Raw genomic sequence first — 72,089 nt, forward strand, 5'->3', positions numbered from 1 at the left:
TTATTATTAGAAAACATAGAGGATGTTTGATGGCATGGCTGTGTTTTAGGACAGAAGTGATATTCAGGAAAAGTGATATTTTAATGTTTTCTGCACTTTTTGTTTCTTGCATATATGGCTCTATGTACTGCATTGACCTAAATGGGAATGTTGTCCAAATCCCCGAGAAGCTAAAGATTGGAAGGAAAGTGGTTAAATGTCTCAATCTGTTGCATTTGTCCTTGAATGCACCGACATTTTAACATTTGTAGCTAAAAATTATTAGGTTTTCCTGACTTTTAACCTATTTAACGCTGATGCCATGCTCATGTAGTGTACCATTCAATGCAATTTTTCCAATAGCAGAATTCTTGTCAAAAAATGAAATTGTACCACAGTTGATACATTTTGCTTGGTGTGGCAAGGCTGCAAAGTCTTTTCAGACTAATGTTTAGATGCCCCGAGTTATATTTTCTGCTTAAATGAGTGTTAGGTTGCTTTTGACGAAATTCTGAACCCTAAACCTAACTCCCCAAACCCTTAGCTAGGGTTAGGGTTTTATTATTAGAAAACATAGAGGATGTTTGATGGCATGGCTGTGTTTTAGGACAGAAGTGATATTCAGGAAAAGTGATATTTTAATGTTTTCTGCACTTTTTGTTTCTTGCATATATGGCTCTATGTACTGCATTGACCTAAATGGGAATGTTGTCCAAATCCCCGAGAAGCTAAAGATTGGAAGGAAAGTGGTTAAATGTCTCAATCTGTTGCATTTGTCTTTGAATGCACCGACATTTTAACAGTTGTAGCTAAAAATTATTAGGTTTTCCTGACTTTTAACCTACTTAATGCTGATGCCATGCTCATGTAGTGTACCATTCAATGCAATTTTTCCAATAGCAGAATTCTTGTCAAAAAATGAAATTGTACCACAGTTGATACATTTTGCTTGGTGTGGCAAGGCTGCAAAGTCTTTTCAGACTAATGTTTTGATGCCCCGAGTTATATTTTCTGCTTAAATGAGTGTTAGGTTGCATTGACGAAAATCTGAACCCTAACCCTAACTCCCCAAACCCTTAGCTAGGGTTAGGGTTTTATTATTAGAAAACATAGAGGATGTTTGATGGCATGGCTGTGTTTTAGGACAGAAGTGATATTCAGGAAAAGTGATATTTTAATGTTTTCTGCACTTTTTGTTTCTTGCATATATGGCTCTATGTACTGCATTGACCTAAATGGGAATGTTGTCCAAATCCCCGAGAAGCTAAAGATTGGAAGGAAAGTGGTTAAATGTCTCAATCTGTTGCATTTGTCTTTGAATGCACCGACATTTTAACAGTTGTAGCTAAAAATTATTAGGTTTTCCTGACTTTTAACCTATTTAACGCTGATGCCATGCTGATGTAGTGTACCATTCAATGCAATTTTTCCAATAGCAGAATTCTTGTCAAAAAATGAAATTGTACCACAGTTGATACATTTTGCTTGGTTTGGCAAGGCTGCAAAGTCTTTTCAGACTAATATTTTGATGCCCTGAGTTATATTTTCTGCTTAAAGGAGTGTTAGGTTGCATTGACGAAAATCTGAACCCTAACCCTAACTCCCCAAACCCTTAGGTAGGGTTAGGGTTTTATTATTAGAAAACATAGAGGATGTTTGATGGCATGGCTGTGTTTTAGGACAGAAGTGATGTTCAGGAAAAGTGATATTTTAATGTTTTCTGCACTTTTTGTTTCTTGCATATATGGCTCTATGTACTGCATTGACCTAAATGGGAATGTTGTCCAAATCCCCGAGAAGCTAAAGATTGGAAGGAAAGTGGTTAAATGTCTCAATCTGTTGCATTTGTCTTTGAATGCACCGACATTTTAACAGTTGTAGCTAAAAATTATTAGGTTTTCCTGACTTTTAACCTATTTAACGCTGATGCCATGCTCATGTAGTGTACCATTCAATGCAATTTTTCCAATAGCAGAATTCTTGTCAAAAAATGAAATTGTACCAGAGTTGATACATTTTGCTTGGTGTGGCAAGGCTGCAAAGTCTTTTCAGACTAATGTTTTGATGCCCTGAGTTATATTTTCTGCTTAAATGAGTGTTAGGTTGCATTGACGAAAATCTGAACCCTAACCCTAACTCCCCAAACCCTTAGCTAGGGTTAGGGTTTTATTATTAGAAAACATAGAGGATGTTTGATGGCATGGCTGTGTTTTAGGACAGAAGTGATATTCAGGAAAAGTGATATTTTAATGTTTTCTGCACTTTTTGTTTCTTGCATATATGGCTCTATGTACTGCATTGACCTAAATGGGAATGTTGTCCAAATCCCCGAGAAGCTAAATATTGGAAGGAAAGTGGTTAAATGTCTCAATCTGTTGCATTTGTCTTTGAATGCACCGACATTTTAACAGTTGTAGCTAAAAATGATTAGGTTTTCCTGACTTTTAACCTATTTAACACTAATGTCATGCTCATGTAGTGTACCATTCAATGCAATTTTTCCAATAGCAGAATTCTTGTCAAAAAATGAAATTGTACCACAGTTGATACATTTTGCTTGGTGTGGCAAGGCTGCAAAATCTTTTCAGACTAATATTTAGATGAACCGAGTTATATTTTCTGCTTAAATGAGTGTTAGGTTGCTTTTGACGAAAATCTGAACCCTAAACCTAACTCACCAAACCCTTAGCTAGGGTTAGGGTTTTATTATTAGAAAACATAGAGGATGTTTGATGGCATGGCTGTGTTTTAGGACAGAAGTGATATTCAGGAAAAGTGATATTTTAATGTTTTCTGCACTTTTTGTTTCTTGCATATATGGCTCTATGTACTGCATTGACCTAAATGGGAATGTTGTCCAAATCCCCGAGAAGCTAAAGATTGGAAGGAAAGTGGTTAAATGTCTCAATCTGTTGCATTTGTCTTTGAATGCACCGACATTTTAAGAGTTGTAGCTAAAAATGATTAGGTTTTCCTGACTTTTAACCTATTTAACGCTGATGCCATGCTCATGTAGTGTACCATTCAATGCAATTTTTCCAATAGCAGAATTCTTGTCAAAAAATGAAATTGTACCACAGTTGATACATTTTGCTTGGTGTGGCAAGGCTGCAAAGTCTTTTCAGACTAATGTTTTGATGCCCCGAGTTATATTTTCTGCTTAAATGAGTGTTAGGTTGCATTGACGAAAATCTGAACCCTAACCCTAACTCCCCAAACCCTTAGCTAGGGTTAGGGTTTTATTATTAGAAAACATTAAGGATGTTTGATGGCATGGCTGTGTTTTAGGACAGAAGTGATATTCAGGAAAAGTGATATTTTAATGTTTTCTGCACTTTTTGTTTCTTGCATATATGGCTCTATGTACTGCATTGACCTAAATGGGAATGTTGTCCAGATCCCCGAGAAGCTAAAGATTGGAAGGAAAGTGGTTAAATGTCTCAATCTGTTGCATTTGTCTTTGAATGCACCGACATTTTAACAGTTGTAGCTAAAAATTATTAGGTTTTCCTGACTTTTAACCTACTTAACGCTGATGCCATGCTCATGTAGTGTACCATTCAATGCAATTTTTCCAATAGCAGAATTCTTGTCAAAAAATGAAATTGTACCACAGTTGATACATTTTGCTTGGTGTGGCAAGGCTGCAAAGTCTTTTCAGACTAATGTTTTGATGCCCTGAGTTATATTTTCTGCTTAAATGAGTGTTAGGTTGCATTGACGAAAATCTGAACCCTAACCCTAACTCCCCAAACCCTTAGCTAGGGTTAGGGTTTTATTATTAGAAAACATAAAGGATGTTTGATGGCATGGCTGTGTTTTAGGACAGAAGTGATATTCAGGAAAAGTGATATTTTAATGTTTTCTGCACTTTTTGTTTCTTGCATATATGGCTCTATGTACTGCATTGACCTAAATGGGAATGTTGTCCAAATCCCCGAGAAGCTAAAGATTGGAAGGAAAGTGGATAAATGTCTCAATCTGTTGCATTTGTCTTTGAATGCACCGACATTTTAAGAGTTGTAGCTAAAAATTATTAGGTTTTCCTGACTTTTAACCTATTTAACGGTGATGCCATGCTCATGTAGTGTACCATTCAATGCAATTCTTCCAATAGCAGAATTCTTGTCAAAAAATGAAATTGTACCACAGTTGATACATTTTGCTTGGTGTGGCAAGGCTGCAAAGTCTTTTCAGACTAATATTTTGATGCCCTGACTTATATTTTCTGCTTAAAGGAGTGTTAAGTTGCATTGATGAAAATCTGAACCCTAACCCTAACTCCCCAAACCCTTAGCTAGGATTAGGGTTTTATTATTAGAAAACATAGGGGATGTTTGATGGCATGGCTGTGTTTTAGGACAGAAGTGATATTCAGGAAAAGTGATATTTTAATGTTTTCTGCACTTTTTGTTTCTTGCATATATGGCTCTATGTACTGCATTGACCTAAATGGGAATGTTGTCCAAATCCCCGAGAAGCTAAAGATTGGAAGGAAAGTGGATAAATGTCTCAATCTGTTGCATTTGTCTTTGAATGCACCGACATTTTAACAGTTGTAGCTAAAAATTATTAGGTTTTCCTGACTTTTAACCTATTTAACGCTGATGCCATGCTCATGTAGTGTACCATTCAATGCAATTTTTCCAATAGCAGAATTCTTGTCAAAAAATGAAATTGTACCACAGTTGATACATTTTGCTTGGTGTGGCAAGGCTGCAAAGTCGTTTCAGACTAATATTTTGATGCCCTGAGTTATATTTTCTGCTTAAATGAGTGTTAGGTTGCATTGACGAAAATCTGAACCCTAACCCTAACTCCCCAAACCCTTAGCTGGGGTTAGGGTTTTATTATTAGAAAACATAGGGGATGTTTGATGGCATGGCTGTGTTTTAGGACAGAAGTGATATTCAGGAAAAGTGATATTTTAATGTTTTCTGCACTTTTTGTTTCTTGCATATATGGCTCTATGTACTGCATTGACCTAAATGGGAATGTTGTCCAGATCCCCGAGAAGCTAAAGATTGGAAGGAAAGTGGTTAAATGTCTCAATCTGTTGCATTTGTCTTTGAATGCACTGACATTTTAACAGTTGTAGCTAAAAATTATTAGGTTTTCCTGACTTTTAACCTATTTAACGCTGATGCCATGCTCATGTAGTGTACCATTCAATGCAATTTTTCCAATAGCAGAATTCTTGTCAAAAAATGAAATTGTACCACAGTTGATACATTTTGCTTGGTTTGGCAAGGCTGCAAAGTCTTTTCAGACTAATGTTTTGATGCCCTGAGTTATATTTTCTGCTTAAATGAGTGTTAGGTTGCATTGACGAAAATCTGAACCCTAACCCTAACTCCCCAAACCCTTAGCTAGGGTTAGGGTTTTATTATTAGAAAACATAGAGAATGTTTGATGGCATGGCTGTGTTTTAGGACAGAAGTGATATTCAGGAAAAGTGATATTTTAATGTTTTCTGCACTTTTTGTTTCTTGCATATATGGCTCTATGTACTGCATTGACCTAAATGGGAATGTTGTCCAAATCCCCGAGAAGCTAAAGATTGAAAGGAAAGTGGTTAAATGTCTCAATCTGTTGCATTGGTCTTTGAATGCACCGACATTTTAACAGTTGTAGCTAAAAATTATTAGGTTTTCCTGACTTTTAAGCTATTTAACGCTGATGCCATGCTCATGTAGTGTACCATTCAATGCAATTTTTCCAATAGCAGAATTCTTGTCAAAAAATGAAATTTTACCACAGTTGATACATTTTGCTTGGTGTGGCAAGGCTGCAAAGTCTTTTCAGACTAATATTTTGATGCCCTGAGTTATATTTTCTGCTTAAATGAGTGTTAGGTTACATTGACGAAAATCTGAACCCTAACCCTAACTCCCCAAACCCTTAGCTAGGGTTAGGGTTTTATTATTAGAAAACAGAGGATGTTTGATGGCATGGCTGTGTTTTAGGACAGAAGTGATATTCAGGAAAAGTGATATTTTAATGTTTTCTGCACTTTTTGTTTCTTGCATATATGGCTCTATGTACTGCATTGACCTAAATGGGAATGTTGTCCAAATCCCCGAGAAGCTAAAGATTGGAAGGAAAGTGGTTAAATGTCTCAATCTGTTGCATTTGTCTTTGAATGCACCGACATTTTAACAGTTGTAGCTAAAAATTATTAGGTTTTCCTGACTTTTAACCTATTTAACGCTGATGCCATGCTCATGTAGTGTACCATTCAATGCAATTTTTCCAATAGCAGAATTCTTGTCAAAAAATGAAATTGTACCACAGTTGATACATTTTGCTTGGTGTGGCAAGGCTGCAAAGTCTTTTCAGACTAATATTTTGATGCCCTGAGTTATATTTTCTGCTTAAATGAGTGTTAGGTTGCATTGACGAAAATCTGAACCCTAACCCTAACTCCCCAAACCCTTAGCTAGGGTTAGGGTTTTATTATTAGAAAACATAGAGGATGTTTGATGGCATGGCTGTGTTTTAGGACAGAAGTGATATTCAGGAAAAGTGATATTTTAATGTTTTCTGCACTTTTTGTTTCTTGCATATATGGCTCTATGTACTGCATTGACCTAAATGGGAATGTTGTCCAAATCCCCGAGAAGCTAAAGATTGGAAGGAAAGTGGTTAAATGTCTCAATCTGTTGCATTTGTCCTTGAATGCACCGACATTTTAACATTTGTAGCTAAAAATTATTAGGTTTTCCTGACTTTTAACCTATTTAACGCTGATGCCATGCTCATGTAGTGTACCATTCAATGCAATTTTTCCAATAGCAGAATTCTTGTCAAAAAATGAAATTGTACCACAGTTGATACATTTTGCTTGGTGTGGCAAGGCTGCAAAGTCTTTTCAGACTAATGTTTAGATGCCCCGAGTTATATTTTCTGCTTAAATGAGTGTTAGGTTGCTTTTGACGAAATTCTGAACCCTAAACCTAACTCCCCAAACCCTTAGCTAGGGTTAGGGTTTTATTATTAGAAAACATAGAGGATGTTTGATGGCATGGCTGTGTTTTAGGACAGAAGTGATATTCAGGAAAAGTGATATTTTAATGTTTTCTGCACTTTTTGTTTCTTGCATATATGGCTCTATGTACTGCATTGACCTAAATGGGAATGTTGTCCAAATCCCCGAGAAGCTAAAGATTGGAAGGAAAGTGGTTAAATGTCTCAATCTGTTGCATTTGTCTTTGAATGCACCGACATTTTAACAGTTGTAGCTAAAAATTATTAGGTTTTCCTGACTTTTAACCTACTTAATGCTGATGCCATGCTCATGTAGTGTACCATTCAATGCAATTTTTCCAATAGCAGAATTCTTGTCAAAAAATGAAATTGTACCACAGTTGATACATTTTGCTTGGTGTGGCAAGGCTGCAAAGTCTTTTCAGACTAATGTTTTGATGCCCCGAGTTATATTTTCTGCTTAAATGAGTGTTAGGTTGCATTGACGAAAATCTGAACCCTAACCCTAACTCCCCAAACCCTTAGCTAGGGTTAGGGTTTTATTATTAGAAAACATAGAGGATGTTTGATGGCATGGCTGTGTTTTAGGACAGAAGTGATATTCAGGAAAAGTGATATTTTAATGTTTTCTGCACTTTTTGTTTCTTGCATATATGGCTCTATGTACTGCATTGACCTAAATGGGAATGTTGTCCAAATCCCCGAGAAGCTAAAGATTGGAAGGAAAGTGGTTAAATGTCTCAATCTGTTGCATTTGTCTTTGAATGCACCGACATTTTAACAGTTGTAGCTAAAAATTATTAGGTTTTCCTGACTTTTAACCTATTTAACGCTGATGCCATGCTGATGTAGTGTACCATTCAATGCAATTTTTCCAATAGCAGAATTCTTGTCAAAAAATGAAATTGTACCACAGTTGATACATTTTGCTTGGTTTGGCAAGGCTGCAAAGTCTTTTCAGACTAATATTTTGATGCCCTGAGTTATATTTTCTGCTTAAAGGAGTGTTAGGTTGCATTGACGAAAATCTGAACCCTAACCCTAACTCCCCAAACCCTTAGGTAGGGTTAGGGTTTTATTATTAGAAAACATAGAGGATGTTTGATGGCATGGCTGTGTTTTAGGACAGAAGTGATGTTCAGGAAAAGTGATATTTTAATGTTTTCTGCACTTTTTGTTTCTTGCATATATGGCTCTATGTACTGCATTGACCTAAATGGGAATGTTGTCCAAATCCCCGAGAAGCTAAAGATTGGAAGGAAAGTGGTTAAATGTCTCAATCTGTTGCATTTGTCTTTGAATGCACCGACATTTTAACAGTTGTAGCTAAAAATTATTAGGTTTTCCTGACTTTTAACCTATTTAACGCTGATGCCATGCTCATGTAGTGTACCATTCAATGCAATTTTTCCAATAGCAGAATTCTTGTCAAAAAATGAAATTGTACCACAGTTGATACATTTTGCTTGGTGTGGCAAGGCTGCAAAGTCTTTTCAGACTAATGTTTTGATGCCCTGAGTTATATTTTCTGCTTAAATGAGTGTTAGGTTGCATTGACGAAAATCTGAACCCTAACCCTAACTCCCCAAACCCTTAGCTAGGGTTAGGGTTTTATTATTAGAAAACATAGAGGATGTTTGATGGCATGGCTGTGTTTTAGGACAGAAGTGATATTCAGGAAAAGTGATATTTTAATGTTTTCTGCACTTTTTGTTTCTTGCATATATGGCTCTATGTACTGCATTGACCTAAATGGGAATGTTGTCCAAATCCCCGAGAAGCTAAATATTGGAAGGAAAGTGGTTAAATGTCTCAATCTGTTGCATTTGTCTTTGAATGCACCGACATTTTAACAGTTGTAGCTAAAAATGATTAGGTTTTCCTGACTTTTAACCTATTTAACACTAATGTCATGCTCATGTAGTGTACCATTCAATGCAATTTTTCCAATAGCAGAATTCTTGTCAAAAAATGAAATTGTACCACAGTTGATACATTTTGCTTGGTGTGGCAAGGCTGCAAAATCTTTTCAGACTAATATTTAGATGAACCGAGTTATATTTTCTGCTTAAATGAGTGTTAGGTTGCTTTTGACGAAAATCTGAACCCTAAACCTAACTCACCAAACCCTTAGCTAGGGTTAGGGTTTTATTATTAGAAAACATAGGGGATGTTTGATGGCATGGCTGTGTTTTAGGACAGAAGTGATATTCAGGAAAAGTGATATTTTAATGTTTTCTGCACTTTTTGTTTCTTGCATATATGGCTCTATGTACTGCATTGACCTAAATGGGAATGTTGTCCAAATCCCCGAGAAGCTAAAGATTGGAAGGAAAGTGGTTAAATGTCTCAATCTGTTGCATTTGTCTTTGAATGCACCGACATTTTAAGAGTTGTAGCTAAAAATGATTAGGTTTTCCTGACTTTTAACCTATTTAACGCTGATGCCATGCTCATGTAGTGTACCATTCAATGCAATTTTTCCAATAGCAGAATTCTTGTCAAAAAATGAAATTGTACCACAGTTGATACATTTTGCTTGGTGTGGCAAGGCTGCAAAGTCTTTTCAGACTAATGTTTTGATGCCCCGAGTTATATTTTCTGCTTAAATGAGTGTTAGGTTGCATTGACGAAAATCTGAACCCTAACCCTAACTCCCCAAACCCTTAGCTAGGGTTAGGGTTTTATTATTAGAAAACATTAAGGATGTTTGATGGCATGGCTGTGTTTTAGGACAGAAGTGATATTCAGGAAAAGTGATATTTTAATGTTTTCTGCACTTTTTGTTTCTTGCATATATGGCTCTATGTACTGCATTGACCTAAATGGGAATGTTGTCCAGATCCCCGAGAAGCTAAAGATTGGAAGGAAAGTGGTTAAATGTCTCAATCTGTTGCATTTGTCTTTGAATGCACCGACATTTTAACAGTTGTAGCTAAAAATTATTAGGTTTTCCTGACTTTTAACCTACTTAACGCTGATGCCATGCTCATGTAGTGTACCATTCAATGCAATTTTTCCAATAGCAGAATTCTTGTCAAAAAATGAAATTGTACCACAGTTGATACATTTTGCTTGGTGTGGCAAGGCTGCAAAGTCTTTTCAGACTAATGTTTTGATGCCCTGAGTTATATTTTCTGCTTAAATGAGTGTTAGGTTGCATTGACGAAAATCTGAACCCTAACCCTAACTCCCCAAACCCTTAGCTAGGGTTAGGGTTTTATTATTAGAAAACATAAAGGATGTTTGATGGCATGGCTGTGTTTTAGGACAGAAGTGATATTCAGGAAAAGTGATATTTTAATGTTTTCTGCACTTTTTGTTTCTTGCATATATGGCTCTATGTACTGCATTGACCTAAATGGGAATGTTGTCCAAATCCCCGAGAAGCTAAAGATTGGAAGGAAAGTGGATAAATGTCTCAATCTGTTGCATTTGTCTTTGAATGCACCGACATTTTAAGAGTTGTAGCTAAAAATTATTAGGTTTTCCTGACTTTTAACCTATTTAACGGTGATGCCATGCTCATGTAGTGTACCATTCAATGCAATTCTTCCAATAGCAGAATTCTTGTCAAAAAATGAAATTGTACCACAGTTGATACATTTTGCTTGGTGTGGCAAGGCTGCAAAGTCTTTTCAGACTAATATTTTGATGCCCTGACTTATATTTTCTGCTTAAAGGAGTGTTAAGTTGCATTGATGAAAATCTGAACCCTAACCCTAACTCCCCAAACCCTTAGCTAGGATTAGGGTTTTATTATTAGAAAACATAGGGGATGTTTGATGGCATGGCTGTGTTTTAGGACAGAAGTGATATTCAGGAAAAGTGATATTTTAATGTTTTCTGCACTTTTTGTTTCTTGCATATATGGCTCTATGTACTGCATTGACCTAAATGGGAATGTTGTCCAAATCCCCGAGAAGCTAAAGATTGGAAGGAAAGTGGATAAATGTCTCAATCTGTTGCATTTGTCTTTGAATGCACCGACATTTTAACAGTTGTAGCTAAAAATTATTAGGTTTTCCTGACTTTTAACCTATTTAACGCTGATGCCATGCTCATGTAGTGTACCATTCAATGCAATTTTTCCAATAGCAGAATTCTTGTCAAAAAATGAAATTGTACCACAGTTGATACATTTTGCTTGGTGTGGCAAGGCTGCAAAGTCGTTTCAGACTAATATTTTGATGCCCTGAGTTATATTTTCTGCTTAAATGAGTGTTAGGTTGCATTGACGAAAATCTGAACCCTAACCCTAACTCCCCAAACCCTTAGCTGGGGTTAGGGTTTTATTATTAGAAAACATAGGGGATGTTTGATGGCATGGCTGTGTTTTAGGACAGAAGTGATATTCAGGAAAAGTGATATTTTAATGTTTTCTGCACTTTTTGTTTCTTGCATATATGGCTCTATGTACTGCATTGACCTAAATGGGAATGTTGTCCAGATCCCCGAGAAGCTAAAGATTGGAAGGAAAGTGGTTAAATGTCTCAATCTGTTGCATTTGTCTTTGAATGCACTGACATTTTAACAGTTGTAGCTAAAAATTATTAGGTTTTCCTGACTTTTAACCTATTTAACGCTGATGCCATGCTCATGTAGTGTACCATTCAATGCAATTTTTCCAATAGCAGAATTCTTGTCAAAAAATGAAATTGTACCACAGTTGATACATTTTGCTTGGTGTGGCAAGGCTGCAAAGTCTTTTCAGACTAATGTTTTGATGCCCTGAGTTATATTTTCTGCTTAAATGAGTTAGGTTGCATTGACGAAAATCTGAACCCTAACCCTAACTCCCCAAACCCTTAGCTAGGGTTAGGGTTTTATTATTAGAAAACATAGAGGATGTTTGATGGCATGGCTGTGTTTTAGGACAGAAGTGATGTTCAGGAAAAGTGATATTTTAATGTTTTCTGCACTTTTTGTTTCTTGCATATATGGCTCTATGTACTGCATTGACCTAAATGGGAATGTTGTCCAAATCCCCGAGAAGCTAAAGATTGGAAGGAAAGTGGTTAAATGTCTCAATCTGTTGCATTTGTCTTTGAATGCACCGACATTTTAACAGTTGTAGCTAAAAATTATTAGGTTTTCCTGACTTTTAACCTATTTAACGCTGATGCCATGCTCATGTAGTGTACCATTCAATGCAATTTTTCCAATAGCAGAATTCTTGTCAAAAAATGAAATTGTACCACAGTTGATACATTTTGCTTGGTGTGGCAAGGCTGCAAAGTCTTTTCAGACTAATATTTTGATGCCTTGAGTTATATTTTCTGCTTAAATGAGTGTTAGGTTGCATTGACGAAAATCTGAACCCTAACCCTAACTCCCCAAACCCTTAGCTAGGGTTAGGGTTTTATTATTAGAAAACATAGAGGATGTTTGATGGCATGGCTGTGTTTTAGGACAGAAGTGATATTCAGGAAAAGTGATATTTTAATGTTTTCTGCACTTTTTGTTTCTTGCATATATGGCTCTATGTACTGCATTGACCTAAATGGGAATGTTGTCCAAATCCCCGAGAAGCTAAAGATTGGAAGGAAAGTGGTTAAATGTCTCAATCTGTTGCATTTGTCTTTGAATGCACCGACATTTTAACAGTTGTAGCTAAAAATTATTAGGTTTTCCTGACTTTTAACCTATTTAACGCTGATGCCATGCTGATGTAGTGTACCATTCAATGCAATTTTTCCAATAGCAGAATTCTTGTCAAAAAATGAAATTTTACCACAGTTGATGCATTTTGCTTGGTGTGGCAAGGCTGCAAAGTCTTTTCAGACTAATGTTTTGATGCCCTGAGTTATATTTTCTGCTTAAATGAGTGTTAGGTTACATTGACGAAAATCTGAACCCTAACCCTAACTCCCCAAACCCTTAGCTAGGGTTAGGGTTTTATTATTAGAAAACATAGAGGATGTTTGATGGCATGGCTGTGTTTTAGGACAGAAGTGATGTTCAGGAAAAGTGATATTTTAATGTTTTCTGCACTTTTTGTTTCTTGCATATATGGCTCTATGTACTGCATTGACCTAAATGGGAATGTTGTCCAAATCCCCGAGAAGCTAAAGATTGGAAGGAAAGTGGTTAAATGCTCAATCTGTTGCATTTGTCTTTGAATGCACCGACATTTTAACAGTTGTAGCTAAAAATTATTAGGTTTTCCTGACTTTTAACCTATTTAACGCTGATGCCATGCTCATGTAGTGTACCATTCAATGCAATTTTTCCAATAGCAGAATTCTTGTCAAAAAATGAAATTGTACCACAGTTGATACATTTTGCTTGGTGTGGCAAGGCTGCAAAGTCTTTTCAGACTAATGTTTTGATGCCCTGAGTTATATTTTCTGCTTAAATGAGTGTTAGGTTGCATTGACGAAAATCTGAACCCTAACCCTAACTCCCCAAACCCTTAGCTAGGGTTAGGGTTTTATTACTAGAAAACAAAGAGGATGTTTGATGGCATGGCTGTGTTTTAGGACAGAAGTGATATTCAGGAAAAGTGATATTTTAATGTTTTCTGCACTTTTTGTTTCTTGCATATATGGCTTCTATGTACTGCATTGACCTAAATGGGAATGTTGTCCAAATCCCCGAGAAGCTAAAGATTGGAAGGAAAGTGGTTAAATGTCTCAATCTGTTGCATTTGTCTTTGAATGCACCGACATTTTAACAGTTGTAGCTAAAAATTATTAGGTTTTCCTGACTTTTAACCTATTTAACGCTGATGCCATGCTCATGTAGTGTACCATTCAATGCAATTTTTCCAATAGCAGAATTCTTGTCAAAAAATGAAATTGTACCGCAGTTGATAGATTTTGCTTGGTGTGGCAAGGCTGTAAAGTCTTTTCAGACTAATATTTTGATGCCCTGAGTTATATTTTCTGCTTAAATGAGTGTTAGGTTGCATTGACGAAAATCTGAACCCTAACCCTAACTCCCCAAACCCTTAGCTAGGGTTAGGGTTTTATTATTAGAAAACATAGAGGATGTTTGATGGCATGGCTGTGCTTTAGGACAGAAGTGATATTCAGGAAAAGTGATATTTTAATGTTTTCTGCACTTTTTGTTTCTTGCATATATGGCTCTATGTACTGCTTTGACCTAAATGGGAATGTTTTCCAAATCCCCAAGAAGCTAAAGATTGGAAGGAAAGTGGTTAAATGTCTCAATCTGTTGCATTTGTCTTTGAATGCACCGACATTTTAACAGTTGTAGCTAAAAATTATTAGGTTTTCCTGACTTTTAACCTATTTAACGCTGATGCCATGCTCATGTAGTGTACCATTCAATGCAATTTTTCCAATAGCAGAATTCTTGTCAAAAAATGAAATTGTACCACAGTTGATACATTTTGCTTGGTGTGGCAAGGCTGCAAAGTCTTTTCAGACTAATGTTTTGATGCCCTGAGTTATATTTTCTGCTTAAATGAGTGTTAGGTTGCATTGACGAAAATCTGAACCCTAACCCTAACTCCCCAAACCCTTAGCTAGGGTTAGGGTTTTATTCCTAGAAAACATAGAGGATGTTTGATGGCATGGCTGTGTTTTAGGACAGAAGTGATATTCAGGAAAAGTGATATTTTAATGTTTTCTGCACTTTTTGTTTCTTGCATATATGGCTCTATGTACTGCATTGACCTAAATGGGAATGTTGTCCAAATCCCCGAGAAGCTAAAGATTGGAAGGAAAGTGGTTAAATGTCTCAATCTGTTGCATTTGTCTTTGAATGCACCGACATTTTAACAGTTGTAGCTAAAAATTATTAGGTTTTCCTGACTTTTAACCTATTTAACGCTGATGCCATGCTCATGTAGTGTACCATTCAATGCAATTTTTCCAATAGCAGAATTCTTGTCAAAAAATGAAATTGTACCACAGTTGATACATTTTGCTTGGTGTGGCAAGGCTGCAAAGTCTTTTCAGACTAATGTTTTGATGCCCTGAGTTATATTTTCTGCTTAAATGAGTGTTAGGTTGCATTGACGAAAATCTGAACCCTAACCCTAACTCCCCAAACCCTTAGCTAGGGTTAGGGTTTTATTATTAGAAAACATAGAGGATGTTTGATGGCATGGCTGTGCTTTAGGACAGAAGTGATATTCAGGAAAAGTGATATTTTAATGTTTTCTGCACTTTTTGTTTCTTGCATATATGGCTCTATGTACTGCTTTGACCTAAATGGGAATGTTGTCCAAATCCCCGAGAAGCTAAAGATTGGAAGGAAAGTGGTTAAATATCTCAATCTGTTGCATTTGTCTTTGAATGCACTGACATTTTAACAGTTGTAGCTAAAAATTATTAGGTTTTCCTGACTTTTAACCTATTTAACGCTGATGCCATGCTCATGTAGTGTACCATTCAATGCAATTTTTCCAATAGCAGAATTCTTGTCAAAAAATGAAATTGTACCACAGTTGATACATTTTGCTTGGTGTGGCAAGGCTGCAAAGTCTTTTCAGACTAATATTTAGATGCCCTGAGTTATATTTTCTGCTTAAATGAGTGTTAGGTTGCATTGACGAAAATCTGAACCCTAATCCTAACTCAACAAAAACCCTTAGCTAGGGTTAGGGTTTTATTACTAGAAAACATAGAGGATGTTTGATGGCATAGCTGTGTTTTAGGACAGAAGTGATATTCAGGAAAAGTGATATTTTAATGTTTTCTGCACTTTTTGTTTCTTGCATATATGGCTCTATGTACTGCATTGACCTAAATGGGAATGTTGTCCAAATCCCCAAGAAGCTAAAGATTGGAAGGAAAGTGGTTAAATGTCTCAATCTGTTGCATTTGTCTTTGAATGCACCGACATTTTAACAGTTGTAGCTAAAAATTATTAGGTTTTCCTGACTTTTAACCTATTTAACGCTGATGCCATGCTCATGTAGTGTACCATTCAATGCAATTTTTCCAATAGCAGAATTCTTGTCAAAAAATGAAATTGTACCACAGTTGATACATTTTGCTTGGTGTGGCAAGGCTGCAAAGTCTTTTCACACTAATATTTTGATGCCCTGAGTTATATTTTCTGCTTAAATGAGTGTTAGATTGCATTGACGAAAATCTGAACCCTAACCCTAACTCCCCAAACCCTTAGCTAGGGTTAGGGTTTTATTACTAGAAAACATAGAGGATGTTTGATGGCATGGCTGTGTTTTAGGACAGAAGTGATATTCAGGAAAAGTGATATTTTAATGTTTTCTGCACTTTTTGTTTCTTGCATATATGGCTCTATGTACTGCTTTGACCTAAATGGGAATGTTTTCCAAATCCCCAAGAAGCTAAAGATTGGAAGGAAAGTGGTTAAATGTCTCAATCTGTTGCATTTGTCTTTGAATGCACCGACATTTTAACAGTTGTAGCTAAAAATTATTAGGTTTTCCTGACTTTTAACCTATTTAACGCTGATGCCATGCTCATGTAGTGTACCATTCAATGCAATTTTTCCAATAGCAGAATTCTTGTCAAAAAATGAAATTGTACCACAGTTGATACATTTTGCTTGGTGTGGCAAGGCTGCAAAGTCTTTTCAGACTAATATTTAGATGCCCTGAGTTATATTTTCTGCTTAAATGAGTGTTAGGTTGCATTGACGAAAATCTGAACCCTAATCCTAACTCCCCAAACCCTTAGCTAGGGTTAGGGTTTTATTACTAGAAAACATAGAGGATGTTTGATGGCATGGCTGTGTTTTAGGACAGAAGTGATATTCAGGAAAAGTGATATTTTAATGTTTTCTGCACTTTTTGTTTCTTGCATATATGGCTCTATGTACTGCATTGACCTAAATGGGAATGTTGTCCAAATCCCCGAGAAGCTAAAGATTGGAAGGAAAGTGGTTAAATGTCTCAATCTGTTGCATTTGTCTTTGAATGCACCGACATTTTAACAGTTGTAGCTAAAAATTATTAGGTTTTCCTGACTTTTAACCTATTTAACGCTGATGCCATGCTCATGTAGTGTACCATTCAATGCAATTTTTCCAATAGCAGAATTCTTGTCAAAAAATGAAATTGTACCACAGTTGATAGATTTTGCTTGGTGTGGCAAGGCTGTAAAGTCTTTTCAGACTAATGTTTTGATGCCCTGAGTTATATTTTCTGCTTAAATGAGTGTTAGGTTGCATTGACGAAAATCTGAACCCTAACCCTAACTTCCTAAACCCTTAGCTAGGGTTAGGGTTTTATTATTAGAAAACATAGAGGATGTTTGATGGCATGGCTGTGCTTTAGGACAGAAGTGATATTCAGGAAAAGTGATATTTTAATGTTTTCTGCACTTTTTGTTTCTTGCATATATGGCTCTATGTACTGCATTGACCTAAATGGGAATGTTGTCCAAATCTCCGAGAAGCTAAAGATTGGAAGGAAAGTGCTTAAATGTCTCAATCTGTTGCATTTGTCTTTGAATGCACCGACATTTTAACAGTTGTAGCTAAAAATTATTAGGTTTTCCTGACTTTTAACCTATTTAACGCTGATGCCATGCTCATGTAGTGTACCATTCAATGCAATTTTTCCAATAGCAGAATTCTTGTCAAAAAATGAAATTGTACCACAGTTGATACATTTTGCTTGGTGTGGCAAGGCTGCAAAGTCTTTTCAGACTAATGTTTTGATGCCCTGAGTTATATTTTCTGCTTAAATGAGTGTTATGTTGCATTGACGAAAATCTGAACCCTAACCCTAACTCCCCAAACCCTTAGCTAGGGTTAGGGTTTTATTACTAGAAAACATAGAGGATGTTTGATGGCATGGCTGTGTTTTAGGACAGAAGTGATATTCAGGAAAAGTGATATTTTAATGTTTTCTGCACTTTTTGTTTCTTGCATATATGGCTCTATGTACTGCATTGACCTAAATGGGAATGTTGTCCAAATCCCCGAGAAGCTAAAGATTGGAAGGAAAGTGGTTAAATGTCTCAATCTGTTGCATTTGTCTTTGAATGCACCGACATTTTAACAGTTGTAGCTAAAAATTATTAGGTTTTCCTGACTTTTAACCTATTTAACGCTGATGCCATGCTCATGTAGTGTACCATTCAATGCAACTTTTCCAATAGCAGAATTCTTGTCAAAAAATGAAATTGTACCACAGTTGATACATTTTGCTTGGTGTGGTAAGGCTGCAAAGTCTTTTCAGACTAATGTTTTGATGCCCTGAGTTATATTTTCTGCTTAAATGAGTGTTAGGTTGCATTGACGAAAATCTGAACCCTAACCCTAACTCCCCAAACCCTTAGCTAGGGTTAGGGTTTTATTATTAGAAAACATAGAGGATGTTTGATGGAATGGCTGTGCTTTAGGACAGAAGTGATATTCAGGAAAAGTGATATTTTAATGTTTTCTGCACTTTTTGTTTCTTGCATATATGGCTCTATGTACTGCATTGACCTAAATGGGAATGTTGTCCAACTCCCCGAGAAGCTAAAGATTGGAAGGAAAGTGGTTAAATGCTCAATCTGTTGCATTTGTCTTTGAATGCACCGACATTTTAACAGTTGTAGCTAAAAATTATTAGGTTTTCCTGACTTTTAACCTATTTAACGCTGATGCCATGCTCATGTAGTGTATCATTCAATGCAACTTTTCCAATAGCAGAATTCTTGTCAAAAAATGAAATTGTACCACAGTTGATACATTTTGCTTGGTGTGGCAAGGCTGCAAAGTCTTTTCAGACTAATGTTTTGATGCCCTGAGTTATATTTTCTGCTTAAATGAGTGTTAGGTTGCATTGACGAAAATCTGAACCCTAACCCTAACTCCCCAAACCCTTAGCTAGGGTTAGGGTTTTATTACTAGAAAACATAGAGGATGTTTGATGGCATGGCTGTGTTTTAGGACAGAAGTGATATTCAGGAAAAGTGATATTTTAATGTTTTCTGCACTTTTTGTTTCTTGCATATATGGCTCTATGTACTGCTTTGACCTAAATGGGAATGTTTTCCAAATCCCCAAGAAGCTAAAGATTGGAAGGAAAGTGGTTAAATGTCTCAATCTGTTGCATTTGTCTTTGAATGCACCGACATTTTAACAGTTGTAGCTAAAAATTATTAGGTTTTCCTGACTTTTAACCTACTTAACGCTGATGCCATGCTCATGTAGTGTACCATTCAATGCAATTTTTCCAATAGCAGAATTCTTGTCAAAAAATGAAATTGTACCACAGTTGATACATTTTGCTTGGTGTGGCAAGGCTGCAAAGTCTTTTCAGACTAATGTTTTGATGCCCTGAGTTATATTTTCTGCTTAAATGAGTGTTATGTTGCATTGACGAAAATCTGAACCCTAACCCTAACTCCCCAAACCCTTAGCTAGGGTTAGGGTTTTATTACTAGAAAACATAGAGGATGTTTGATGGCATGGCTGTGTTTTAGGACAGAAGTGATATTCAGGAAAAGTGATATTTTAATGTTTTCTGCACTTTTTGTTTCTTGCATATATGGCTCTATGTACTGCATTGACCTAAATGGGAATGTTGTCCAAATCCCCGAGAAGCTAAAGATTGGAAGGAAAGTGGTTAAATGTCTCAATCTGTTGCATTTGTCTTTGAATGCACCGACATTTTAACAGTTGTAGCTAAAAATTATTAGGTTTTCCTGACTTTTAACCTATTTAACGCTGATGCCATGCTCATGTAGTGTACCATTCAATGCAATTTTTCCAATAGCAGAATTCTTGTCAAAAAATGAAATTGTACCACAGTTGATACATTTTGCTTGGTGTGGTAAGGCTGCAAAGTCTTTTCAGACTAATGTTTTGATGCCCTGAGTTATATTTTCTGCTTAAATGAGTGTTAGGTTACATTGACGAAAATCTGAACCCTAACCCTAACTCCCCAAACCCTTAGCTAGGGTTAGGGTTTTATTATTAGAAAACATAGAGGATGTTTGATGGCATGGCTGTGCTTTAGGACAGAAGTGATATTCAGGAAAAGTGATATTTTAATGTTTTCTGCACTTTTTGTTTCTTGCATATATGGCTCTATGTACTGCATTGACCTAAATGGGAATGTTGTCCAACTCCCCGAGAAGCTAAAGATTGGAAGGAAAGTGGTTAAATGCTCAATCTGTTGCATTTGTCTTTGAATGCACCGACATTTTAACAGTTGTAGCTAAAAATTATTAGGTTTTCCTGACTTTTAACCTATTTAACGCTGATGCCATGCTCATGTAGTGTACCATTCAATGCAACTTTTCCAATAGCAGAATTCTTGTCAAAAAATGAAATTGTACCACAGTTGATACATTTTGCTTGGTGTGGCAAGGCTGCAAAGTCTTTTCAGACTAATGTTTTGATGCCCTGAGTTATATTTTCTGCTTAAATGAGTGTTAGGTTGCATTGACGAAAATCTGAACCCTAACCCTAACTCCCCAAACCCTTAGCTAGGGTTAGGGTTTTATTATTAGAAAACATAGAGGATGTTTGATGGCATGGCTGTGCTTTAGGACAGAAGTGATATTCAGGAAAAGTGATATTTTAATGTTTTCTGCACTTTTTGTTTCTTGCATATATGGCTCTATGTACTGCTTTGACCTAAATGGGAATGTTTTCCAAATCCCCGAGAAGCTAAAGATTGGAAGGAAAGTGGTTAAATGTCTCAATCTGTTGCATTTGTCTTTGAATGCACCGACATTTTAACAGTTGTAGCTAAAAATTATTAGGTTTTCCTGACTTTTAACCTATTTAACGCTGATGCCATGCTCATGTAGTGTACCATTCAATGCAATTTTTCCAATAGCAGAATTCTTGTCAAAAAATGAAATTGTACCACAGTTGATACATTTTGCTTGGTGTGGCAAGGCTGCAAAGTCTTTTCAGACTAATGTTTTGATACCCTGAGTTATATTTTCTGCTTAAATGAGTGTTATGTTGCATTGACGAAAATCTGAACCCTAACCCTAACTCCCCAAACCCTTAGCTAGGGTTAGGGTTTTATTACTAGAAAACATAGAGGATGTTTGATGGCATGGCTGTGTTTTAGGACAGAAGTGATATTCAGGAAAAGTGATATTTTAATGTTTTCTGCACTTTTTGTTTCTTGCATATATGGCTCTATGTACTGCATTGACCTAAATGGGAATGTTGTCCAAATCCCCGAGAAGCTAAAGATTGGAAGGAAAGTGGTTAAATGTCTCAATCTGTTGCATTTGTCTTTGAATGCACCGACATTTTAACAGTTGTAACTAAAAATTATTAGGTTTTCCTGACTTTTAACCTATTTAACGCTGATGCCATGCTCATGTAGTGTACCATTCAATGCAATTTTTCCAATAGCAGAATTCTTGTCAAAAAATGAAATTGTACCACAGTTGATACATTTTGCTTGGTGTGGCAAGGCTGCAAAGTCTTTTCAGACTAATGTTTTGATGCCCTGAGTTATATTTTCTACCTAAATGCGTGTTAGGTTGCATTGACGAAAATCTGAACCCTAACCCTAACTCCCCAAACCCTTAGCTAGGGTTAGGGTTTTATTCCTAGAAAACATAGAGGATGTTTGATGGCATGGCTGTGTTTTAGGACAGAAGTGATATTCAGGAAAAGTGATATTTTAATGTTTTCTGCACTTTTTGTTTCTTGCATATATGGCTCTATGTACTGCATTGACCTAAATGGGAATGTTGTCCAAATCCCCGAGAAGCTAAAGATTGGAAGGAAAGTGGTTAAATGTCTCAATCTGTTGCATTTGTCTTTGAATGCACCGACATTTTAACAGTTGTAGCTAAAAATTATTAGGTTTTCCTGACTTTTAACCTATTTAACGCTGATGCCATGCTCATGTAGTGTACCATTCAATGCAATTTTTCCAATAGCAGAATTCTTGTCAAAAAATGAAATTGTACCACAGTTGATACATTTTGCTTGGTGTGGCAAGGCTGCAAAGTCTTTTCAGACTAATGTTTTGATGCCCTGAGTTATATTTTCTGCTTAAATGAGTGTTAGGTTCCATTGACGAAAATCTGAACCCTAACCCTAACTCCCCAAACCCTTAGCTAGGGTTAGGGTTTTATTATTAGAAAACATAGAGGATGTTTGATGGCATGCCTGTGCTTTAGGACAGAAGTGATATTCAGGAAAAGTGATATTTTAATGTTTTCTGCACTTTTTGTTTCTTGCATATATGGCTCTATGTACTGCATTGACCTAAATGGGAATGTTGTCCAAATCCCCGAGAAGCTAAAGATTGGAAGGAAAGTGGTTAAATGCTCAATCTGTTGCATTTGTCTTTGAATGCACCGACATTTTAACAGTTGTAGCTAAAAATGATTAGGTTTTCCTGACTTTTAACCTATTTAACGCTGATGCCTTGCTCATGTAGTGTACCATTCAATGCAATTTTTCCAATAGCAGAATTCTTGTCAAAAAATGAAATTGTACCACAGTTGATACATTTTGATTGGTGTGGCAAGGCTGCAAAGTCTTTTCAGACTGATATTTTGATGCCCTGAGTTATATTTTCTGCTTAAATGAGTGTTAGGTTGCATTGACGAAAATCTGAACCCTAACCCTAACTCCCCAAACCCTTAGCTAGGGTTAGGGTTTTATTATTAGAAAACATAGAGGATGTTTGATGGCATGGCTGTGTTTTAGGACAGAAGTGATATTCAGGAAAAGTGATATTTTAATGTTTTCTGCACTTTTTGTTTCTTGCATATATGGCTCTATGTACTGCTTTGACCTAAATGGGAATGTTTTCCAAATCCCCAAGAAGCCAAAGATTGGAAGGAAAGTGGTTAAATGTCTCAATCTGTTGCATTTGTCTTTGAATGCACCGACATTTTAACAGTTGTAGCTAAAAATTATTAGGTTTTCCTGACTTTTAACCTATTTAACGCTGATGCCATGCTCATGTAGTGTACCATTCAATGCAATTTTTCCAATAGCAGAATTCTTGTCAAAAAATGAAATTGTACCACAGTTGATACATTTTGCTTGGTGTGGCAAGGCTGCAAAGTCTTTTCAGACTAATGTTTTGATGCCCTGAGTTATATTTTCTGCTTAAATGAGTGTTAGGTTGCATTGACGAAAATCTGAACCCTAACCCTAACTCCCCAAACCCTTAGCTAGGGTTAGGGTTTTATTACTAGAAAACATAGAGGATGTTTGATGGCATGGCTGTGTTTTAGGACAGAAGTGATATTCAGGAAAAGTGATATTTTAATGTTTTCTGCACTTTTTGTTTCTTGCATATATGGCTCTATGTACTGCATTGACCTAAATGGGAATGTTGTCCAAATCCCCGAGAAGCTAAAGATTGGAAGGAAAGTGGTTAAATGTCTCAATCTGTTGCATTTGTCTTTGAATGCACCGACATTTTAACAGTTGTAGCTAAAAATTATTAGGTTTTCCTGACTTTTAACCTATTTAACGCTGATGCCATGCTCATGTAGTGTACCATTCAATGCAATTTTTCCAATAGCAGAATTCTTGTAAAAAAATGAAATTGTACCACAGTTGATAGATTTTGCTTGGTGTGGCAAGGCTGTAAAGTCTTTTCAGACTAATATTTTGATGCCCTGAGTTATATTTTCTGCTTAAATGAGTGTTAGGTTGCATTGACGAAAATCGGAACCCTAACCCTAACTCCCCAAACCCTTAGCTAGGGTTAGGGTTTTATTATTAGAAAACATAGAGGATGTTTGATGGCATGGCTGTGCTTTAGGACAGAAGTGATATTCAGGAAAAGTGATATTTTAATGTTTTCTGCACTTTTTGTTTCTTGCATATATGGCTCTATGTACTGCTTTGACCTAAATGGGAATGTTTTCCAAATCCCCAAGAAGCTAAAGATTGGAAGGAAAGTGGTTAAATGTCTCAATCTGTTGCATTTGTCTTTGAATGCACCGACATTTTAACAGTTGTAGCTAAAAATTATTAGGTTTTCCTGACTTTTAACCTATTTAACGCTGATGCCATGCTCATGTAGTGTACCATTCAATGCAATTTTTCCAATAGCAGAATTCTTGTCAAAAAATGAAATTGTACCACAGTTGATACATTTTGCTTGGTGTGGCAAGGCTGCAAAGTCTTTTCAGACTAATATTTTGATGCCCTGAGTTATATTTTCTGCTTAAATGAGTGTTAGGTTGCATTGACGAAAATCTGAACCCTAACCCTAACTCCCCAAACCCTTAGCTAGGGTTAGGGTTTTATTATTAGAAAACATAGAAGATGTTTGATGGCATGGCTGTGTTTTAGGACAGAAGTGATATTCAGGAAAAGTGATATTTAAATGTTTTCTGCACTTTTTGTTTCTTGCATATATGGCTCTATGAACTGCATTGACCTAAATGGGAATGTTGTCCAAATACCCGAGAAGCTAAAGATTGGAAGGAAAGTGGTTAAATGTCTCAATCTGTTGCATTTGTCTTTGAATGCACCGACATTTTAACAGTTGTAGCTAAAAATTATTAGGTTTTCCTGACTTTTAACCTATTTAACGCTAATGCCATGCTCATGTAGTGTACCATTCAATGCAATTTTTCCAATAGCAGAATTCTTGTCAAAAAATGAAATTGTACCACAGTTGATACATTTTGCTTGGTGTGGCAAGGCTGCAAAGTCTTTTCAGACTAATGTTTTGATGCCCTGAGTTATATTTTCTGCTTAAATGAGTGTTAGGTTGCATTGACGAAAATCTGAACCCTAACCCTAACTCCCCAAACCCTTAGCTAGGGTTAGGGTTTTATTATTAGAAAACATAGGGGATGTTTGATGGCATGGCTGTGTTTTAGGACAGAAGTGATATTCAGGAAAAGTGATATTTTAATGTTTTCTGCACTTTTTGTTTCTTGCATATATGGCTCTATGTACTGCATTGACCTAAATGGGAATGTTGTCCAAATCCCCGAGAAGCTAAAGATTGGAAGGAAAGTGGTTAAATGTCTCAATCTGTTGCATTTGTCTTTGAATGCACCGACATTTTAACAGTTGTAGCTAAAAATGATTAGGTTTTCCTGACTTTTAACCTATTTAACGCTGATGCCATGCTCATGTAGTGTACCATTCAATGCAACTTTTCCAATAGCAGAATTCTTGTCAAAAAATGAAATTGTACCACAGTTGATACATTTTGCTTGGTGTGGTAAGGCTGCAAAGTCTTTTCAGACTAATGTTTTGATGCCCTGAGTTATATTTTCTGCTTAAATGAGTGTTAGGTTGCATTGACGAAAATCTGAACCCTAACCCTAACTCCCCAAACCCTTAGCTAGGGTTAGGGTTTTATTATTAGAAAACATAGAGGATGTTTGATGGAATGGCTGTGCTTTAGGACAGAAGTGATATTCAGGAAAAGTGATATTTTAATGTTTTCTGCACTTTTTGTTTCTTGCATATATGGCTCTATATACTGCATTGACCTAAATGGGAATGTTGTCCAACTCCCCGAGAAGCTAAAGATTGGAAGGAAAGTGGTTAAATGCTCAATCTGTTGCATTTGTCTTTGAATGCACCGACATTTTAACAGTTGTAGCTAAAAATTATTAGGTTTTCCTGACTTTTAACCTATTTAACGCTGATGCCATGCTCATGTAGTGTATCATTCAATGCAACTTTTCCAATAGCAGAATTCTTGTCAAAAAATGAAATTGTACCACAGTTGATACATTTTGCTTGGTGTGGCAAGGCTGCAAAGTCTTTTCAGACTAATGTTTTGATGCCCTGAGTTATATTTTCTGCTTAAATGAGTGTTAGGTTGCATTGACGAAAATCTGAACCCTAACCCTAACTCCCCAAACCCTTAGCTAGGGTTAGGGTTTTATTACTAGAAAACATAGAGGATGTTTGATGGCATGGCTGTGTTTTAGGACAGAAGTGATATTCAGGAAAAGTGATATTTTAATGTTTTCTGCACTTTTTGTTTCTTGCATATATGGCTCTATGTACTGCTTTGACCTAAATGGGAATGTTTTCCAAATCCCCAAGAAGCTAAAGATTGGAAGGAAAGTGGTTAAATGTCTCAATCTGTTGCATTTGTCTTTGAATGCACCGACATTTTAACAGTTGTAGCTAAAAATTATTAGGTTTTCCTGACTTTTAACCTACTTAACGCTGATGCCATGCTCATGTAGTGTACCATTCAATGCAATTTTTCCAATAGCAGAATTCTTGTCAAAAAATGAAATTGTACCACAGTTGATACATTTTGCTTGGTGTGGCAAGGCTGCAAAGTCTTTTCAGACTAATGTTTTGATGCCCTGAGTTATATTTTCTGCTTAAATGAGTGTTATGTTGCATTGACGAAAATCTGAACCCTAACCCTAACTCCCCAAACCCTTAGCTAGGGTTAGGGTTTTATTACTAGAAAACATAGAGGATGTTTGATGGCATGGCTGTGTTTTAGGACAGAAGTGATATTCAGGAAAAGTGATATTTTAATGTTTTCTGCACTTTTTGTTTCTTGCATATATGGCTCTATGTACTGCATTGACCTAAATGGGAATGTTGTCCAAATCCCCGAGAAGCTAAAGATTGGAAGGAAAGTGGTTAAATGTCTCAATCTGTTGCATTTGTCTTTGAATGCACCGACATTTTAACAGTTGTAGCTAAAAATTATTAGGTTTTCCTGACTTTTAACCTATTTAACGCTGATGCCATGCTCATGTAGTGTACCATTCAATGCAATTTTTCCAATAGCAGAATTCTTGTCAAAAAATGAAATTGTACCACAGTTGATACATTTTGCTTGGTGTGGTAAGGCTGCAAAGTCTTTTCAGACTAATGTTTTGATGCCCTGAGTTATATTTTCTGCTTAAATGAGTGTTAGGTTACATTGACGAAAATCTGAACCCTAACCCTAACTCCCCAAACCCTTAGCTAGGGTTAGGGTTTTATTATTAGAAAACATAGAGGATGTTTGATGGCATGGCTGTGCTTTAGGACAGAAGTGATATTCAGGAAAAGTGATATTTTAATGTTTTCTGCACTTTTTGTTTCTTGCATATATGGCTCTATGTACTGCATTGACCTAAATGGGAATGTTGTCCAACTCCCCGAGAAGCTAAAGATTGGAAGGAAAGTGGTTAAATGCTCAATCTGTTGCATTTGTCTTTGAATGCACCGACATTTTAACAGTTGTAGCTAAAAATTATTAGGTTTTCCTGACTTTTAACCTATTTAACGCTGATGCCATGCTCATGTAGTGTACCATTCAATGCAACTTTTCCAATAGCAGAATTCTTGTCAAAAAATGAAATTGTACCACAGTTGATACATTTTGCTTGGTGTGGCAAGGCTGCAAAGTCTTTTCAGACTAATGTTTTGATGCCCTGAGTTATATTTTCTGCTTAAATGAGTGTTAGGTTGCATTGACGAAAATCTGAACCCTAACCCTAACTCCCCAAACCCTTAGCTAGGGTTAGGGTTTTATTATTAGAAAACATAGAGGATGTTTGATGGCATGGCTGTGCTTTAGGACAGAAGTGATATTCAGGAAAAGTGATATTTTAATGTTTTCTGCACTTTTTGTTTCTTGCATATATGGCTCTATGTACTGCTTTGACCTAAATGGGAATGTTTTCCAAATCCCCGAGAAGCTAAAGATTGGAAGGAAAGTGGTTAAATGTCTCAATCTGTTGCATTTGTCTTTGAATGCACCGACATTTTAACAGTTGTAGCTAAAAATTATTAGGTTTTCCTGACTTTTAACCTATTTAACGCTGATGCCATGCTCATGTAGTGTACCATTCAATGCAATTTTTCCAATAGCAGAATTCTTGTCAAAAAATGAAATTGTACCACAGTTGATACATTTTGCTTGGTGTGGCAAGGCTGCAAAGTCTTTTCAGACTAATGTTTTGATACCCTGAGTTATATTTTCTGCTTAAATGAGTGTTATGTTGCATTGACGAAAATCTGAACCCTAACCCTAACTCCCCAAACCCTTAGCTAGGGTTAGGGTTTTATTACTAGAAAACATAGAGGATGTTTGATGGCATGGCTGTGTTTTAGGACAGAAGTGATATTCAGGAAAAGTGATATTTTAATGTTTTCTGCACTTTTTGTTTCTTGCATATATGGCTCTATGTACTGCATTGACCTAAATGGGAATGTTGTCCAAATCCCCGAGAAGCTAAAGATTGGAAGGAAAGTGGTTAAATGTCTCAATCTGTTGCATTTGTCTTTGAATGCACCGACATTTTAACAGTTGTAACTAAAAATTATTAGGTTTTCCTGACTTTTAACCTATTTAACGCTGATGCCATGCTCATGTAGTGTACCATTCAATGCAATTTTTCCAATAGCAGAATTCTTGTCAAAAAATGAAATTGTACCACAGTTGATACATTTTGCTTGGTGTGGCAAGGCTGCAAAGTCTTTTCAGACTAATGTTTTGATGCCCTGAGTTATATTTTCTACCTAAATGCGTGTTAGGTTGCATTGACGAAAATCTGAACCCTAACCCTAACTCCCCAAACCCTTAGCTAGGGTTAGGGTTTTATTCCTAGAAAACATAGAGGATGTTTGATGGCATGGCTGTGTTTTAGGACAGAAGTGATATTCAGGAAAAGTGATATTTTAATGTTTTCTGCACTTTTTGTTTCTTGCATATATGGCTCTATGTACTGCATTGACCTAAATGGGAATGTTGTCCAAATCCCCGAGAAGCTAAAGATTGGAAGGAAAGTGGTTAAATGTCTCAATCTGTTGCATTTGTCTTTGAATGCACCGACATTTTAACAGTTGTAGCTAAAAATTATTAGGTTTTCCTGACTTTTAACCTATTTAACGCTGATGCCATGCTCATGTAGTGTACCATTCAATGCAATTTTTCCAATAGCAGAATTCTTGTCAAAAAATGAAATTGTACCACAGTTGATACATTTTGCTTGGTGTGGCAAGGCTGCAAAGTCTTTTCAGACTAATGTTTTGATGCCCTGAGTTATATTTTCTGCTTAAATGAGTGTTAGGTTCCATTGACGAAAATCTGAACCCTAACCCTAACTCCCCAAACCCTTAGCTAGGGTTAGGGTTTTATTATTAGAAAACATAGAGGATGTTTGATGGCATGCCTGTGCTTTAGGACAGAAGTGATATTCAGGAAAAGTGATATTTTAATGTTTTCTGCACTTTTTGTTTCTTGCATATATGGCTCTATGTACTGCATTGACCTAAATGGGAATGTTGTCCAAATCCCCGAGAAGCTAAAGATTGGAAGGAAAGTGGTTAAATGCTCAATCTGTTGCATTTGTCTTTGAATGCACCGACATTTTAACAGTTGTAGCTAAAAATGATTAGGTTTTCCTGACTTTTAACCTATTTAACGCTGATGCCTTGCTCATGTAGTGTACCATTCAATGCAATTTTTCCAATAGCAGAATTCTTGTCAAAAAATGAAATTGTACCACAGTTGATACATTTTGATTGGTGTGGCAAGGCTGCAAAGTCTTTTCAGACTGATATTTTGATGCCCTGAGTTATATTTTCTGCTTAAATGAGTGTTAGGTTGCATTGACGAAAATCTGAACCCTAACCCTAACTCCCCAAACCCTTAGCTAGGGTTAGGGTTTTATTATTAGAAAACATAGAGGATGTTTGATGGCATGGCTGTGTTTTAGGACAGAAGTGATATTCAGGAAAAGTGATATTTTAATGTTTTCTGCACTTTTTGTTTCTTGCATATATGGCTCTATGTACTGCTTTGACCTAAATGGGAATGTTTTCCAAATCCCCAAGAAGCCAAAGATTGGAAGGAAAGTGGTTAAATGTCTCAATCTGTTGCATTTGTCTTTGAATGCACCGACATTTTAACAGTTGTAGCTAAAAATTATTAGGTTTTCCTGACTTTTAACCTATTTAACGCTGATGCCATGCTCATGTAGTGTACCATTCAATGCAATTTTTCCAATAGCAGAATTCTTGTCAAAAAATGAAATTGTACCACAGTTGATACATTTTGCTTGGTGTGGCAAGGCTGCAAAGTCTTTTCAGACTAATGTTTTGATGCCCTGAGTTATATTTTCTACCTAAATGCGTGTTAGGTTGCATTGACGAAAATCTGAACCCTAACCCTAACTCCCCAAACCCTTAGCTAGGGTTAGGGTTTTATTCCTAGAAAACATAGAGGATGTTTGATGGCATGGCTGTGTTTTAGGACAGAAGTGATATTCAGGAAAAGTGATATTTTAATGTTTTCTGCACTTTTTGTTTCTTGCATATATGGCTCTATGTACTGCATTGACCTAAATGGGAATGTTGTCCAAATCCCCGAGAAGCTAAAGATTGGAAGGAAAGTGGTTAAATGTCTCAATCTGTTGCATTTGTCTTTGAATGCACCGACATTTTAACAGTTGTAGCTAAAAATTATTAGGTTTTCCTGACTTTTAACCTATTTAACGCTGATGCCATGCTCATGTAGTGTACCATTCAATGCAATTTTTCCAATAGCAGAATTCTTGTCAAAAAATGAAATTGTACCACAGTTGATACATTTTGCTTGGTGTGGCAAGGCTGCAAAGTCTTTTCAGACTAATGTTTTGATGCCCTGAGTTATATTTTCTGCTTAAATGAGTGTTAGGTTCCATTGACGAAAATCTGAACCCTAACCCTAACTCCTCAAACCCTTAGCTAGGGTTAGGGTTTTATTATTAGAAAACATAGAGGATGTTTGATGGCATGCCTGTGCTTTAGGACAGAAGTGATATTCAGGAAAAGTGATATTTTAATGTTTTCTGCACTTTTTGTTTCTTGCATATATGGCTCTATGTACTGCATTGACCTAAATGGGAATGTTGTCCAAATCCCCGAGAAGCTAAAGATTGGAAGGAAAGTGGTTAAATGCTCAATCTGTTGCATTTGTCTTTGAATGCACCGACATTTTAACAGTTGTAGCTAAAAATGATTAGGTTTTCCTGACTTTTAACCTATTTAACGCTGATGCCTTGCTCATGTAGTGTACCATTCAATGCAATTTTTCCAATAGCAGAATTCTTGTCAAAAAATGAAATTGTACCACAGTTGATACATTTTGATTGGTGTGGCAAGGCTGCAAAGTCTTTTCAGACTGATATTTTGATGCCCTGAGTTATATTTTCTGCTTAAATGAGTGTTAGGTTGCATTGACGAAAATCTGAACCCTAACCCTAACTCCCCAAACCCTTAGCTAGGGTTAGGGTTTTATTATTAGAAAACATAGAGGATGTTTGATGGCATGGCTGTGTTTTAGGACAGAAGTGATATTCAGGAAAAGTGATATTTTAATGTTTTCTGCACTTTTTGTTTCTTGCATATATGGCTCTATGTACTGCTTTGACCTAAATGGGAATGTTTTCCAAATCCCCAAGAAGCCAAAGATTGGAAGGAAAGTGGTTAAATGTCTCAATCTGTTGCATTTGTCTTTGAATGCACCGACATTTTAACAGTTTGAGCTAAAAATTATTAGGTTTTCCTGACTTTTAACCTATTTAACGCTGATGCCATGCTCATGTAGTGTACCATTCAATGCAATTTTTCCAATAGCAGAATTCTTGTCAAAAAATGAAATTGTACCACAGTTGATACATTTTGCTTGGTGTGGCAAGGCTGCAAAGTCTTTTCAGACTAATGTTTTGATGCCCTGAGTTATATTTTCTGCTTAAATGAGTGTTAGGTTGCATTGACGAAAATCTGAACCCTAACCCTAACTCCCCAAACCCTTAGCTAGGGTTAGGGTTTTATTACTAGAAAACATAGAGGATGTTTGATGGCATGGCTGTGTTTTAGGACAGAAGTGATATTCAGGAAAAGTGATATTTTAATGTTTTCTGCACTTTTTGTTTCTTGCATATATGGCTCTATGTACTGCATTGACCTAAATGGGAATGTTGTCCAAATCCCCGAGAAGCTAAAGATTGGAAGGAAAGTGGTTAAATGTCTCAATCTGTTGCATTTGTCTTTGAATGCACCGACATTTTAACAGTTGTAGCTAAAAATTATTAGGTTTTCCTGACTTTTAACCTATTTAACGCTGATGCCATGCTCATGTAGTGTACCATTCAATGCAATTTTTCCAATAGCAGAATTCTTGTCAAAAAATGAAATTGTACCACAGTTGATAGATTTTGCTTGGTGTGGCAAGGCTGTAAAGTCTTTTCAGACTAATATTTTGATGCCCTGAGTTATATTTTCTGCTTAAATGAGTGTTAGGTTGCATTGACGAAAATCGGAACCCTAACCCTAACTCCCCAAACCCTTAGCTAGGGTTAGGGTTTTATTATTAGAAAACATAGAGGATGTTTGATGGCATGGCTGTGCTTTAGGACAGAAGTGATATTCAGGAAAAGTGATATTTTAATGTTTTCTGCACTTTTTGTTTCTTGCATATATGGCTCTATGTACTGCTTTGACCTAAATGGGAATGTTTTCCAAATCCCCAAGAAGCTAAAGATTGGAAGGAAAGTGGTTAAATGTCTCAATCTGTTGCATTTGTCTTTGAATGCACCGACATTTTAACAGTTGTAGCTAAAAATTATTAGGTTTTCCTGACTTTTAACCTATTTAACGCTGATGCCATGCTCATGTAGTGTACCATTCAATGCAATTTTTCCAATAGCAGAATTCTTGTCAAAAAATGAAATTGTACCACAGTTGATACATTTTGCTTGGTGTGGCAAGGCTGCAAAGTCTTTTCAGACTAATATTTTGATGCCCTGAGTTATATTTTCTGCTTAAATGAGTGTTAGGTTGCATTGACGAAAATCTGAACCCTAACCCTAACTCCCCAAACCCTTAGCTAGGGTTAGGGTTTTATTATTAGAAAACATAGAAGATGTTTGATGGCATGGCTGTGTTTTAGGACAGAAGTGATATTCAGGAAAAGTGATATTTAAATGTTTTCTGCACTTTTTGTTTCTTGCATATATGGCTCTATGAACTGCATTGACCTAAATGGGAATGTTGTCCAAATACCCGAGAAGCTAAAGATTGGAAGGAAAGTGGTTAAATGTCTCAATCTGTTGCATTTGTCTTTGAATGCACCGACATTTTAACAGTTGTAGCTAAAAATTATTAGGTTTTCCTGACTTTTAACCTATTTAACGCTAATGCCATGCTCATGTAGTGTACCATTCAATGCAATTTTTCCAATAGCAGAATTCTTGTCAAAAAATGAAATTGTACCACAGTTGATACATTTTGCTTGGTGTGGCAAGGCTGCAAAGTCTTTTCAGACTAATGTTTTGATGCCCTGAGTTATATTTTCTGCTTAAATGAGTGTTAGGTTGCATTGACGAAAATCTGAACCCTAACCCTAACTCCCCAAACCCTTAGCTAGGGTTAGGGTTTTATTATTAGAAAACATAGGGGATGTTTGATGGCATGGCTGTGTTTTAGGACAGAAGTGATATTCAGGAAAAGTGATATTTTAATGTTTTCTGCACTTTTTGTTTCTTGCATATATGGCTCTATGTACTGCATTGACCTAAATGGGAATGTTGTCCAAATCCCCGAGAAGCTAAAGATTGGAAGGAAAGTGGTTAAATGTCTCAATCTGTTGCATTTGTCTTTGAATGCACCGACATTTTAACAGTTGTAGCTAAAAATGATTAGGTTTTCCTGACTTTTAACCTATTTAACGCTGATGCCATGCTCATGTAGTGTACCATTCAATGCAACTTTTCCAATAGCAGAATTCTTGTCAAAAAATGAAATTGTACCACAGTTGATACATTTTGCTTGGTGTGGTAAGGCTGCAAAGTCTTTTCAGACTAATGTTTTGATGCCCTGAGTTATATTTTCTGCTTAAATGAGTGTTAGGTTGCATTGACGAAAATCTGAACCCTAACCCTAACTCCCCAAACCCTTAGCTAGGGTTAGGGTTTTATTATTAGAAAACATAGAGGATGTTTGATGGAATGGCTGTGCTTTAGGACAGAAGTGATATTCAGGAAAAGTGATATTTTAATGTTTTCTGCACTTTTTGTTTCTTGCATATATGGCTCTATATACTGCATTGACCTAAATGGGAATGTTGTCCAACTCCCCGAGAAGCTAAAGATTGGAAGGAAAGTGGTTAAATGCTCAATCTGTTGCATTTGTCTTTGAATGCACCGACATTTTAACAGTTGTAGCTAAAAATTATTAGGTTTTCCTGACTTTTAACCTATTTAACGCTGATGCCATGCTCATGTAGTGTATCATTCAATGCAACTTTTCCAATAGCAGAATTCTTGTCAAAAAATGAAATTGTACCACAGTTGATACATTTTGCTTGGTGTGGCAAGGCTGCAAAGTCTTTTCAGACTAATGTTTTGATGCCCTGAGTTATATTTTCTGCTTAAATGAGTGTTAGGTTGCATTGACGAAAATCTGAACCCTAACCCTAACTCCCCAAACCCTTAGCTAGGGTTAGGGTTTTATTACTAGAAAACATAGAGGATGTTTGATGGCATGGCTGTGTTTTAGGACAGAAGTGATATTCAGGAAAAGTGATATTTTAATGTTTTCTGCACTTTTTGTTTCTTGCATATATGGCTCTATGTACTGCTTTGACCTAAATGGGAATGTTTTCCAAATCCCCAAGAAGCTAAAGATTGGAAGGAAAGTGGTTAAATGTCTCAATCTGTTGCATTTGTCTTTGAATGCACCGACATTTTAACAGTTGTAGCTAAAAATTATTAGGTTTTCCTGACTTTTAACCTACTTAACGCTGATGCCATGCTCATGTAGTGTACCATTCAATGCAATTTTTCCAATAGCAGAATTCTTGTCAAAAAATGAAATTGTACCACAGTTGATACATTTTGCTTGGTGTGGCAAGGCTGCAAAGTCTTTTCAGACTAATGTTTTGATGCCCTGAGTTATATTTTCTGCTTAAATGAGTGTTATGTTGCATTGACGAAAATCTGAACCCTAACCCTAACTCCCCAAACCCTTAGCTAGGGTTAGGGTTTTATTACTAGAAAACATAGAGGATGTTTGATGGCATGGCTGTGTTTTAGGACAGAAGTGATATTCAGGAAAAGTGATATTTTAATGTTTTCTGCACTTTTTGTTTCTTGCATATATGGCTCTATGTACTGCATTGACCTAAATGGGAATGTTGTCCAACTCCCCGAGAAGCTAAAGATTGGAAGGAAAGTGGTTAAATGTCTCAATCTGTTGCATTTGTCTTTGAATGCACCGACATTTTAACAGTTGTAGCTAAAAATTATAAGGTTTTCCTGACTTTTAACCTATTTAACGCTGATGCCATGCTCATGTAGTGTACCATTCAATGCAACTTTTCCAATAGCAGAATTCTTGTCAAAAAATGAAATTGTACCACAGTTGATACATTTTGCTTGGTGTGGCAAGGCTGCAAAGTCTTTTCAGACTAATGTTTTGATGCCCTGAGTTATATTTTCTGCTTAAATGAGTGTTAGGTTGCATTGACGAAAATCTGAACCCTAACCCTAACTCCCCAAACCCTTAGCTAGGGTTAGGGTTTTATTATTAGAAAACATAGAGGATGTTTGATGGCATGGCTGTGCTTTAGGACAGAAGTGATATTCAGGAAAAGTGATATTTTAATGTTTTCTGCACTTTTTGTTTCTTGCATATATGGCTCTATGTACTGCTTTGACCTAAATGGGAATGTTTTCCAAATCCCCGAGAAGCTAAAGATTGGAAGGAAAGTGGTTAAATGTCTCAATCTGTTGCATTTGTCTTTGAATGCACCGACATTTTAACAGTTGTAGCTAAAAATTATTAGGTTTTCCTGACTTTTAACCTATTTAACGCTGATGCCATGCTCATGTAGTGTACCATTCAATGCAATTTTTCCAATAGCAGAATTCTTGTCAAAAAATGAAATTGTACCACAGTTGATACATTTTGCTTGGTGTGGCAAGGCTGCAAAGTCTTTTCAGACTAATGTTTTGATACCCTGAGTTATATTTTCTGCTTAAATGAGTGTTATGTTGCATTGACGAAAATCTGAACCCTAACCCTAACTCCCCAAACCCTTAGCTAGGGTTAGGGTTTTATTACTAGAAAACATAGAGGATGTTTGATGGCATGGCTGTGTTTTAGGACAGAAGTGATATTCAGGAAAAGTGATATTTTAATGTTTTCTGCACTTTTTGTTTCTTGCATATATGGCTCTATGTACTGCATTGACCTAAATGGGAATGTTGTCCAAATCCCCGAGAAGCTAAAGATTGGAAGGAAAGTGGTTAAATGTCTCAATCTGTTGCATTTGTCTTTGAATGCACCGACATTTTAACAGTTGTAACTAAAAATTATTAGGTTTTCCTGACTTTTAACCTATTTAACGCTGATGCCATGCTCATGTAGTGTACCATTCAATGCAATTTTTCCAATAGCAGAATTCTTGTCAAAAAATGAAATTGTACCACAGTTGATACATTTTGCTTGGTGTGGCAAGGCTGCAAAGTCTTTTCAGACTAATGTTTTGATGCCCTGAGTTATATTTTCTACCTAAATGCGTGTTAGGTTGCATTGACGAAAATCTGAACCCTAACCCTAACTCCCCAAACCCTTAGCTAGGGTTAGGGTTTTATTCCTAGAAAACATAGAGGATGTTTGATGGCATGGCTGTGTTTTAGGACAGAAGTGATATTCAGGAAAAGTGATATTTTAATGTTTTCTGCACTTTTTGTTTCTTGCATATATGGCTCTATGTACTGCATTGACCTAAATGGGAATGTTGTCCAAATCCCCGAGAAGCTAAAGATTGGAAGGAAAGTGGTTAAATGTCTCAATCTGTTGCATTTGTCTTTGAATGCACCGACATTTTAACAGTTGTAGCTAAAAATTATTAGGTTTTCCTGACTTTTAACCTATTTAACGCTGATGCCATGCTCATGTAGTGTACCATTCAATGCAATTTTTCCAATAGCAGAATTCTTGTCAAAAAATGAAATTGTACCACAGTTGATACATTTTGCTTGGTGTGGCAAGGCTGCAAAGTCTTTTCAGACTAATGTTTTGATGCCCTGAGTTATATTTTCTGCTTAAATGAGTGTTAGGTTCCATTGACGAAAATCTGAACCCTAACCCTAACTCCCCAAACCCTTAGCTAGGGTTAGGGTTTTATTATTAGAAAACATAGAGGATGTTTGATGGCATGCCTGTGCTTTAGGACAGAAGTGATATTCAGGAAAAGTGATATTTTAATGTTTTCTGCACTTTTTGTTTCTTGCATATATGGCTCTATGTACTGCATTGACCTAAATGGGAATGTTGTCCAAATCCCCGAGAAGCTAAAGATTGGAAGGAAAGTGGTTAAATGCTCAATCTGTTGCATTTGTCTTTGAATGCACCGACATTTTAACAGTTGTAGCTAAAAATGATTAGGTTTTCCTGACTTTTAACCTATTTAACGCTGATGCCTTGCTCATGTAGTGTACCATTCAATGCAATTTTTCCAATAGCAGAATTCTTGTCAAAAAATGAAATTGTACCACAGTTGATACATTTTGATTGGTGTGGCAAGGCTGCAAAGTCTTTTCAGACTGATATTTTGATGCCCTGAGTTATATTTTCTGCTTAAATGAGTGTTAGGTTGCATTGACGAAAATCTGAACCCTAACCCTAACTCCCCAAACCCTTAGCTAGGGTTAGGGTTTTATTATTAGAAAACATAGAGGATGTTTGATGGCATGGCTGTGTTTTAGGACAGAAGTGATATTCAGGAAAAGTGATATTTTAATGTTTTCTGCACTTTTTGTTTCTTGCATATATGGCTCTATGTACTGCTTTGACCTAAATGGGAATGTTTTCCAAATCCCCAAGAAGCTAAAGATTGGAAGGAAAGTGGTTAAATGTCTCAATCTGTTGCATTTGTCTTTGAATGCACCGACATTTTAACAGTTGTAGCTAAAAATTATTAGGTTTTCCTGACTTTTAACCTATTTAACGCTGATGCCATGCTCATGTAGTGTACCATTCAATGCAATTTTTCCAATAGCAGAATTCTTGTCAAAAAATGAAATTGTACCACAGTTGATACATTTTGCTTGGTGTGGCAAGGCTGCAAAGTCTTTTCAGACTAATGTTTTGATGCCCTGAGTTATATTTTCTGCTTAAATGAGTGTTAGGTTGCATTGACGAAAATCTGAACCCTAACCCTAACTCCCCAAACCCTTAGCTAGGGTTAGGGTTTTATTACTAGAAAACATAGAGGATGTTTGATGGCATGGCTGTGTTTTAGGACAGAAGTGATATTCAGGAAAAGTGATATTTTAATGTTTTCTGCACTTTTTGTTTCTTGCATATATGGCTCTATGTACTGCATTGACCTAAATGGGAATGTTGTCCAAATCCCCGAGAAGCTAAAGATTGGAAGGAAAGTGGTTAAATGTCTCAATCTGTTGCATTTGTCTTTGAATGCACCGACATTTTAACCGTTGTAGCTAAAAATTATTAGGTTTTCCTGACTTTTAACCTATTTAACGCTGATGCCATGCTCATGTAGTGTACCATTCAATGCAATTTTTCCAATAGCAGAATTCTTGTCAAAAAATGAAATTGTACCACAGTTGATAGATTTTGCTTGGTGTGGCAAGGCTGTAAAGTCTTTTCAGACTAATATTTTGATGCCCTGAGTTATATTTTCTGCTTAAATGAGTGTTAGGTTGCATTGACGAAAATCGGAACCCTAACCCTAACTCCCCAAACCCTTAGCTAGGGTTAGGGTTTTATTATTAGAAAACATAGAGGATGTTTGATGGCATGGCTGTGCTTTAGGACAGAAGTGATATTCAGGAAAAGTGATATTTTAATGTTTTCTGCACTTTTTGTTTCTTGCATATATGGCTCTATGTACTGCTTTGACCTAAATGGGAATGTTTTCCAAATCCCCAAGAAGCTAAAGATTGGAAGGAAAGTGGTTAAATGTCTCAATCTGTTGCATTTGTCTTTGAATGCACCGACATTTTAACAGTTGTAGCTAAAAATTATTAGGTTTTCCTGACTTTTAACCTATTTAACGCTGATGCCATGCTCATGTAGTGTACCATTCAATGCAATTTTTCCAATAGCAGAATTCTTGTCAAAAAATGAAATTGTACCACAGTTGATACATTTTGCTTGGTGTGGCAAGGCTGCAAAGTCTTTTCAGACTAATGTTTTGATGCCCTGAGTTATATTTTCTGCTTAAATGAGTGTTAGGTTGCATTGACGAAAATCTGAACCCTAACCCTAACTCCCCAAACCCTTAGCTAGGGTTAGGGTTTTATTATTAGAAAACATAGGGGATGTTTGATGGCATGGCTGTGTTTTAGGACAGAAGTGATATTCAGGAAAAGTGATATTTTAATGTTTTCTGCACTTTTTGTTTCTTGCATATATGGCTCTATGTACTGCATTGACCTAAATGGGAATGTTGTCCAAATCCCCGAGAAGCTAAAGATTGGAAGGAAAGTGGTTAAATGTCTCAATCTGTTGCATTTGTCTTTGAATGCACCGACATTTTAACAGTTGTAGCTAAAAATTATTAGGTTTTCCTGACTTTTAACCTATTTAACGCTGATGCCATGCTCATGTAGTGTACCATTCAATGCAATTTTTCCAATAGCAGAATTCTTGTCAAAAAATGAAATTGTACCACAGTTGATAGATTTTGCTTGGTGTGGCAAGGCTGCAAAGTCTTTTCAGACTAATGTTTTGATGCCCTGAGTTATATTTTCTGCTTAAATGAGTGTTAGGTTGCATTGACGAAAATCTGAACCCTAACCCTAACTCCCCAAACCCTTAGCTAGGGTTAGGGTTTTATTACTAGAAAACATAGAGGATGTTTGATGGCATGGCTGTGTTTTAGGACAGAAGTGATATTCAGGAAAAGTGATATTTTAATGTTTTCTGCACTTTTTGTTTCTTGCATATATGGCTCTATGTACTGCATTGACCTAAATGGGAATGTTGTCCAAATCCCCGAGAAGCTAAAGATTGGAAGGAAAGTGGTTAAATGTCTCAAACTGTTGCATTTGTCTTTGAATGCACCGACATTTTAACAGTTGTAGCTAAAAATTATTAGGTTTTCCTGACTTTTAACCTATTTAACGCTGATGCCATGCTCATGTAGTGTACCATTCAATGCAATTTTTCCAATAGCAGAATTCTTGTCAAAAAATGAAATTGTACCACAGTTGATAGATTTTGCTTGGTGTGGCAAGGCTGTAAAGTCTTTTCAGACTAATATTTTGATGCCCTGAGTTATATTTTCTGCTTAAATGAGTGTTAGATTGCATTGACGAAAATCTGAACCCTAACCCTAACTCCCCAAACCCTTAGCTAGGGTTAGGGTTTTATTATTAGAAAACATAGATGATGTTTGATGGCATGGCTGTGCTTTAGGACAGAAGTGATATTCAGGAAAAGTGATATTTTAATGTTTTCTGCACTTTTTGTTTCTTGCATATATGGCTCTATGTACTGCATTGACCTAAATGGGAATGTTGTCCAAATCCCCGAGAAGCTAAAGATTGGAAGGAAAGTGGTTAAATGTCTCAATCTGTTGCATTTGTCTTTGAATGCACCGACATTTTAACAGTTGTAGCTAAAAATTATTAGGTTTTCCTGACTTTTAACCTATTTAACGCTGATGCCATGCTCATGTAGTGTACCATTCAATGCAATTTTTCCAATAGCAGAATTCTTGTCAAAAAATGAAATTGTACCACAGTTGATACATTTTGCTTGGTGTGGCAAGGCTGCAAAGTCTTTTCAGACTAATATTTTGATGCCCTGAGTTATATTTTCTGCTTAAATGAGTGTTAGGTTGCATTGACAAAAATCTGAACCCTAACCCTAACTCCCCAAACCCTTAGCTAGGGTTAGGGTTTTATTCCTAGAAAACATAGAGGATGTTTGATGGCATGGCTGTGTTTTAGGACAGAAGTGATATTCAGGAAAAGTGATATTTTAATGTTTTCTGCACTTTTTGTTTCTTGCATATATGGCTCTATGTACTGCATTGACCTAAATGGGAATGTTGTCCAAATCCCCGAGAAGCTAAAGATTGGAAGGAAAGTGGTTAAATGTCTCAATCTGTTGCATTTGTCTTTGAATGCACCGACATTTTAACAGTTGTAGCTAAAAATTATTAGGTTTTCCTGACTTTTAACCTATTTAACGCTGATGCCATGCTCATGTAGTGTACCATTCAATGCAATTTTTCCAATAGCAGAATTCTTGTCAAAAAATGAAATTGTACCACAGTTGATACATTTTGCTTGGTGTGGCAAGGCTGCAAAGTCTTTTCAGACTAATGTTTTGATGCCCTGAGTTATATTTTCTGCTTAAATGAGTGTTAGGTTGCATTGACGAAAATCTGAACCCTAACCCTAACTCCCCAAACCCTTAGCTAGGGTTAGGGTTTTATTACTAGAAAACATAGAGGATGTTTGATGGCATGGCTGTGTTTTTGGACAGAAGTGATATTCAGGAAAAGTGATATTTTAATGTTTTCTGCACTTTTTGTTTCTTGCATATATGGCTCTATGTACTGCATTGACCTAAATGGGAATGTTGTCCAAATCCCCGAGAAGCTAAAGATTGGAAGGAAAGTGGTTAAATGTCTCAATCTGTTGCATTTGTCTTTGAATGCACCGACATTTTAACAGTTGTAGCTAAAAATTATTAGGTTTTCCTGACTTTTAACCTATTTAACGCTGATGCCATGCTCATGTAGTGTACCATTCAATGCAATTTTTCCAATAGCAGAATTCTTGTCAAAAAATGAAATTGTACCACAGTTGATAGATTTTGCTTGGTGTGGCAAGGCTGTAAAGTCTTTTCAGACTAATATTTTGATGCCCTGAGTTATATTTTCTGCTTAAATGAGTGTTAGGTTGCATTGACGAAAATCGGAACCCTAACCCTAACTCCCCAAACCTTTAGCTAGGGTTAGGGTTTTATTATTAGAAAACATAGGGGATGTTTGATGGCATGGCTGTGTTTTAGGACAGAAGTGATATTCAGGAAAAGTGATATTTTAATGTTTTCTGCACTTTTTGTTTCTTGCATATATGGCTCTATGTACTGCATTGACCTAAATGGGAATGTTGTCCAAATCCCCGAGACGCTAAAGATTGGAAGGAAAGTGGTTAAATGTCTCAATCTGTTGCATTTGTCTTTGAATGCACCGACATTTTAACAGTTGTAGCTAAAAATTATTAGGTTTTCCTGACTTTTAACCTATTTAACGCTGATGCCATGCTCATGTAGTGTACCATTCAATGCAATTTTTCCAATAGCAGAATTCTTGTCAAAAAATGAAATTGTACCACAGTTGATACATTTTGCTTGGTGTGGCAAGGCTGCAAAGTCTTTTCAGACTAATATTTTGATGCCCTGAGTTATATTTTCTGCTTAAATGAGTGTTAGGTTGCATTGACGAAAATCTGAACCCTAACCCTAACTCCCCAAACCCTTAGCTAGGGTTAGGGTTTTATTATTAGAAAACATAGAAGATGTTTGATGGCATGGCTGTGTTTTAGGACAGAAGTGATATTCAGGAAAAGTGATATTTAAATGTTTTCTGCACTTTTTGTTTCTTGCATATATGGCTCTATGAACTGCATTGACCTAAATGGGAATGTTGTCCAAATCCCCGAGAAGCTAAAGATTGGAAGGAAAGTGGTTAAATGTCTCAATCTGTTGCATTTGTCTTTGAATGCACCGACATTTTAACAGTTGTAGCTAAAAATTATTAGGTTTTCCTGACTTTTAACCTATTTAACGCTAATGCCATGCTCATGTAGTGTACCATTCAATGCAATTTTTCCAATAGCAGAATTCTTGTCAAAAAATGAAATTGTACCACAGTTGATACATTTTGCTTGGTTTGGCAAGGCTGCAAAGTCTTTTCAGACTAATATTTTGATGCCCTGAGTTATATTTTCTGCTTAAATGAGTGTTAGGTTGCATTGACGAAAATCTGAACCCTAACCCTAACTCCCCAAACCCTTAGCTAGGGTTAGGGTTTTATTATTAGAAAACATAGGGGATGTTTGATGGCATGGCTGTGTTTTAGGACAGAAGTGATATTCAGGAAAAGTGATATTTTAATGTTTTCTGCACTTTTTGTTTCTTGCATATATGGCTCTATGTACTGCATTGACCTAAATGGGAATGTTGTCCAAATCCCCGAGAAGCTAAAGATTGGAAGGAAAGTGGTTAAATGTCTCAATCTGTTGCATTTGTCTTTGAATGCACCGACATTTTAACAGTTGTAGCTAAAAATTATTAGGTTTTCCTGACTTTTAACCTATTTAACGCTGATGCCATGCTCATGTAGTGTACCATTCAATGCAATTTTTCCAATAGCAGAATTCTTGTCAAAAAATGAAATTGTACCACAGTTGATACATTTTGCTTGGTGTGGCAAGGCTGCAAAGTCTTTTCAGACTAATATTTTGATGCCCTGAGTTATATTTTCTGCTTAAATGAGTGTTAGGTTGCATTGACAAAAATCTGAACCCTAACCCTAACTCCCCAAACCCTTAGCTAGGGTTAGGGTTTTATTCCTAGAAAACATAGAGGATGTTTGATGGCATGGCTGTGTTTTAGGACAGAAGTGATATTCAGGAAAAGTGATATTTTAATGTTTTCTGCACTTTTTGTTTCTTGCATATATGGCTCTATGTACTGCATTGACCTAAATGGGAATGTTGTCCAAATCCCCGAGAAGCTAAAGATTGGAAGGAAAGTGGTTAAATGTCTCAATCTGTTGCATTTGTCTTTGAATGCACCGACATTTTAACAGTTGTAGCTAAAAATTATTAGGTTTTCCTGACTTTTAACCTATTTAACGCTGATGCCATGCTCATGTAGTGTACCATTCAATGCAATTTTTCCAATAGCAGAATTCTTGTCAAAAAATGAAATTGTACCACAGTTGATACATTTTGCTTGGTGTGGCAAGGCTGCAAAGTCTTTTCAGACTAATGTTTTGATGCCCTGAGTTATATTTTCTGCTTAAATGAGTGTTAGGTTGCATTGACGAAAATCTGAACCCTAACCCTAACTCCCCAAACCCTTAGCTAGGGTTAGGGTTTTATTACTAGAAAACATAGAGGATGTTTGATGGCATGGCTGTGTTTTTGGACAGAAGTGATATTCAGGAAAAGTGATATTTTAATGTTTTCTGCACTTTTTGTTTCTTGCATATATGGCTCTATGTACTGCATTGACCTAAATGGGAATGTTGTCCAAATCCCCGAGAAGCTAAAGATTGGAAGGAAAGTGGTTAAATGTCTCAATCTGTTGCATTTGTCTTTGAATGCACCGACATTTTAACAGTTGTAGCTAAAAATTATTAGGTTTTCCTGACTTTTAACCTATTTAACGCTGATGCCATGCTCATGTAGTGTACCATTCAATGCAATTTTTCCAATAGCAGAATTCTTGTCAAAAAATGAAATTGTACCACAGTTGATAGATTTTGCTTGGTGTAGCAAGGCTGTAAAGTCTTTTCAGACTAATATTTTGATGCCCTGAGTTATATTTTCTGCTTAAATGAGTGTTAGGTTGCATTGACGAAAATCGGAACCCTAACCCTAACTCCCCAAACCTTTAGCTAGGGTTAGGGTTTTATTATTAGAAAACATAGGGGATGTTTGATGGCATGGCTGTGTTTTAGGACAGAAGTGATATTCAGGAAAAGTGATATTTTAATGTTTTCTGCACTTTTTGTTTCTTGCATATATGGCTCTATGTACTGCATTGACCTAAATGGGAATGTTGTCCAAATCCCCGAGAAGCTAAAGATTGGAAGGAAAGTGGTTAAATGTCTCAATCTGTTGCATTTGTCTTTGAATGCACCGACATTTTAACAGTTGTAGCTAAAAATTATTAGGTTTTCCTGACTTTTAACCTATTTAACGCTGATGCCATGCTCATGTAGTGTACCATTCAATGCAATTTTTCCAATAGCAGAATTCTTGTCAAAAAATGAAATTGTACCACAGTTGATACATTTTGCTTGGTGTGGCAAGGCTGCAAAGTCTTTTCAGACTAATATTTTGATGCCCTGAGTTATATTTTCTGCTTAAATGAGTGTTAGGTTGCATTGACGAAAATCTGAACCCTAACCCTAACTCCCCAAACCCTTAGCTAGGGTTAGGGTTTTATTATTAGAAAACATAGAAGATGTTTGATGGCATGGCTGTGTTTTAGGACAGAAGTGATATTCAGGAAAAGTGATATTTAAATGTTTTCTGCACTTTTTGTTTCTTGCATATATGGCTCTATGAACTGCATTGACCTAAATGGGAATGTTGTCCAAATCCCCGAGAAGCTAAAGATTGGAAGGAAAGTGGTTAAATGTCTCAATCTGTTGCATTTGTCTTTGAATGCACCGACATTTTAACAGTTGTAGCTAAAAATTATTAGGTTTTCCTGACTTTTAACCTATTTAACGCTAATGCCATGCTCATGTAGTGTACCATTCAATGCAATTTTTCCAATAGCAGAATTCTTGTCAAAAAATGAAATTGTACCACAGTTGATACATTTTGCTTGGTGTGGCAAGGCTGCAAAGTCTTTTCAGACTAATATTTTGATGCCCTGAGTTATATTTTCTGCTTAAATGAGTGTTAGGTTGCATTGACGAAAATCTGAACCCTAACCCTAACTCCCCAAACCCTTAGCTAGGGTTAGGGTTTTATTATTAGAAAACATAGGGGATGTTTGATGGCATGGCTGTGTTTTAGGACAGAAGTGATATTCAGGAAAAGTGATATTTTAATGTTTTCTGCACTTTTTGTTTCTTGCATATATGGCTCTATGTACTGCATTGACCTAAATGGGAATGTTGTCCAAATCCCCGAGAAGCTAAAGATTGGAAGGAAAGTGGTTAAATGTCTCAATCTGTTGCATTTGTCTTTGAATGCACCGACATTTTAACAGTTGTAGCTAAAAATTATTAGGTTTTCCTGACTTTTAACCTATTTAACGCTGATGCCATGCTCATGTAGTGTACCATTCAATGCAATTTTTCCAATAGCAGAATTCTTGTCAAAAAATGAAATTGTACCACAGTTGATAGATTTTGCTTGGTGTAGCAAGGCTGTAAAGTCTTTTCAGACTAATATTTTGATGCCCTGAGTTATATTTTCTGCTTAAATGAGTGTTATTTTGCATTGACGAAAATCGGAACCCTAACCCTAACTCCCCAAACCTTTAGCTAGGGTTAGGGTTTTATTATTAGAAAACATAGGGGATGTTTGATGGCATGGCTGTGTTTTAGGACAGAAGTGATATTCAGGAAAAGTGATATTTTAATGTTTTCTGCACTTTTTGTTTCTTGCATATATGGCTCTATGTACTGCATTGACCTAAATGGGAATGTTGTCCAAATCCCCGAGAAGCTAAAGATTGGAAGGAAAGTGGTTAAATGTCTCAATCTGTTGCATTTGTCTTTGAATGCACCGACATTTTAACAGTTGTAGCTAAAAATTATTAGGTTTTCCTGACTTTTAACCTATTTAACGCTGATGCCATGCTCATGTAGTGTACCATTCAATGCAATTTTTCCAATAGCAGAATTCTTGTCAAAAAATGAAATTGTACCACAGTTGATACATTTTGCTTGGTGTGGCAAGGCTGCAAAGTCTTTTCAGACTAATATTTTGATGCCCTGAGTTATATTTTCTGCTTAAATGAGTGTTAGGTTGCATTGACGAAAATCTGAACCCTAACCCTAACTCCCCAAACCCTTAGCTAGGGTTAGGGTTTTATTATTAGAAAACATAGAAGATGTTTGATGGCATGGCTGTGTTTTAGGACAGAAGTGATATTCAGGAAAAGTGATATTTAAATGTTTTCTGCACTTTTTGTTTCTTGCATATATGGATCTATGAACTGCATTGACCTAAATGGGAATGTTGTCCAAATCCCCGAGAAGCTAAAGATTGGAAGGAAAGTGGTTAAATGTCTCAATCTGTTGCATTTGTCTTTGAATGCACCGACATTTTAACAGTTGTAGCTAAAAATTATTAGGTTTTCCTGACTTTTAACCTATTTAACGCTAATGCCATGCTCATGTAGTGTACCATTCAATGCAATTTTTCCAATAGCAGAATTCTTGTCAAAAAATGAAATTGTACCACAGTTGATACATTTTGCTTGGTGTGGCAAGGCTGCAAAGTCTTTTCAGACTAATATTTTGATGCCCTGAGTTATATTTTCTGCTTAAATGAGTGTTAGGTTGCATTGACGAAAATCTGAACCCTAACCCTAACTCCCCAAACCCTTAGCTAGGGTTAGGGTTTTATTATTAGAAAACATAGGGGATGTTTGATGGCATGGCTGTGTTTTAGGACAGAAGTGATATTCAGGAAAAGTGATATTTTAATGTTTTCTGCACTTTTTGTTTCTTGCATATATGGCTCTATGTACTGCATTGACCTAAATGGGAATGTTGTCCAAATCCCCGAGAAGCTAAAGATTGGAAGGAAAGTGGTTAAATGTCTCAATCTGTTGCATTTGTCTTTGAATGCACCGACATTTTAACAGTTGTAGCTAAAAATTATTAGGTTTTCCTGACTTTTAACCTATTTAACGCTGATGCCATGCTCATGTAGTGTACCATTCAATGCAATTTTTCCAATAGCAGAATTCTTGTCAAAAAATGAAATTGTACCACAGTTGATACATTTTGCTTGGTGTGGCAAGGCTGCAAAGTCTTTTCAGACTAATGTTTTGATGCCCTGAGTTATATTTTCTGCTTAAATGAGTGTTAGGTTGCATTGACAAAAATCTGAACCCTAACCCTAACTCCCCAAACCCTTAGCTAGGGTTAGGGTTTTATTACTAGAAAACATAGAGGATGTTTGATGGCATGGCTGTGTTTTAGGACAGAAGTGATATTCAGGAAAAGTGATATTTTAATGTTTTCTGCACTTTTTGTTTCTTGCATATATGGCTCTATATACTGCATTGACCTAAATGGGAATGTTGTCCAAATCCCCGAGAAGCTAAAGATTGGAAGGAAAGTGGTTAAATGTCTCAAACTGTTGCATTTGTCTTTGAATGCACCGACATTTTAACAGTTGTAGCTAAAAATTATTAGGTTTTCCTGACTTTTAACCTATTTAACGCTGATGCCATGCTCATGTAGTGTACCATTCAATGCAATTTTTCCAATAGCAGAATTCTTGTCAAAAAATGAAATTGTACCACAGTTGATACATTTTGCTTGGTGTGGCAAGGCTGCAAAGTCTTTTCAGACTAATATTTTGATGCCCTGAGTTATATTTTCTGCTTAAATGAGTGTTAGGTTGCATTGACGAAAATCTGAACCCTAACCCTAACTCCCCAAACCCTTAGCTAGGGTTAGGGTTTTATTATTAGAAAACATAGAAGATGTTTGATGGCATGGCTGTGTTTTAGGACAGAAGTGATATTCAGGAAAAGTGATATTTAAATGTTTTCTGCACTTTTTGTTTCTTGCATATATGGCTCTATGAACTGCATTGACCTAAATGGGAATGTTGTCCAAATCCCCGAGAAGCTAAAGATTGGAAGGAAAGTGGTTAAATGTCTCAATCTGTTGCATTTGTCTTTGAATGCACCGACATTTTAACAGTTGTAGCTAAAAATTATTAGGTTTTCCTGACTTTTAACCTATTTAACGCTAATGCCATGCTCATGTAGTGTACCATTCAATGCAATTTTTCCAATAGCAGAATTCTTGTCAAAAAATGAAATTGTACCACAGTTGATACATTTTGCTTGGTGTGGCAAGGCTGCAAAGTCTTTTCAGACTAATGTTTTGATGCCCTGAGTTATATTTTCTGCTTAAATGAGTGTTAGGTTGCATTGACAAAAATCTGAACCCTAACCCTAACTCCCCAAACCCTTAGCTAGGGTTAGGGTTTTATTACTAGAAAACATAGAGGATGTTTGATGGCATGGCTGTGTTTTAGGACAGAAGTGATATTCAGGAAAAGTGATATTTTAATGTTTTCTGCACTTTTTGTTTCTTGCATATATGGCTCTATGTACTGCATTGACCTAAATGGGAATGTTGTCCAAATCCCCGAGAAGCTAAAGATTGGAAGGAAAGTGGTTAAATGTCTCAAACTGTTGCATTTGTCTTTGAATGCACCGACATTTTAACAGTTGTAGCTAAAAATTATTAGGTTTTCCTGACTTTTAACCTATTTAACGCTGATGCCATGCTCATGTAGTGTACCATTCAATGCAATTTTTCCAATAGCAGAATTCTTGTCAAAAAATGAAATTGTACCACAGTTGATACATTTTGCTTGGTGTGGCAAGGCTGCAAAGTCTTTTCAGACTAATATTTAGATGCCCTGAGTTATATTTTCTGCTTAAATGAGTGTTAGGTTGCATTGACGAAAATCTGAACCCTAACCCTAACTCCCCAAACCCTTAGCTAGGGTTAGGGTTTTATTACTAGAAAACATAGAGGATGTTTGATGGCATGGCTGTGTTTTAGGACAGAAGTGATATTCAGGAAAAGTGATATTTTAATGTTTTCTGCACTTTTTGTTTCTTGCATATATGGCTCTATGTACTGCATTGACCTAAATGGGAATGTTGTCCAAATCCCCGAGAAGCTAAAGATTGGAAGGAAAGTGGTTAAATGTCTCAATCTGTTGCATTTGTCTTTGAATGCACCGACATTTTAACAGTTGTAGCTAAAAATTATTAGGTTTTCCTGACTTTTAACCTATTTAACGCTGATGCCATGCTCATGTAGTGTATCATTCAATGCAATTTTTACAATAGCAGAATTCTTGTCAAAAAATGAAATTGTACCACAGTTGATACATTTTGCTTGGTGTGGCAAGGCTGCAAAGTCTTTTCAGACTAATGTTTTGATGCCCTGAGTTATATTTTCTGCTTAAATGAGTGTCAGGTTGCTTTGACGAAAATCTGAACCCTAACCCTAACTCCCCAAACCCTTAGCTAGGGTTAGGGTTTTATTACTAGAAAACATAGAGGATGTTTGATGGCATGGCTGTGTTTTAGGACAGAAGTGATATTCAGGAAAAGTGATATTTTAATGTTTTCTGCACTTTTTGTTTCTTGCATATATGGCTCTATGTACTGCATTGACCTAAATGGGAATGTTGTCCAAATCCCCGAGAAGCTAAAGATTGGAAGGAAAGTGGTTAAATGTCTCAATCTGTTGCATTTGTCTTTGAATGCACCGACATTTTAACAGTTGTAGCTAAAAATTATTAGGTTTTCCTGACTTTTAACCTATTTAACGCTCATGTAGTGTACCATTCAATGCAATTTTTCCAATAGCACAATTCTTGTCAAAAAAATGAAATTGTACCACAGTTGATACATTTTGCTTGGTGTGGCAAGCCTGCAAAGTCTTTTCAGACTAATATTTTGATGCCCTGAGTTATATTTTCTGCTTAAATGAGTGTTAGGTTGCATTGACGAAAATCTGAACCCTAACCCTAACTCCCCAAACCCTTAGCTAGGGTTAGGGTTTTATTACTAGAAAACATAGAGGATGTTTGATGGCATGGCTGTGTTTTAGGACAGAAGTGATATTCAGGAAAAGTGATATTTTAATGTTTTCTGCACTTTTTGTTTCTTGCATATATGGCTCTATGTACTGCATTGACCTAAATGGGAATGTTGTCCAAATCCCCGAGAAGCTAAAGATTGAAAGGAAAGTGGTTAAATGTCTCAAACTGTTGCATTTGTCTTTGAATGCACCGACATTTTAACAGTTGTAGCTAAAAATTATTAGGTTTTCCTGACTTTTAACCTATTTAACGCTGATGCCATGCTCATGTAGTGTACCATTCAATGCAATTTTTCCAATAGCAGAATTCTTGTCAAAAAATAAAATTGTACCACAGTTGATACATTTTGCTTGGTGTGGCAAGGCTGCAAAGTCTTTTCAGACTAATGTTTTGATGCCCTGAGTTATATTTTCTGCTTAAATGAGTGTCAGGTTGCATTGACGAAAATCTGAACCCTAACCCTAACTCCCCAAACCATTAGCTAGGGTTAGGGTTTTATTACTAGAAAACATAGAGGATGTTTGATGGCATGGCTGTGTTTTAGGACAGAAGTGATATTCAGGAAAAGTGATATTTTAATGTTTTCTGCACTTTTTGTTTCTTGCATATATGGCTCTATGTACTGCATTGACCTAAATGGGAATGTTGTCCAAATCCCCGAGAAGCTAAAGATTGGAAGGAAAGTGGTTAAATGTCTCAATCTGTTGCATTTGTCTTTGAATGCACCGACATTTTAACAGTTGTAGCTAAAAATTATTAGGTTTTCCTGACTTTTAACCTATTTAACGCTGATGCCATGCTCATGTAGTGTATCATTCAATGCAATTTTTCCAATAGCAGAATTCTTGTCAAAAAATGAAATTGTACCACAGTTGATACATTTTGCTTGGTGTGGCAAGGCTGCAAAGTCTTTTCAGACTAATGTTTTGATGCCCTGAGTTATATTTTCTGCTTAAATGAGTGTTAGGTTGCATTGACGAAAATCTGAACCCTAACCCTAACTCCCCAAACCCTTAGCTAGGGTTAGGGTTTTATTACTAGAAAACATAGAGGATGTTTGATGGCATGGCTGTGTTTTAGGACAGAAGTGATATTCAGGAAAAGTGATATTTTAATGTTTTCTGCACTTTTTGTTTCTTGCATATATGGCTCTATGTACTGCATTGACCTAAATGGGAATGTTGTCCAAATCCCCGAGAAGCTAAAGATTGGAAGGAAAGTGGTTAAATGTCTCAATCTGTTGCATTTGTCTTTGAATGCACCGACATTTTAACAGTTGTAGCTAAAAATTATTAGGTTTTCCTGACTTTTAACCTATTTAACGCTGATGCCATGCTCATGTAGTGTACCATTCAATGCAATTTTTCCAATAGCAGAATTCTTGTCAAAAAATGAAATTGTACCACAGTTGATACATTTTGCTTGGTGTGTCAAGGCTGTAGAGTCTTTTCAGACTAATATTTTGATGCCCTGAGTTATATTTTCTGCTTAAATGAGTGTTAGGTTGCATTGACGAAAATCTGAACCCTAACCCTAACTCCCCAAAACCTTAGCTAGGGTTAGGGTTTTATTACTAGAAAACATAGAGGATGTTTGATGGCATGGCTGTGTTTTAGGACAGAAGTGATATTCAGGAAATGTGATATTTTAATGTTTTCTGCACTTTTTGTTTCTTGCATTTATGGCTCTATGTACTGCATTGACCTAAATGGGAATGTTGTCCAAATCCCCGAGAAGCTAAAGATTGGAAGGAAAGTGGTTATATGTCTCAATCTGTTGCATTTGTCTTTGAATGCACCGACATTTTAACAGTTGTAGCTAAAAATTATTAGGTTTTCCTGACTTTTAACCTATTTAACGCTCATGTAGTGTACCATTCAATGCAATTTTTCCAATAGCAGAATTCTTGTCAAAAAATGAAATTGTACCACAGTTGATACATTTTGCTTGGTGTGGCAAGGCTGCAAAGTCTTTTCAGACTAATGTTTTGATGCCCTGAGTTATATTTTCTGCTTAAATGAGTGTTAGGTTGCATTGACGAAAATCTGAACCCTAACCCTAACTCCCCAAACCCTTAGCTAGGGTTAGGGTTTTATTACTAGAAAACATAGAGGATGTTTGATGGCATGGCTGTGTTTTAGGACAGAAGTGATATTCAGGAAAAGTGATATTTTAATGTTTTCTGCACTTTTTGTTTCTTGCATATATGGCTCTATGTACTGCATTGACCTAAATGGGAATGTTGTCCAAATCCCCGAGAAGCTAAAGATTGGAAGGAAAGTGGTTAAATGTCTCAATCTATTGCATTTGTCTTTGAATGCACCGACATTTTAACAGTTGTAGCTAAAAATTATTAGGTTTTCCTGACTTTTAACCTATTTAACGCTGATGCCATGCTCATGTAGTGTACCATTCAATGCAATTTTTCCAATAGCAGAATTCTTGTCAAAAAATGAAATTGTACCACAGTTGATACATTTTGCTTGGTGTGGCAAGCCTGCAAAGTCTTTTCAGACTAATGTTTTGATGCCCTGAGTTATATTTTCTGCTTAAATGAGTGTTAGGTTGCATTGACGAATATCTGAACCCTAACCCTAACTCCCCAAACCCTTAGCTAGGGTTAGGGTTTTATTACTAGAAAACATAGAGGATGTTTGATGGCATGGCTGTGTTTTAGGACAGAAGTGATATTCAGGAAAAGTGATATTTTAATGTTTTCTGCACTTTTTGTTTCTTGCATATATGGCTCTATGTACTGCTTTGACCTAAATGGGAATGTTGTCCAAATCCCCGAGAAGCTAAAGATTGGAAGGAAAGTGGTTAAATGTCTCAATCTGTTGCATTTGTCTTTGAATGCACCGACATTTTAACAGTTGTAGCTAAAAATTATTAGGTTTTCCTGACTTTTAACCTATTTAACGCTGATGCCATGCTCATGTAGTGTACCATTCAATGCAATTTTTCCAATAGCAGAATTCTTGTCAAAAAATGAAATTGTACCACAGTTGATACATTTTGCTTGGTGTGGCAAGGCTGCAAAGTCTTTTCAGACTAATATTTAGATGCCCTGAGTTATATTTTCTGCTTAAATGAGTGTTAGGTTGCATTGACGAAAATCTGAACCCTAACCCTAACTCCCCAAACCCTTAGCTAGGGTTAGGGTTTTATTACTAGAAAACATAGAGGATGTTTGATGGCATGGCTGTGTTTTAGGACAGAAGTGATATTCAGGAAAAGTGATATTTTAATGTTTTCTGCACTTTTTGTTTCTTGCATATATGGCTCTATGTACTGCATTGACCTAAATGGGAATGTTGTCCAAATCCCCGAGAAGCTAAAGATTGGAAGGAAAGTGGTTAAATGTCTCAATCTGTTGCATTTGTCTTTGAATGCACCGACATTTTAACAGTTGTAGCTAAAAATTATTAGGTTTTCCTGACTTTTAACCTATTTAACGCTGATGCCATGCTCATGTAGTGTATCATTCAATGCAATTTTTACAATAGCAGAATTCTTGTCAAAAAATGAAATTGTACCACAGTTGATACATTTTGCTTGGTGTGGCAAGGCTGCAAAGTCTTTTCAGACTAATGTTTTGATGCCCTGAGTTATATTTTCTGCTTAAATGAGTGTCAGGTTGCTTTGACGAAAATCTGAACCCTAACCCTAACTCCCCAAACCCTTAGCTAGGGTTAGGGTTTTATTACTAGAAAACATAGAGGATGTTTGATGGCATGGCTGTGTTTTAGGACAGAAGTGATATTCAGGAAAAGTGATATTTTAATGTTTTCTGCACTTTTTGTTTCTTGCATATATGGCTCTATGTACTGCATTGACCTAAATGGGAATGTTGTCCAAATCCCCGAGAAGCTAAAGATTGGAAGGAAAGTGGTTAAATGTCTCAATCTGTTGCATTTGTCTTTGAATGCACCGACATTTTAACAGTTGTAGCTAAAAATTATTAGGTTTTCCTGACTTTTAACCTATTTAACGCTCATGTAGTGTACCATTCAATGCAATTTTTCCAATAGCACAATTCTTGTCAAAAAAATGAAATTGTACCACAGTTGATACATTTTGCTTGGTGTGGCAAGCCTGCAAAGTCTTTTCAGACTAATATTTTGATGCCCTGAGTTATATTTTCTGCTTAAATGAGTGTTAGGTTGCATTGACGAAAATCTGGACCCTAACCCTAACTCCCCAAACCCTTAGCTAGGGTTAGGGTTTTATTACTAGAAAACATAGAGGATGTTTGATGGCATGGCTGTGTTTTAGGACAGAAGTGATATTCAGGAAAAGTGATATTTTAATGTTTTCTGCACTTTTTGTTTCTTGCATATATGGCTCTATGTACTGCATTGACCTAAATGGGAATGTTGTCCAAATCCCCGAGAAGCTAAAGATTGAAAGGAAAGTGGTTAAATGTCTCAAACTGTTGCATTTGTCTTTGAATGCACCGACATTTTAACAGTTGTAGCTAAAAATTATTAGGTTTTCCTGACTTTTAACCTATTTAACGCTGATGCCATGCTCATGTAGTGTACCATTCAATGCAATTTTTCCAATAGCAGAATTCTTGTCAAAAAATGAAATTGTACCACAGTTGATACATTTTGCTTGGTGTGGCAAGGCTGCAAAGTCTTTTCAGACTAATGTTTTGATGCCCTGAGTTATATTTTCTGCTTAAATGAGTGTCAGGTTGCATTGACGAAAATCTGAACCCTAACCCTAACTCCCCAAACCATTAGCTAGGGTTAGGGTTTTATTACTAGAAAACATAGAGGATGTTTGATGGCATGGCTGTGTTTTAGGACAGAAGTGATATTCAGGAAAAGTGATATTTTAATGTTTTCTGCACTTTTTGTTTCTTGCATATATGGCTCTATGTACTGCATTGACCTAAATGGGAATGTTGTCCAAATCCCCGATAAGCTAAAGATTGGAAGGAAAGTGGTTAAATGTCTCAATCTGTTGCATTTGTCTTTGAATGCACCGACATTTTAACAGTTGTAGCTAAAAATTATTAGGTTTTCCTGACTTTTAACCTATTTAACGCTGATGCCATGCTCATGTAGTGTATCATTCAATGCAATTTTTCCAATAGCAGAATTCTTGTCAAAAAATGAAATTGTACCACAGTTGATACATTTTGCTTGGTGTGGCAAGGCTGCAAAGTCTTTTCAGACTAATGTTTTGATGCCCTGAGTTATATTTTCTGCTTAAATGAGTGTTAGGTTGCATTGACGAAAATCTGAACCCTAACCCTAACTCCCCAAACCCTTAGCTAGGGTTAGGGTTTTATTACTAGAAAACATAGAGGATGTTTGATGGCATGGCTGTGTTTTAGGACAGAAGTGATATTCAGGAAAAGTGATATTTTAATGTTTTCTGCACTTTTTGTTTCTTGCATATATGGCTCTATGTACTGCATTGACCTAAATGGGAATGTTGTCCAAATCCCCGAGAAGCTAAAGATTGGAAGGAAAGTGGTTAAATGTCTCAATCTGTTGCATTTGTCTTTGAATGCACCGACATTTTAACAGTTGTAGCTAAAAATTATTAGGTTTTCCTGACTTTTAACCTATTTAACGCTGATGCCATGCTCATGTAGTGTACCATTCAATGCAATTTTTCCAATAGCAGAATTCTTGTCAAAAAATGAAATTGTACCACAGTTGATACATTTTGCTTGGTGTGTCAAGGCTGTAGAGTCTTTTCAGACTAATATTTTGATGCCCTGAGTTATATTTTCTGCTTAAATGAGTGTTAGGTTGCATTGACGAAAATCTGAACCCTAACCCTAACTCCCCAAAACCTTAGCTAGGGTTAGGGTTTTATTACTAGAAAACATAGAGGATGTTTGATGGCATGGCTGTGTTTTAGGACAGAAGTGATATTCAGGAAATGTGATATTTTAATGTTTTCTGCACTTTTTGTTTCTTGCATTTATGGCTCTATGTACTGCATTGACCTAAATGGGAATGTTGTCCAAATCCCCGAGAAGCTAAAGATTGGAAGGAAAGTGGTTATATGTCTCAATCTGTTGCATTTGTCTTTGAATGCACCGACATTTTAACAGTGGTAGCTAAAAATTATTAGGTTTTCCTGACTTTTAACCTATTTAACGCTCATGTAGTGTACCATTCAATGCAATTTTTCCAATAGCAGAATTCTTGTCAAAAAATGAAATTGTACCACAGTTGATACATTTTGCTTGGTGTGGCAAGGCTGCAAAGTCTTTTCAGACTAATGTTTTGATGCCCTGAGTTATATTTTCTGCTTAAATGAGTGTTAGGTTGCATTGACGAAAATCTGAACCCTAACCCTAACTCCCCAAACCCTTAGCTAGGGTTAGGGTTTTATTACTAGAAAACATAGAGGATGTTTGATGGCATGGCTGTGTTTTAGGACAGAAGTGATATTCAGGAAAAGTGATATTTTAATGTTTTCTGCACTTTTTGTTTCTTGCATATATGGCTCTATGTACTGCATTGACCTAAATGGGAATGTTGTCCAAATCCCCGAGAAGCTAAAGATTGGAAGGAAAGTGGTTAAATGTCTCAATCTATTGCATTTGTCTTTGAATGCACCGACATTTTAACAGTTGTAGCTAAAAATTATTAGGTTTTCCTGACTTTTAACCTATTTAACGCTGATGCCATGCTCATGTAGTGTACCATTCAATGCAATTTTTCCAATAGCAGAATTCTTGTCAAAAAATGAAATTGTACCACAGTTGATACATTTTGCTTGGTGTGGCAAGCCTGCAAAGTCTTTTCAGACTAATGTTTTGATGCCCTGAGTTATATTTTCTGCTTAAATGAGTGTTAGGTTGCATTGACGAAAATCTGAACCCTAACCCTAACTCCCCAAACCCTTAGCTAGGGTTAGGGTTTTATTACTAGAAAACATAGAGGATGTTTGATGGCATGGCTGTGTTTTAGGACAGAAGTGATATTCAGGAAAAGTGATATTTTAATGTTTTCTGCACTTTTTGTTTCTTGCATATATGGCTCTATGTACTGCTTTGACCTAAATGGGAATGTTGTCCAAATCCCCGAGAAGCTAAAGATTGGAAGGAAAGTGGTTAAATGTCTCAATCTGTTGCATTTGTCTTTGAATGCACCGACATTTTAACAGTTGTAGCTAAAAATTATTAGGTTTTCCTGACTTTTAACCTATTTAACGCTGATGCCATGCTCATGTAGTGTACCATTCAATGCAATTTTTCCAATAGCAGAATTCTTGTCAAAAAATGAAATTGTACCACAGTTGATACATTTTGCTTGGTGTGGCAAGGCTGCAAAGTCTTTTCAGACTAATGTTTTGATGTCCTGAGTTATATTTTCTGCTTAAATGAGTGTTAGGTTGCATTGACGAAAATCTGAACCCTAACCCTAACTCCCCAAACCCTTAGCTAGGGTTAGGGTTTTATTACTAGAAAACATAGAGGATGTTTGATGGCATGGCTGTGTTTTAGGACAGAAGTGATATTCAGGAAAAGTGATATTTTAATGTTTTCTGCACTTTTTGTTTCTTGCATATATGGCTCTATGTACTGCATTGACCTAAATGGGAATGTTGTCCAAATCCCCGAGAAGCTAAAGATTGGAAGGAAAGTGGTTAAATGTCTCAATCTGTTGCATTTGTCTTTGAATGCACCGACATTTTAACAGTTGTAGCCAAAAGTTATTAGGTTTTCCTGACTTTTAACCTATTTAACGCTGATGCCATGCTCATGTAGTGTACCATTCAATGCATTTTTTCCAATAGCAGAATTCTTGTCAAAAAATGAAATTGTACCACAGTTGATAGATTTTGCTTGGTGTGGCAAGGCTGCAAAGTCTTTTCAGACTAATATTTTGATGCCCTGAGTTATATTTTCTGCTTAAATGAGTGTTAGGTTGCATTGACGAAAATCTGAACCCTAACCCTAACTCCCCAAACCCTTAGCTAGGGTTAGGGTTTTATTATTAGAAAACATAGAGGATGTTTGATGGCATGGCTGTGTTTTAGGACAGAAGTGATATTCAGGAAAAGTGATATTTTAATGTTTTCTGCACTTTTTGTTTCTTGCATATATGGCTCTATGTACTGCATTGACCTAAAAGGGAATGTTGTCCAAATCCCCGAGAAGCTAAAGATTGGAAGGAAAGTGGTTAAATGTCTCAATCTGTTGCATTTGTCTTTGAATGCACCGACATTTTAACAGTTGTAGATAAAAATTATTAGGTTTTCCTGACCTTTAACCTTCTTAACGCTGATGCCATGCTCATGTAGTGTACCATTCAATGCAATTTTTCCAATAGCAGAATTCTTGTCAAAAAATGAAATTGTACCACAGTTGATAGATTTTGCTTGGTGTGGCAAGGCTGCAAAGTCTTTTCAGACTAATGTTTTGATGCCCTGAGTTATATTTTCTGCTTAAATGAGTGTTAGGTTGCATTTACGAAAATCTGAACCCTAACCCTAACTCCCCAAACCCTTAGCTAGGGTTAGGGTTTTATTATTAGAAAACATAGAGGATGTTTGATGGCATGGCTGTGTTTTAGGACAGAAGTGATATTCAGGAAAAGTGATATTTTAATGTTTTCTGCACTTTTTGTTTCTTGCATATATGGCTCTATGTACTGCATTGACCTAAATGGGAATGTTGTCCAAATCCCCGAGAAGCTAAAGATTGGAAGGAAAGTGGTTAAATGTCTCAATCTATTGCATTTGTCTTTGAATGCACCGACATTTTAACAGTTGTAGCTAAAAATTATTAGGTTGTCCTGACTTTTAACCTATTTAACGCTGATGCCATGCTCATGTAGTGTACCATTCAATGCAATTTTTCCAATAGCAGAATTCTTGTCAAAAAATGAACTTGTACCACAGTTGATACATTTTGCTTGGTGTGGCAAGGCTGCAAAGTCTTTTCAGACTTATATTTAGATGCCCTGAGTTATATTTTCTGCTTAAATGAGTGTTAGGTTGCATTGACGAAAATCTGAACCCTAACCCTAACTCCCCAAACCCTTAGCTAGGGTTAGGGTTTTATTATTAGAAAACATAGAGGATGTTTGATGGCATGGCTGTGTTTTAGGACAGAAGTGATATTCAGGAAAAGTGATATTTTAATGTTTTCTGCACTTTTTGTTTCTTGCATATATGGCTCTATGTACTGCATTGACCTAAATGGGAATGTTGTCCAAATCCCCGAGAAGCTAAAGATTGGAAGGAAAGTGGTTAAATGTCTCAATCTGTTGCATTTGTCTTTGAATGCACCGACATTTTAACAGTTGTAGCTAAAAATTATTAGGTTGTCCTGACTTTTAACCTATTTAACGCTGATGCCATGCTCATGTAGTGTACCATTCAATGCAATTTTTCCAATAGCAGAATTCTTGTCAAAAAATGAACTTGTACCACAGTTGATACATTTTGCTTGGTGTGGCAAGGCTGCAAAGTCTTTTCAGACTTATATTTAGATGCCCTGAGTTATATTTTCTGCTTAAATGAGTGTTAGGTTGCATTGACGAAAATCTGAACCCTAACCCTAACTCCCCAAACCGTTAGCTAGGGTTAGGGTTTTATTATTAGAAAACATAGAGGATGTTTGATGGCATGGCTGTGTTTTAGGACAGAAGTGATATTCAGGAAAAGTGATATTTTAATGTTTTCTGTACTTTTTGTTTCTTGCATATATGGCTCTATGTACTGCATTGACCTAAATGGGAATGTTGTCCAAATCCCCGAGAAGCTAAAGATTGGAAGGAAAGTGGTTAAATGTCTCAATCTGTTGCATTTGTCTTTGAATGCACCGACATTTTAACAGTTGTAGCTAAAAATTATTAGGTTTTCCTGACTTTTAACCTATTTCACGCTGATGCCATGCTCATGTAGTGTACCATTCAATGCAATTTTTCCAATAGCAGAATTCTTGTCAAAAAATGAAATTGTACCACAGTTGATAGATTTTGCTTGGTGTGGCAAGGCTGCAAAGTCTTTTCAGACTAATGTTTTGATGCCCTGAGTTATATTTTCTGCTTAAATGAGTGTTAGGTTGCATTTACGAAAATCTGAACCCTAACCCTAACTCCCCAAACCCTTAGCTAGGGTTAGGGTTTTATTATTAGAAAACATAGAGGATGTTTGATGGCATGGCTGTGTTTTAGGACAGAAGTGATATTCAGGAAAAGTGATATTTTAATGTTTTCTGCACTTTTTGTTTCTTGCATATATGGCTCTATGTACTGCATTGACCTAAATGGGAATGTTGTCCAAATCCCCGAGAAGCTAAAGATTGGAAGGAAAGTGGTTAAATGTCTCAATCTATTGCATTTGTCTTTGAATGCACCGACATTTTAACAGTTGTAGCTAAAAATTATTAGGTTGTCCTGACTTTTAACCTATTTAACGCTGATGCCATGCTCATGTAGTGTACCATTCAATGCAATTTTTCCAATAGCAGAATTCTTGTCAAAAAATGAACTTGTACCACAGTTGATACATTTTGCTTGGTGTGGCAAGGCTGCAAAGTCTTTTCAGACTTATATTTAGATGCCCTGAGTTATATTTTCTGCTTAAATGAGTGTTAGGTTGCATTGACGAAAATCTGAACCCTAACCCTAACTCCCCAAACCCTTAGCTAGGGTTAGGGTTTTATTATTAGAAAACATAGAGGATGTTTGATGGCATGGCTGTGTTTTAGGACAGAAGTGATATTCAGGAAAAGTGATATTTTAATGTTTTCTGCACTTTTTGTTTCTTGCATATATGGCTCTATGTACTGCATTGACCTAAATGGGAATGTTGTCCAAATCCCCGAGAAGCTAAAGATTGGAAGGAAAGTGGTTAAATGTCTCAATCTGTTGCATTTGTCTTTGAATGCACCGACATTTTAACAGTTGTAGCTAAAAATTATTAGGTTGTCCTGACTTTTAACCTATTTAACGCTGATGCCATGCTCATGTAGTGTACCATTCAATGCAATTTTTCCAATAGCAGAATTCTTGTCAAAAAATGAACTTGTACCACAGTTGATACATTTTGCTTGGTGTGGCAAGGCTGCAAAGTCTTTTCAGACTTATATTTAGATGCCCTGAGTTATATTTTCTGCTTAAATGAGTGTTAGGTTGCATTGACGAAAATCTGAACCCTAACCCTAACTCCCCAAACCCTTAGCTAGGGTTAGGGTTTTATTATTAGAAAACATAGAGGATGTTTGATGGCATGGCTGTGTTTTAGGACAGAAGTGATATTCAGGAAAAGTGATATTTTAATGTTTTCTGCACTTTTTGTTTCTTGCATATATGGCTCTATGTACTGCATTGACCTAAATGGGAATGTTGTCCAAATCCCCGAGAAGCTAAAGATTGGAAGGAAAGTGGTTAAATGTCTCAATCTGTTGCATTTGTCTTTGAATGCACCGACATTTTAACAGTTGTAGCTAAAAATTATTAGGTTTTCCTGACTTTTAACCTACTTAACGCTGATGCCATGCTCATGTAGTGTACCATTCAATGCAATTTTTCCAATAGCAGAATTCTTGTCAATAAATGAAATTGTACCACAGTTGATAGATTTTGCTTGGTGTGGCAAGGCTGCAAAGTCTTTTCAGACTAATATTTTGATGCCCTGAGTTATATTTTCTGCTTAAATGAGTGTTAGGTTGCATTGACGAAAATCTGAACCCTAACCCTAACTCCCCAAACCCTTAGCTAGGGTTAGGGTTTTATTATTAGAAAACATAGAGGATGTTTGATGGCATGGCTGTGTTTTAGGACAGAAGTGATATTCAGGAAAAGTGATATTTTAATGTTTTCTGCACTTTTTGTTTCTTGCATATATGGCTCTATGTACTGCATTGACCTAAATGGGAATGTTGTCCAAATCCCCGAGAAGCTAAAGATTGGAAGGAAAGTGGTTAAATGTCTCAATCTGTTGCATTTGTCTTTGAATGCACCGACATTTTAACAGTTGTAGCTAAAAATCATTAGGTTTTCCTGACTTTTAACCTACTTAACGCTGATGCCATGCTCATGTAGTGTACCATTCAATGCAATTTTTCCAATAGCAGAATTCTTGTCAAAAAATGAAATTGTACCACAGTTGATACATTTTGCTTGGTGTGGCAAGGCTGCAAAGTCTTTTCAGACTAATGTTTTGATGCCCTGAGGTATATTTTCTGCTTAAATGAGTGTTAGGTTACATTGACGAAAATCTGAACCCTAACCCTAACTCCCCAAACCGTTAGCTAGGGTTAGGGTTTTATTATTAGAAAACATAGAGGATGTTTGATGGCATGGCTGTGTTTTAGGACAGAAGTGATATTCAGGAAAAGTGATATTTTAATGTTTTCTGTACTTTTTGTTTCTTGCATATATGGCTCTATGTACTGCATTGACCTAAATGGGAATGTTGTCCAAATCCCCGAGAAGCTAAAGATTGGAAGGAAAGTGGTTAAATGTCTCAATCTGTTGCATTTGTCTTTGAATGCACCGACATTTTAACAGTTGTAGCTAAAAATTATTAGGTTTTCCTGACTTTTAACCTATTTCACGCTGATGCCATGCTCATGTAGTGTACCATTCAATGCAATTTTTCCAATAGCAGAATTCTTGTCAAAAAATGAAATTGTACCACAGTTGATAGATTTTGCTTGGAGTGGCAAGGCTGCAAAGTCTTTTCAGACTAATATTTTGATGCCCTGAGTTATATTTTCTGCTTAAATGAGTGTTAGGTTGCATTGACGAAAATCTGAACCCTAACCCTAACTCCCCAAACCCTTAGCTAGGGTTAGGGTTTTATTATTAGAAAACATAGAGGATGTTTGATGGCATGGCTGTGTTTTAGGACAGAAGTGATATTCAGGAAAAGTGATATTTTAATGTTTTCTGCACTTTTTGTTTCTTGCATATATGGCTCTATGTACTGCATTGACCTAAATGGGAATGTTGTCCAAATCCCCGAGAAGCTAAAGATTGGAAGGAAAGTGGTTAAATGTCTCAATCTGTTGCATTTGTCTTTGAATGCACCGACATTTTAACAGTTGTAGCTAAAAATTATTAGGTTTTCCTGACTTTTAACCTATTTAACGCTGATGCCATGCTCATGTAGTGTACCATTCAATGCATTTTTTCCAATAGCAGAATTCTTGTCAAAAAATGAAATTGTACCACAGTTGATACATTTTGCTTGGTGTGGCAAGGCTGCAAAGTCTTTTCAGACTAATGTTTTGATGCAATGAGTTATATTTTCTGCTTAAATGAGTGTTAGGTTGCATTGACGAAAATCTGAACCCTAACCCTAACTCCCCAAACCCTTAGCTAGGGTTAGGGTTTTATTATTAGAAAACATAGAGGATATTTGATGGCATGGCTGTGTTTTAGGACAGAAGTGATATTCAGGAAAAGTGATATTTTAATGTTTTCTGCACTTTTTGTTTCTTGCATATATGGCTCTATGTACTGCATTGACCTAAATGGGAATGTTGTCCAAATCCCCGAGAAGCTAAAGATTGGAAGGAAAGTGGTTAAATGTCTCAATCTGTTGCATTTGTCTTTGAATGCACCGACATTTTAACAGTTGTAGCTAAAAATTATTAGGTTTTCCTGACTTTTAACCTACTTAACGCTGATGCCATGCTCATGTAGTGTACCATTCAATGCAATTTTTCCAATAGCAGAATTCTTGTCAAAAAATGAAATTCTACCACAGTTGATACATTTTGCTTGGTGTGGCAAGGCTGCAAAGTCTTTTCAGACTAATATTTTGATGCCCTGAGTTATATTTTCTGCTTAAATGAGTGTTAGGTTGCATTGACGAAAATCTGAACCCTAACCCTAACTCCCCAAACACTTAGCTAGGGTTAGAGTTTTATTATTAGAAAACATAGAGGATGTTTGATGGCATGGCTGTGTTTTAGGACAGAAGTGATATTCAGGAAAAGTGATATTTTAATGTTTTCTGCACTTTTTGTTTCTTGCATATATGGCTCTATGTACTGCATTGACCTAAATGGGAATGTTGTCCAAATCCCCGAGAAGCTAAAGATTGGAAGGAAAGTGGTTAAATGTCTCAATCTGTTGCATTTGTCTTTGAATGCACCGACATTTTAACAGTTGTAGCTAAAAATCATTAGGTTTTCCTGACTTTTAACCTACTTAACGCTGATGCCATGCTCATGTAGTGTACCATTCAATGCAATTTTTCCAATAGCAGAATTCTTGTCAAAAAATGAACTTGTACCACAGTTGATACATTTTGCTTGGTGTGGCAAGGCTGCAAAGTCTTTTCAGACTAATGTTTTGATGCCCTGAGGTATATTTTCTGCTTAAATGAGTGTTAGGTTACATTGACGAAAATCTGAACCCTAACCCTAACTCCCCAAACCGTTAGCTAGGGTTAGGGTTTTATTATTAGAAAACATAGAGGATGTTTGATGGCATGGCTGTGTTTTAGGACAGAAGTGATATTCAGGAAAAGTGATATTTTAATGTTTTCTGCACTTTTTGTTTCTTGCATATATGGCTCTATGTACTGCATTGACCTAAATGGGAATGTTGTCCAAATCCCCGAGAAGCTAAAGATTGGAAGGAAAGTGGTTAAATGTCTCAATCTGTTGCATTTGTCTTTGAATGCACCGACATTTTAACAGTTGTAGCTAAAAATTATTAGGTTTTCCTGACTTTTAACCTATGTAACGCTGATGCCATGCTCATGTAGTGTACCATACAATGCATTTTTTCCAATAGCAGAATTCTTGTCAAAAAATGAAATTGTACCACAGTTGATACATTTTGCTTGGTGTGGCAAGGCTGCAAAGTCTTTTCAGACTAATATTTTGATGCCCTGAGTTATATTTTCTGCTTAAATGAGTGTTAGGTTGCATTGACGAAAATCTGAACCCTAACCCTAACTCCCCAAACCCTTAGCTAGGGTTAGGGTTTTATTATTAGAAAACATAGAGGATGTTTGATGGCATGGCTGTGTTTTAGGACAGAAGTGATATTCAGGAAAAGTGATATTTTAATGTTTTCTGCACTTTTTGTTTCTTGCATATATGGCTCTATGTACTGCATTGACCTAAATGGGAATGTTGTCCAAATCCCCGAGAAGCTAAAGATTGGAAGGAAAGTGGTTAAATGTCTCAATCTGTTGCATTTGTCTTTGAATACACCGACATTTTAACAGTTGTAGCTAAAAATTATTAGGTTTTCCTGACTTTTAACCTACATAACGCTGATGTCATGCTCATGTAGTGTACCATTCAATGCAATTTTTCCAATAGCAGAATTCTTGTCAAAAAATGAAATTGTACCACAGTTGATAGATTTTGCTTGGTGTGGCAAGGCTGCAAAGTCTTTTCAGACTAATATTTTGATGCCCTGAGTTATATTTTCTGCTTAAATGAGTGTTAGGTTGCATTGACGAAAATCTGAACCCTAAACCTAACTCCCCAAACCCTTAGCTAGGGTTAGGGTTTTATTATTAGAAAACATAGAGGATGTTTGATGGCATGGCTGTGTTTTAGGACAGAAGTGATATTCAGGAAAAGTGATATTTTAATGTTTTCTGCACTTTTTGTTTCTTGCATATATGGCTCTATGTACTGCATTGACCTAAATGGGAATGTTGTCCAAATCCCCGAGAAGCTGAAGATTGGAAGGAAAGTGGTTAAATGTCTCAATCTGTTGCATTTGTCTTTGAATGCACCGACATTTTAACAGTTGTAGCTAAAAATCATTAGGTTTTCCTGAATTTTAACCTACTTAACGCTGATGCCATGCTCATGTAGTGTACCATTCAATGCAATTTTTCCAATAGCAGAATTCTTGTCAAAAAATGAAATTGTACCACAGTTGATAGATTTTGCTTGGTGTGGCAAGGCTGCAAAGTCTTTTCAGACTAATATTTTGATGCCCTGAGTTATATTTTCTGCTTAAATGAGTGTTAGGTTGCATTGACGAAAATCTGAACCCTAACCCTAACTCCCCAAACCCTTAGCTAGGGTTAGGGTTTTATTATTAGAAAACATAGAGGATGTTTGATGGCATGGCTGTGTTTTAGGACAGAAGTGATATTCAGGAAAAGTGATATTTTAATGTTTTCTGCACTTTTTGTTTCTTGCATATATGGCTCTATGTACTGCATTGACCTAAATGGGAATGTTGTCCAAATCCCCGAGAAGCTAAAGATTGGAAGGAAAGTGGTTAAATGTCTCAATCTGTTGCATTTGTCTTTGAATGCACCGACATTTTAACAGTTGTAGCTAAAAATCATTAGGTTTTCCTGACTTTTAACCTACTTAACGCTGATGCCATGCTCATGTAGTGTACCATTCAATGCAATTTTTCCAATAGCAGAATTCTTGTCAAAAAATGAAATTGTACCACAGTTGATAGATTTTGCTTGGTGTGGCAAGGCTGCAAAGTCTTTTCAGACTAATATTTTGATGCCCTGAGTTATATTTTCTGCTTAAATGAGTGTTAGGTTGCATTGACGAAAATCTGAACCCTAACCCTAACTCCCCAAACCCTTAGCTAGGGTTAGGGTTTTATTATTAGAAAACATAGAGGATGTTTGATGGCATGGCTGTGTTTTAGGACAGAAGTGATATTCAGGAAAAGTGATATTTTAATGTTTTCTGCACTTTTTGTTTCTTGCATATATGGCTCTATGTACTGCATTGACCTAAATGGGAATGTTGTCCAAATCCCCGAGAAGCTGAAGATTGGAAGGAAAGTGGTTAAATGTCTCAATCTGTTGCATTTGTCTTTGAATGCACCGACATTTTAACAGTTGTAGCTAAAAATCATTAGGTTTTCCTGACTTTTAACCTACTTAACGCTGATGCCATGCTCATGTAGTGTACCATTCAATGCAATTTTTCCAATAGCAGAATTCTTGTCAAAAAATGAAATTGTACCACAGTTGATAGATTTTGCTTGGTGTGGCAAGGCTGCAAAGTCTTTTCAGACTAATATTTTGATGCCCTGAGTTATATTTTCTGCTTAAATGAGTGTTAGGTTGCATTGACGAAAATCTGAACCCTAACCCTAACTCCCCAAACCCTTAGCTAGGGTTAGGGTTTTATTATTAGAAAACATAGAGGATGTTTGATGGCATGGCTGTGTTTTAGGACAGAAGTGATATTCAGGAAAAGTGATATTTTAATGTTTTCTGCACTTTTTGTTTCTTGCATATATGGCTCTATGTACTGCATTGACCTAAATGGGAATGTTGTCCAAATCCCCGAGAAGCTAAAGATTGGAAGGAAAGTGGTTAAATGTCTCAATCTTTTGCATTTGTCTTTGAATGCACCGACATTTTAACAGTTGTAGCTAAAAATAATTAGGTTTTCCTGACTTTTAACCTACTTAACGCTGATGCCATGCTCATGTAGTGTACCATTCAATGCAATTTTTCCAATAGCAGAATTCTTGTCAAAAAATGAAATTGTACCACAGTTGATACATTTTGCTTGGTGTGGCAAGGCTGCAAAGTCTTTTCAGACTAATGTTTTGATGCCCTGAGGTATATTTTCTGCTTAAATGAGTGTTAGGTTACATTGACGAAAATCTGAACCCTAACCCTAACTCCCCAAACCGTTAGCTAGGGTTAGGGTTTTATTATTAGAAAACATAGAGGATGTTTGATGGCATGGCTGTGTTTTAGGACAGAAGTGATATTCAGGAAAAGTGATATTTTAATGTTTTCTGCACTTTTTGTTTCTTGCATATATGGCTCTATGTACTGCATTGACCTAAATGGGAATGTTGTCCAAATCCCCGAGAAGCTAAAGATTGGAAGGAAAGTGGTTAAATGTCTCAATCTGTTGCATTTGTCTTTGAATGCACCGACATTTTAACAGTTGTAGCTAAAAATTATTAGGTTTTCCTGACTTTTAACCTATTTCACGCTGATGCCATGCTCATGTAGTGTACCATTCAATGCAATTTTTCCAATAGCAGAATTCTTGTCAAAAAATGAAATTGTACCACAGTTGATAGATTTTGCTTGGTGTGGCAAGGCTGCAAAGTCTTTTCAGACTAATATTTTGATGCCCTGAGTTATATTTTCTGCTTAAATGAGTGTTAGGTTGCATTGACGAAAATCTGAACCCTAACCCTAACTCCCCAAACCCTTAGCTAGGGTTAGGGTTTTATTATTAGAAAACATAGAGGATGTTTGATGGCATGGCTGTGTTTTAGGACAGAAGTGATATTCAGGAAAAGTGATATTTTAATGTTTTCTGCACTTTTTGTTTCTTGCATATATGGCTCTATGTACTGCATTGACCTAAATGGGAATGTTGTCCAAATCCCCGAGAAGCTAAAGATTGGAAGGAAAGTGGTTAAATGTCTCAATCTGTTGCATTTGTCTTTGAATGCACCGACATTTTAACAGTTGTAGCTAAAAATTATTAGGTTTTCCTGACTTTTAACCTATTTAACGCTGATGCCATGCTCATGTAGTGTACCATTCAATGCATTTTTTCCAATAGCAGAATTCTTGTCAAAAAATGAAATTGTACCACAGTTGATACATTTTGCTTGGTGTGGCAAGGCTGCAAAGTCTTTTCAGACTAATATTTTGATGCCCTGAGTTATATTTTCTGCTTAAATGAGTGTTAGGTTGCATTGACGAAAATCTGAACCCTAACCCTAACTCCCCAAACCCTTAGCTAGGGTTAGGGTTTTATTATTAGAAAACATAGAGGATGTTTGACGGCATGGCTGTGTTTTAGGACAGAAGTGATATTCAGGAAAAGTGATATTTTAATGTTTTCTGCACTTTTTGTTTCTTGCATATATGGCTCTATGTACTGCATTGACCTAAATGGGAATGTTGTCCAAATCCCCGAGAAGCTAAAGATTGGAAGGAAAGTGGTTAAATGTCTCAATCTGTTGCATTTGTCTTTGAATGCACCGACATTTTAACAGTTGTAGCTAAAAATCATTAGGTTTTCCTGACTTTTAACCTATTTAACGCTGATGCCATGCTCATGTAGTGTACCATTCAATGCAATTTTTCCAATAGCAGAATTCTTGTCAAAAAATGAAATTGTACCACAGTTGATACATTTTGCTTGGTGTGGCAAGGCTGCAAAGTCTTTTCAGACTTATATTTAGATGCCCTGAGTTATATTTTCTGCTTAAATGAGTGTTAGGTTGCATTGACGAAAATCTGAACCCTAACCCTAACTCCCCAAACCCTTAGCTAGGGTTAGGGTTTTATTATTAGAAAACATAGAGGATGTTTGATGGCATGGCTGTGTTTTAGGACAGAAGTGATATTCAGGAAAAGTGATATTTTAATGTTTTCTGCACTTTTTGTTTCTTGCATATATGGCTCTATGTACTGCATTGACCTAAATGGGAATGTTGTCCAAATCCCCGAGAAGCTAAAGATTGGAAGGAAAGTGGTTAAATGTCTCAATCTGTTGCATTTGTCTTTGAATGCACCGACATTTTAACAGTTGTAGCTAAAAATTATTAGGTTTTCCTGACTTTTAACCTATTTAACGCTGATACCATGCTCATGTAGTGTACCATTCAATGCAATTTTTCCAATAGCAGAATTCTTGTCAAAAAATGAAATTGTACCACAGTTGATAGATTTTGCTTGGTGTGGCAAGGCTGCAAAGTCTTTTCAGACTAATATTTAGATGCCCTGAGTTATATTTTCTGCTTAAATGAGTGTTAGGTTGCATTGACGAAAATCTGAACCCTAACCCTAACTCCCCAAACCCTTAGCTAGGGTTAGGGTTTTATTATTAGAAAACATAGAGGATGTTTGATGGCATGGCTGTGTTTTAGGACAGAAGTGATATTCAGGAAAAGTGATATTTTAATGTTTTCTGCACTTTTTGTTTCTTGCATATATGGCTCTATGTACTGCATTGACCTAAATGGGAATGTTGTCCAAATCCCCGAGAAGCTAAAGATTGGAAGGAAAGTGGTTAAATGTCTCAATCTGTTGCATTTGTCTTTGAATGCACCGACATTTTAACAGTTGTAGCTAAAAATTATTAGGTTTTCCTGACTTTTAACCTACTTAACGCTGATGCCATGCTCATGTAGTGTACCATTCAATGCAATTTTTCCAATAGCAGAATTCTTGTCAATAAATGAAATTGTACCACAGTTGATAGATTTTGCTTGGTGTGGCAAGGCTGCAAAGTCTTTTCAGACTAATATTTTGATGCCCTGAGTTATATTTTCTGCTTAAATGAGTGTTAGGTTGCATTGACGAAAATCTGAACCCTAACCCTAACTCCCCAAACCCTTAGCTAGGGTTAGGGTTTTATTATTAGAAAACATAGAGGATGTTTGATGGCATGGCTGTGTTTTAGGACAGAAGTGATATTCAGGAAAAGTGATATTTTAATATTTTCTGCACTTTTTGTTTCTTGCATATATGGCTCTATGTACTGCATTGACCTAAATGGGAATGTTGTCCAAATCCCCGAGAAGCTAAAGATTGGAAGGAAAGTGGTTAAATGTCTCAATCTGTTGCATTTGTCTTTGAATGCACCGACATTTTAACAGTTGTAGTTAAAAATTATTAGGTTGTCCTGACTTTTAACCTATTTAACGCTGATGCCATGCTCATGTAGTGTACCATTCAATGCAATTTTTCCAATAGCAGAATTCTTGTCAAAAAATGAAATTGTACCACAGTTGATACATTTTGCTTGGTGTGGCAAGGCTGCAAAGTCTTTTCAGACTAATGTTTTGATGCAATGAGTTATATCTTCTGCTTAAATGAGTGTTAGGTTGCATTGACGAAAATCTGAACCCTAACCCTAACTCCCCAAACCCTTAGCTAGGGTTAGGGTTTTATTATTTGAAAACATAGAGGATATTTGATGGCATGGCTGTGTTTTAGGACAGAAGTGATATTCAGGAAAAGTGATATTTTAATGTTTTCTGCACTTTTTGTTTCTTGCATATATGGCTCTATGTACTGCATTGACCTAAATGGGAATGTTGTCCAAATCCCCGAGAAGCTAAAGATTGGAAGGAAAGTGGTTAAATGTCTCAATCTGTTGCATTTGTCTTTGAATGCACCGACATTTTAACAGTTGTAGCTAAAAATTATTAGGTTGTCCTGACTTTTAACCTATTTAACGCTGATGCCATGCTCATGTAGTGTACCATTCAATGCAATTTTTCCAATAGCAGAATTCTTGTCAAAAAATGAACTTTTACCACAGTTGATACATTTTGCTTGGTGTGGCAAGGCTGCAAAGTCTTTTCAGACTTATATTTAGATGCCCTGAGTTATATTTTCTGCTTAAATGAGTGTTAGGTTGCATTGACGAAAATCTGAAACCTAACCCTAACTCCCCAAAGCCTTAGCTAGGGTTAGGGTTTTATTATTAGAAAACATAGAGGATGTTTGATGGCATGGCTGTGTTTTAGGACAGAAGTGATATTCAGGAAAAGTGATATTTTAATGTTTTCTGCACTTTTTGTTTCTTGCATATATGGCTCTATGTACTGCATTGACCTAAATGGGAATGTTGTCCAAATCCCCGAGAAGCTAAAGATTGGAAGGAAAGTGGTTAAATGTCTCAATCTGTTGCATTTGTCTTTGAATGCACCGACATTTTAACAGTTGTAGGTAAAAATTATTAGGTTTTCCTGACTTTTAACCTACTTAACGCTGATGCCATGCTCATGTAGT

This window comes from Atractosteus spatula, chromosome 12 (genome assembly GCF_055471065.1).
Source record: "Atractosteus spatula isolate fAtrSpa1 chromosome 12, fAtrSpa1.hap1, whole genome shotgun sequence".
NCBI classification, from domain to species: domain Eukaryota; kingdom Metazoa; phylum Chordata; class Actinopteri; order Semionotiformes; family Lepisosteidae; genus Atractosteus; species Atractosteus spatula.